Source organism: Engystomops pustulosus, chromosome 1, assembly GCF_040894005.1.
Source record: "Engystomops pustulosus chromosome 1, aEngPut4.maternal, whole genome shotgun sequence".
In the NCBI taxonomy this organism is placed as follows: Eukaryota; Metazoa; Chordata; class Amphibia; order Anura; family Leptodactylidae; genus Engystomops; species Engystomops pustulosus.
The window spans coordinates 110,277,683-110,349,771 of NC_092411.1; the positions used below are offsets into that span (position 1 = coordinate 110,277,683).

A 72,089-nucleotide genomic window follows, 5' to 3' on the forward strand; every position below is an offset into this window, starting at 1 on the left:
AACTTCAAAAATCTATAACTTTTTTATTTTTCCACAAAAAGAGCTGTGTTATGGCTTATTTTCTGCGTAACAAATTGCACTTCATAGTGACGGTATTTAATATTCTATGGCGTGTACTGGGAAGCGGGAAAAAAATTCCAAATGCAGTGAAAATGGTGAAAAACCACATTTGTGACGTTTTCTTGTGGGCTTGGATTTTACAGCTTTCACTCTGCGACCCAAATGACATGTCTACTTTATTCTTTGGGTCGGTACGATCATGTGGATACCAAATTTGTATAGGTTTTATAATGTTTTCATACATTTAAAAAAATTAAAACCTCCTGTACAAAATATATTTTTTTTATTTTGCCATCTTCTGGGGCCAATAACTTTTTCATACTTTGGTGTACGGAGCTGTGGATAGTGTCATGTTTTGCAAATTTTGATGGCGTTTTCATTACTATAACTTTTGGGACTGTGCGACCTTTTGATCACTTTTTATTAATTTTTTTATATTTTTCAAAATGGCAAAAAAATGACATTTTCGACTTTGGACGCTATTTTCCGTTACGGGGTTAAACGTAGTGAAAAAACATTATCATATTTTGATAGATCGGGCATTTTCGGACGCGGCGATACCTAATGTGTTTATGATCTTTACTGTTTATTTATTTTTATATCAGTTCTAGGGAAAGGGGAGTGATTTGAATTTTTAGGTTTTTTTATTATAATTTATTTTTTTTAAACTTTTTTTTATTTTTACTTTTACTATTTTTCAGACTCCCTAGGGTACTCTAACCCTAGGTAGTCTGATCGATCCTATCATATACTGCCATACTACAGTATGGCAGTATATGTGGATTTTACTCCCCATGCATTACAATGTGCAATTAGCACATTGTAATGCATGGGTTAAAACGAAGTAGCCTCGGGTATTCGGAACACCCGAGGTTACCATGGCGACGGATCGCCGTTCCCCGTGACGTCATCGGGGAGCAGCGATCCACAACAAGATAGCGGCGCCCATGCTGCGCCATCTCTTTGAAGCCGCCGGCAGCATTGCTAGCACCGTTCGTGGGTGTTACCGGTAAGCCTTTGCTGCAATATGCAGCAAAGACTTACCGGCTATGGAGAGGGCTCGGCCCGCGAGCCCTCTCCATGCACTGGGACCCGGCGCGCGCTGTACTAGTACGGCGCGCGTCGGGAAGGGTTTAAGAATGGTAACTCCAATGCTGCTAGAGCCGCAAAACATTTAATAGAAAATCATAATAAAAATCTCTCTGGTTTTCAGTATTTTGGCATTGAACATGTTAACCGGCCACCTAGAGGTGGAGATTGGAGAAGGCTCCTCCTTAAGAGAGAGGCGTTCTGGATTCTCGCACTCAACTCTAGGCATCCAAATGGAATGAACTGCAAAAATGACCTTACTTACATTTATTAATTGTTCTTAGAATGTTTAAATTTCATTACAATCTTTGATATATATTTATTGTTCACTACTTAAAGACGTGGTCACGTATACTCAACCAGATGTGATGTTGCGGAATGTTGATTATTCAGGTGTGTAATGGTGTATAAAGTTTTGCTTTTAACATATGTTTGGTATACCATGACTAAGGCTCGGCGTTGAGCTGAAACGCGTAGGTCTTTTGCTTATGTACCTACACCGTCAATGCACATGACTTGTGCTAAATTTTAAATGGATTTTAAATAAAGAATCATTGGATTTTGTTCAAGTGCTCCCTTTATACCTTTTTGGATTTACTCTACTTGCCAGATGCTGTGGAAGCACTTCAGCTGTGAACTCTACCACCCAGACCAGCCAGGGAATGTGAGTTTTTTTCACTTATTACTATAAAAGATTACTATATATATTACTATATATATATATATATATATATATATATATATATATATATATATATATATATATATATTTCCCGGTCGTCACAATGGGGCGCATTTTCTTGCCCGATCCCTCGGAGTTCCCGAAAGTGCATTGTCCATCCGGAATGCACTGTGCCGTGATTCACTTAGAACGTGCACCCGATCTGTCGCTTCCCCGCTGAGGTCCGCCGGAGTTCACCATCTTCTTCCCGGTACATGCAAGTGCTTGGCTTGCGACACAATTTTGAAGTTTGTCCGAATCTGTTGAATTGTCCGGCAGATGTCCTACAGGTAAAATTAGACAGGTAAGTATATATGGACACTCACCCCTTCCTCTTGTCTTTATTTCCTACTACTGCTGCTGGACAGGTGGCAGATGCAGGTAGTTTCCATGAATCTGAAGGGTTCTTGGTTCAGGTAAAGTTTTCTCTCTTATGTTTAGGCTTTCTGTATTTGCTTGCAAAGTTGCTTGCAGCTATTTTCTTCTGTTGGGTAAGTTTCTGAATTGTGAAATATTATGATCTCTCCTCAAAGACTACAGAGGCTTGGTATATATATACACTTACATTTTTCTATATACACTGCTCAAAAAATAAAGGAAACACTCAAATGATACATCCTAGATCTGCATAACATATTCTCATTGAATAATCTGTAAAAAGTGAAATGTCATGATAACAAAATCACCATAAAATCAATGGAAATCACATTTAATAACCAATGGAGGCCTAGATTGGGACTCACCCACAAAATAAAAGTGGAAAAACACACTATAAGCTGATCCAACTTTTATGTAATGTCTGTAAAACAAAAAAAAATGAGGCTCAGTATTGTGTGTGGCCTCCACGTGCCTGTATGACCTCCCTTCAACGTCTGAGCTTGCTCCTGATAAGGTTGCTGATGGTCCCCTGAGGAATCTCCTCCCAGACTTAGTCTAAAGCATCATCCATGTTCTGGACAGTCTGTGGTGCAGCGTTACATTGGTGGATGAAGCGAGACATGGTGTCCCAGATGTGCTCAAACGGATTCAGGTCTGGGGAACGAGAGGGCCAGTCCATAGCTACAATGCCTTCATCTTGCAGGAACTTGCATTAGGAGAAACCCAGGGCCAATTGCACCAGCATATGGTCTCACAAGAGGTGTTAGAAACTCTCGGTACCTAATGGCAGTCAGGCTATCTCTGGCAAGCACATGGAGCGCTGTGTGGCCCTCCAAAGAAATGCCACCCCACACCATTACTGACCCACTGCCAAACTAGGCAGCAGATCACTCTCCACTGCATCCCCAGACTCTTTCATGTCTGTCACATGTGCTCAGTTTGAACCTGCTTTCATCTGTGAAGAGCACAGGGTGCCAGTGGCAAATTAGTCAATCCTGGTGTTCTCTGGCAACTGCCAAGCATCCTGCACGGTCTTGGGCTGTGAGTCCAACCCTTATCTGTGGACGTGGGCCCTCATTCCATCCTCATGGAGTTCGTTTTTTAACTATTTGTGCAGAAGGACATTTTGGAGGGCTCTGGCAGTGCTCCTCCTGTATCTCCATGCACATAGGTGAAGGTAGGGGTCCTGCTGCAGGGTTGATGCCCTCCTACAGCCCCCTCCACGTCTCCTGGTGTACTAGCCTATCTCCTGGTAGCACCTCCAGCCAACTTTAACATAAAAGGCAACTTTTTAAAGTCTGTCTTTGTTGGTCCACTGGCAGGTGTATCATAGTGCCTTTGATTGAAAATTAATGATAAATGTCCCCCATTGAGTTGACGTTCAACAGCTCTGCATGTCAAAGCGTTCTAAAAATGAGATTATCTATCCAAAACCTAAAGCCTGGCCAAAGTTAGGTCATCTGAAAAGACAAGATATTAATTCAATGGCAGCTTTATTTGGTCACCACACCTCCAAACAAATTAAAAATACAGTGGCAAATCTGCATATATCCAAGAATGGTACCAATAACAAAAGAAACAGCGGAAATTGTTTAAAATATTACCTAAACAGAATATTGCTAGCATGTCTTTTGTGGTGTTGGATAAACCATGCATAATTAAATGAAAACAAGCATTTAAACCCCGAAAAAAAATGTTGGGGCTCGTTTACTTACATGGCCACTGGTGTTCACCAAGATCGTGCGCCGGATATCCTCCATGTGTCGCTTTCCCGTTCAGGTCTGACGGAGATCACCTTCTTTGTGGTACATGTAAGTTCTTGGGCTTGAGACGCAATTTATAGTTCAATCCCGTGCTCAGTCCGAATCAATTGGATCATTCGATGGTACACCCCCCAATTTGTGTTGCATGGAAGCCAACGATCCCAGCGCAGGCACCTGTCAAATACGTGTCCAAGCCATGCAATCCCTGAAAATGGCAAACAGTCCTTAGCGCCATAACTGGCTGCATCCAGTAGCAGTTAAATTTAGGGTTACACCATGGAATAAAATTCCAGTGTTACTAACATATATTTTACCCTTGAAATATGACCAATTTAATATGGGTTAAAACAAATGTCATTGATAAATCAATATATGTATGAGTCATATAAGTAGTTCTAATCAATTGTCAGCAACATTTAGAGGTCTTTGAAGGTATAGCAACCATGGCTACTTAATCATTATGGAAGACTTCAAATGTCACGTCAAGTGCATTTAATAGCTTTCATGTTTTAAAATGTAGTATAATAACATTTACGGTGAAAACGGACAAATACATCTATGAACACCACTTTATCTGCTTATACCTTCAATGTGACAAAATTATCATTTGGCCAAAAGCTATTTCTGCAGGGATAGTTTATAATATTTGCGTGTGTTGGGTCCTTGATCAGAACATCAGCATCAATTTAATGTAAACAGTTGTATTGGATAATAATACCAGAACGAGAGGATTAGAAAATAGCTATATAAATCTAGGAATATTGCCCTTAGCGTATAGAAGTATAATTTTCTCTCTTTTATCTCTCTCTCTCTATATATATATGCCATGACAAATCCTTGAATAAGAAACTGCTTTGCTATGAAATAATTGGATTGAATATTTGAATGAGAGCATAGCAAGGATGGAGTGGGTGATGGGAATGGAAGGTCAAGGTTGGCTATTTCTTAGATAAGCTATTCAGAATTGTGTTATGGTCTGTTCCATTTATATTGTTGTTACCAATAAAATAATAACTCCGCAGTTACTGCAGTAAGTACTCAACTAGAGTGTATGTGGCAGGAGTAATGTTAATTTCTACTGATTCATAGATATGTGTAATACTATATATGTGTAATACTATATATGTATACAATATCAACAGTTGTGTCAGAGTGTTATCGGTGCGAGCACTAGGACCCAGGAAGAGACTTGCAGTTTTTTTTTTGTCTTATTCTCACTGATTCTCAGCCTTGATGGTTACACACTGCGAAGCACTAAGCAGCAAACATGCAATGAAACTTGAGAGAAGGATCTTCATGATGAGTGCCTCATTTACAGACTGTAAAGCTTTACACTGGGAAGAGGAAGCCTGTTATCTAGGCTGATCAGACTGTGACAATATAACTGCGTAATCACTTGAAAAACCACTTTTTCTCTACTGCTCTGATTCAGGGATTACAAATAAGCCTGGCAACAAGAAACCATCACAATTAATATCCTAAGTAAAAACTTCAAAATATACGTGGATCATGTGAATGGCTTTGTAACAACATTGTTTTAAAACTTTTTTTTAACCATGACAGGTGCCACAGGAAACTCACTCCTTCCTGGATGTATGTCAACTGAAGGAAAACTATCAATGCCCTCTCATTTTAATGACTCAATGGAGGGTCCCCAAAATGTCTCATTGGCTCAATGCAATAGAACATTGTATGACATGAAACAGACACCCCCTTTGTTGGTGGATGCTTGGCTGGTGCCTCTACTTTTTGCTCTCATAATGCTGGTGGGACTTATTGGTAACTCTCTGGTCATATATGTTATCACTAAGCACAAACAGATGAGGACAGTAACAAACTTCTATATTGGTAAGTAGGAAATGTTAATAGAGATTTTTTTCTTTTATGAAGTATTCTTGCAGCTAATTTATGATGTTAGTGTTTCTTTACCTGCTGAAGATTTTGTTTATAATGTGAACAGTACATGTACTTGCTCTGATCTGTGTAATCATCATTTGCTGTTTGGAAATTGAATATAAGAACATTAATGAAAAAAATTTATTTTTAACTAAGTTGACAAGTTGTGCTACTACATTTTATTCGCACTTGGTTGGTGTTTGTATGTGCCAAAACAACCCCATTCACATAAGGGGAGATTGATTTTAGCTGTATAAATTTTTGAAACATAATATTCCATGTGTGAAGGCAGCATTCTGTCCAGTTTTTAATGCATATTATATATATATATATATATTTTTTAATGCATATTATATATATATATATATATATATACTTTATGCAGACAGAGATTTGTCAATCATCTTTATTTTAGACCCACTCACAAATAATAATGCAAAATATTGATCAAAATGCACAAATTGGGGCTGGAGGGAGACAGTTGTAACCATAGTCCAGGATGCTGCACGCTGATTCTGCCAAATATATCAATTTTGTAAATTGAGTGGCACAGTGTGAGACAATCGAGGTATCCATAAAGGATCTATAAAGTATGTTTTTTTAGCACTCAATGCATTCAAAGAATGTTTTACATAGTGTTAATAGCATATCTGTGCAAAGATCTTCTATAGGTAAGATGCACGATAAAAAAATATATATACTTATCTCTGTGAATGCCTTTTATGGCTTTTAAAGAAAAAACAACAACTTGTGTTCTGCTATTTTCTATTAAAGATTGATAGATTTGTTTTCCTATGGAATGGAAAGCAGTTTACTTTAACTTACCGTAGTATATTTTGTAAAATATTTACAATTATGTAAATGAATTAAAAGACAAAAAGAAAAAGCAGCACAATGTTAAACGGGTTTAAAGCCCATGATGTGGGCAAAATACCACCAGATACAAAGCAAACAAATGGCAGCACTCCAAGCTTCAGTTGAAAACAGTGGGACATATTAATTAAATCGGGGGACTTGGCCATAAGAAAACCCGACGGATTCGGGAAAAAATAATTGCCGTAGTAAAAAAAAAAAAAGTGTCACTTGACACGCACTTACCTGCACCCAGGATAGCTTGGTGAACTCCAGTGAACTCTGACGAACTTCAGCGCAGCAGCGACACCTAGTGGACATCGGGCGCACTACCTTAGTGAATCGCCAGAAGACCCGAATCCTCCACAGAGAATGTGCCGCTGGATCACAAATGGACCGGGTAAGTAAATCTGCCCCATTGTTTCCAACTGAATCTTGGAGTGCTGCCATTAATAATAATAATTCTTTATTTATATAGCACACACATATTACGCAGAGCTGCACAGAGCTTGCAAAATCAGTCTCTGTCCCCAATGGGGCTCACAATCTTATCAACCTAGCAGAGTGTGGGAGGAAACCGGAGGAAACCCCCGCAAACACGGAGAGAACATACAAACTCTTTGCAGATGTTGACCTGGGTGGGACCCGAACGCAGGACCCCAGCACTGCAAGGCAGAAGCGCTACCCACTCAGCCACCGTGCTGCCCATTTTATTTTGCTTTGTATTTATCTGCAAACAAATTCCCAATTGCGCTTGCAATTTTAAAGGGGTTTTCCGAGTTCTGAAAAAAAACTAAAGGTGGCCAGGAGAGGGCTGCTTAAAAAAAATAAAGTCCTACTTACCTTCCGGTGCCCTCCGGTATCCAGGGCTGCTGTCGCTCCGGTCCGGGCGCCATGTAAACAAACATGGCCGCCAGAGCAGTGCTGGACTCAGCTTCCTGCCGGACCCGACAACCTTCCGGCCCCCATACACATCGCTGTGAAAAGGGACGGGTAGGCGTGGCCGTCCACGGCCAGCCGGAAGCTGAGTCCAGAGCTGTTCCGGTGGTCATGTTTGTTTACATGGCGGCTGGACCGGAGCGACAGCAGCGCTGGATACCGGAGCGCACCGGAAGGTAAGTAGGACTTTATTTTTTTAAGCAGCCCTCTCCCGGCCACCTTTAGTTTTTTTTCAGAACTCTCGGACAACCCCTTTAATTGTTGAACACTCCAGGGACAGAAACACAATTCCTCAAATATACGGGTAAAGAAATGGCAGCATTTTGAAAGCTTCAAAATTTTCCCCCAAAAGACAGATTGAAGCTTTTCTAGAACTTTAAAAAAGGCAGTAGACGAGAAGTCGAAACATCACACTCTAAATGAAAATAGTATACCCATTTTTTATTTGAAGTTGTGGAAAATATCTTTAACCCATGCACTGCTGTTATTTCTGTAGACTTAAAATACTAGTTTATTAGTAGACTTACCATTGCGATTGGTGGGGGTTTGACACCCAGCGCTACTGCAGTTTACTTGCTTGAAGCAGTTACAGAAATCCAGTAAGTGCCATTTTGGGCTCATGGGACAGTGGTTTCACAATCATTGATCATGTGACCTGTTTGCAACAGTTCACTCCCATGGGGGTGAGCTACGATACTAAGCACTGTCACTGTAAAAAGTAAGTTGCTATGCTTGGTCAGCATTGAAGAAATTGCAGCTGTCTCTATAAACAGATCTTAGAATGCCCCTGTGGAGTATACTGCAGATAGATCACATGGCAGGCCACTGCTTTGATGTCAAGGCAGGATTATATAGGCCATGGATCCCTCTTGGGGCAGTAATAACCCCATCACCTACAGGGCAACCACCAGTATTATTTGCAAGCTGGCTGAGAACATCTATCCTGAAAGGGGGTTCACCTTCAAAGGCTTTGGTAAGTGTGACTTCTCACATAGAACAGACTAGCTGGAAGTAAAGTTTTTCTGAGACACTACTTCATAAGGGAGTTATGAAATAATGGGAAGTCCCAGCTGATACTGCCTTTTTCTTCAAAGAAAGACAAACATCTGGGTGGTTCTCAGTCTGTTCTCAAACCCTTAGATGAGGAGGTATACAGAACTCCTAAGGAAATCGAAATAGAAAATGGTCTTGGGGCCTGGCCGGATTCTGACCCATCTTAGGTTTTGAAGCATCAGTGATTTGACCCAGGTAGGAGGCGGCCTAGTAATCTCCTCTGGGCAGGACAGGCATGTCTATATTACAGGTTAAAAGATCAGGATTCATATGGGGTCTTTGTTGTCTTCTCTGGGGAGATTCATGCTGACCATAGAATGTGCGGAATAAAACTAGAACAGCTGGCCACTTCCCTCCCGGCTGAGATGTTTTCTGGCATAATACAGTAGCATCCCAACATATACTGGGATCATATCTTACAACAGCTGATGGCAAGAACTGGTGGACGTCTACCAGTTTCTCCTTGGCTAGTAAAAGGGGTCTCTTAACCTTTTAGGTTTGTGATCAAGTGCTTTGCCAGAGGTCACCTGGGCCACTTTCTCTTTCACTGTGCCTTTGTGAAGCCATTTGTCCCACTTGAGATTGCCCCCCAGAAAAGGCGTTAAGTAAAGATCTAAATTCTCATTGCTCAGCAATAAGCATAGAAATCAAAAATACAATAATTATTATTTGATTTAATTTACTATTGATATTTATGACTTATGTGGAAGCCCAGGAATAGCAGCTTGCATGTGATCCAGGGACTTTATTTTGGTATCTGATCTTGATTGGTGAGACTATATTAACTATGTTAACAGTACCAGCACTGCAGTACAGCTGGTGGGAAGTTATTGCAGCCTTTGGGATCAGGCCAATTTTCATGGGCTGCACACATTCATGTGCATTCAATGTTAGATTTACCATTTATGTCCAAACTCCTTTATTTTAAGGACTCAACTTGCACAGACCACTAACTGCTCTGTCCACCCTCTTATATACTTTTTTTTATATACATTACGAAACCCATCTGCTGCAGCTCCTAAAGACTGATAAACTCTTTTTTCACACCTCTATATACAAAAAATACGCTATGGGGGTCATTTATCTTATCGCTATTTTGGCTTGTTTTTCCCCATATTTTTTCCCTCTGCTACTTTGGTAATTTATTAATCTAATTTTTTGCCTTGTGTTAAATTGAGTTTTTTTTTCAGATCTCTTTTTGCAACATTTGCTACAAATGTCTCAGAAATGTTGCACAAAAGTCTCAAGTCATTTCTTTCCATTTTCTAAGTTTTCCTTAGTTTTTCTAAGTATGGTTCTGTCTGGAGTTTTTTGTGCCAAAAAATGTTGCAAATTTTAGACGATTTGAAAAGATAAATGTCATTTGGAACATTTAGCACATCTGAAATAGAAGATAAATGTGTCTTACTGAAGATAAATGTCCGGCGGACTTCAGTGCACATTTCAAAAAGTCCCCAAAATGGCGGAAAAATTCTGATGTGCTCAAAAAAAGGTAGAAAAATAAAGATACATGACTTCCTGCCTCTGTTAATGACACACAGTCAGGTTGTAGTCTAGTGTGGATGAAATGAATTTAATTTTGTATGGAAAAATTATTTCTGCACCTAATTATGCTCCTGATGTAAGTGAATTTCCTAGGCTTAGGCCCTCAAGGGCCAAATGCCAACCACATCCAACCACAGCATGCTTTGCTATGCAAATAGTTTTTCCAGCATGGGAAAATGAAAGATGTGCATCTAATGTTATAGTTAAGAAAGCAGTTTCCTATAGATGAATGCCTGGATATCAAAGTAGCCCTGTGATGGTGGCCCCCAGCGGCAGTCTTGCTTAAGGATTCACCATTTTAACCCATGTTTATGGCCTCTCATCTAACCAAAATAGTGCCCTGACAAGAAGCAGCTCCGAACAATGGGGGTCATTTACTAAGGGCCCGATTCACGTGTTACCCGAATATTTACGATTTGCGCCGATTATCCCTGTATTGCCCCGGGTTTTTGGTGCACGCGACCGGGTTTGTGGCGCATCGGTGCCGGCATGCACGCAACGGAAATCGGGGGGCGTGGCCGAACGAAAACCCGACGGATTCGGAGAAATTGCCGCATTTAAAAAAAAAGTGTTGCGGGACACGCTCTTACCTTCACCAAGTATAGGATCGTGAACTCCGGCGGCCTCGGCGGACTTCAGCGCAGCAGCGTCACCTGGTGGACGTTGGAGGAACTGCCTTAGTGAATTGCCGGAAGACCTGAATCCACCGCAGAGAACGCACTGCTGGATCGCGAATGGGCCGGGTAAATCTGCCCCAATGTGTCTTTTCCTTGTTGAAGAACCTTACTGGTTTTGCTATTAGACCAAAACATGCCACAAGGCCTAACAAATAATTTACCTGCAAATAATGTAAAAACGGATACCAAAAGGCTAAGGCTGGCTGGTGTAGCGGGCAGTAGGTATGGACACTACGTGTCGGCTGGAGAGCACGCTCTCCAGCCGATACGTAGTGTCCATACCTACTGCCCGCTACACCAGCCAGCCTTAGCCCCAATCTCTACCTGATCGTGTTTGACAAAGGCCTGTGAGAGGCCAAAACGTCACCAATTGATCACTTTATGTAAATAAAAATCACCTTCTGGCATTGAACCAAAGAGGAGTGCTTGGATTAATTTATCTTTTGATTTACTTGGGTTGGGAACCCTAATCCCTAGTAGCACCCAGTGTCGATGTGCAACCGCACAAATTAGACAAGTAAAAACGGATACATTACTTTATAGAAAAAAAGGTTATAATAGAGACCATTTAATGTATTAATTATATTTCATTTAAATTCATTTATATACATTTACTCAGTTTTGGAATGTGATCTCAGAGAGCTGACTGATGAAAATCATTCATTTACATACCTTTTATGTATATACTCAAGCGGCTAGCAAAATGTTCTGTGCCTGAGATGATGCATGTGATGAATTTTAAATTGCACTTACTTAACATTGTAACTTGTTACAAAGCAGCACACCAGTTAATAATAAGTTTATTGAACAGGTCACTCTATATGGCACATATTTGCAAGAATCTATATGAATAAGTGAAAAGCTCATGTATACAGGGGTGATTCAAGCTGTTACCAGAATGAATATTTACACATGAATTATGTTATATCTTTCTAACCTGACATGCAAATGTGCTCACTTCCAGAAAGAAAGAAAGCTGCCTTTCTTATGTCACATAGGGGAGGTTATAATAATGATAAAAATATTAATTTATATTGCACTCACATTCCATAGAACTTACAGATCTTATATCTATCAGTCTATGAGGTCCAGGCATTCTTTAGAAAGGAAAAATTACATAAACATATATAATAATCTAAGTAAATAATGCCGCAAGAGCCAGCCAACAATTTGACTTAGTGTGCAGTCACACGTTGCATTTAATGCATGCGTTTAAAACCCCATTGCAACTGCTGAAGAGAGATTTGCCTAATTAAACAGTTGTTAACACTTGCATTTACAAAACACAGATGTCAACACTTGCGTTAACATGTTTGTTAACAACGAGTTAACACATGCATGCATTAACGTGGTGTTAACGCTTCTGTTAACCATGCATTAACGCATGCATTTTGTAAATGCAAGTGTTAACAACTGTTTAATTAGGCAAATCTCTCTTCAGCTGTTGCAATACGTTTTTAAACGCATGTGTTAAACATGACGTGTGACTGCACCCTTACAGAATTCCATGGGCTGCAGAGTAATCAGTTTATTGGTACCCATGTTTAGGAATGATATATAAGGGAGGAGTAAACAGTGGAGGCAACCACAAAAAGAGTGAAAGTTACATGCAGTTGGCCTTTAAAGATGTTTGATACTTTGGAGGTTGGTTATTAATCTGTTATTAGTGCGGGGAAGGCAAGTCCTGGAGACAGGAATCAGAGGTTTGAATTAAAGAAGCATAATCTTAGATCTTTGCCACATCAAAGAGCGACGGTTGTAGATTGAGGTTAAAGATGAGAGGATAGAAAGGATAGGTAGGGAGTTGCAGCACTGAGGAGAGATTTGAGGATGAGGTTGATGTGCAAGCAGTGTAGAGAATTGCATAGACTGGAGACATCCATGTAGAATATAGTTTGCTTGATGAGGTTAGATTAAGAGAGTTTAGTAAATTGAAGTACAAATAGTAGGGATATACATCAGTCCAGACAACAGTGAATCAGATCAGATTTTAGAGCTTTCCATGGTCTGGAAAGGGCAGATTTCTGGAAATGTTTTGAGTTGTATATGGTAAAAGCATGCAAGTGGTTGAATGCACAACCCAAGACAACAATCCTGCTGCCTCAGAGTTATAGAGATACAGGCGGTCCCCTACTTAAGGACACCCGACTTACAGACAACCCATAGTTACAGACGGACCCCTCTGCCCACTGTGACCTCTGGTGAAGCTCTCTGGATGCTTTAAAATAGTCCCAGATTGCAATAATCAGCTTAAAATTGTCTGCAATGAAGTTTTATTGATAATTCTTGGTCCTATTACAGCAAAAAAATTTGAAACTCCAATTGTCACTGGGGCAAAAAAAAAAAATTGTCGGGAACTACAATGATAAAATATACAGTTTCGACTTACATACAAATTCAACTTAAGAACAAACCTACAGTCCCTATCTTGTATGTAACCCGGGGACTGCCTGTACCAGAAATGGAGGATTGACAAGAAGTTAAAGTGTCAGATAATTTAACAGGCCTTGCAGAATGACTAATGATATTAGCCCATCCATTATTTTTAATCATATTGCAAAGCCTGTTAAAGAGTCAGACGTTGTAGATTTAAAAATCTAAAATCTACATAATTAGAGTGCTATAATGTGTACTATAATCAAGCATGCTCAACAAACTTCTTATTTCAGTTGCAAAAAAGGAATAATCCACAGACATACAATTCTTCCCTTCCCCCATATCTGGATACTAGAGATAGCTGAGATGCCCTCATGTAAATTAAATCATTGGCTTCTTCGTTATTCCTGTCATCAAGTCTGATAGAATTGCTAATAGGTGCTCTGGAAGGAGAAATCACCACCAGTGTAATCAAAGTCTTATATTAAGACTGTATTTATAATGTGAATTTATTGTTAAATAATTCATGCTTCTATTGTTTTGACTATTGAAATGCTAAATAATTACACAATATAATAAAATTGATAATGTATAATTTTGCAGTTATTTAAAATGGCCAATTCCTTCGTCTAACATAAACATAATTTCTATTTTCATCTCATATATAGAGATTTTGTCATTTTTAAGATAAAAGTATCTCCATCCATCTGAAGCAAGTGCTTCTCCATATGTATGTTATAACATTATGCTATTATTTCCACCACTTATTTATGAGCATGGGAATTTGTATTTCAGGATTACAAGCTAAGTACTCTTATGTTTGCCTATTTGTCTAAACAACAAAATAAGCATCTCCATATCCACACAATTTTATAGATTCTAGATGATTCCAAATCTCTTCAAACTGAAGTCATGTACGGTATATGTGTGTTTTTCTTCAAGTGCACTGGAGGTATCTTTAATAAAAAGAAAAACTAAGACAAACATATATGATGTTGAAAGGTAATTCACTTATAGGGAGCTTTATTTTCCTGCATTCAACATGTCCTACCAATGTCAGATAGTCTTTGTATTTATATAATGACATTCTCAGGTTTAGATGCTCATATTACATAAAAGATAGGTGTGGAAGGGGAATTCTCTAAAGGATAAGAGATATATTTATATTTTTTTTCTTAAAACCCCTAAGTACCTGGCCTTTGCTTTTCTATCATTGCCATCCAGAAGACATAACTTCTTCATATGTCTGTCAACATAGGCATACAAGGGCTTGTTTTTGCAGAATGAGTTTTATTTTTCAATTAATTTTTTTAGGGTAAATACATCATAGTGAACAACATTATTAAATCTTTTTTGTGTAGAAAATGACATTGAAAAGCTATTTTGCAGCTTGTTTTTAATTAATTAATTTAAAGCTGTTTTCCATTTAAAATAATTTACATACTAAAAATTCTCTGTGGGTCAGTTCCATCACAGATACCAAATATCTTACATTTTTAGATTTAATTTTTATTTAGCAAGAATATGTTCATTTTATTAGGTACCAGGTTTGGATTTATCTAACTTCTGATTGCTTATAATACTATTTTTTATGTCCTATTAAGGACTTGAAGAGGTAATATATTGATCACTGATATGATACTCTGCAATATGTTTGTATTTAGTGTATTGTAACAGTCAGTTTTACTCTACTAGATTTCTGTATATGACAGACCAGGTAGCCATTGTTAGACCTCTGGCTGCTATGGCAACTCAACCGCAGCTTTATGGCAACCCAACTTCCCTTTAACTCCTTAGACATTGCGGTCACTTTTGACCATGGCATCCAAAAAGTGAAAATATTCTGAAAGCAGACCTAAAGGTTGTATGTTACAAGTGGCTTCTTGCTGCTAATACACTCGCAGCTCACCAGCATAGGACTCATCCAATCTCCAAATAAGGATGATAACAGGAACCTAGGGCTATATGAGAATTATCAAAAGTCTAAAGTTTTCCAAATGATTCTCATGCGTACTGCCTATTTATGATACCACAACAAAATTAACTGCACAGTGCCAGAACAAAACTTACCACATATATGTGGTGACAGAAGAGAGACAGTACCAAAAGATTGAACCAGAACCTAATGTACAACACAGATATGTTAACAGAACCAAGCCTACTGAACTTACAGGATAAGGGAAGTGATACAGGATAAATAGTGATACTTTGAAGTGACCATACAGAACAAGAGAAACACCAAAATAACTGATCAAGGTCCATATATACATTTGATAAAATATTGTCACTATGAATTGCAACTTGCAACTTCTATTGTCGATATATGAACATAATAGGGAAATATAAAGCAAGTAAGGACCCTCTAACGTAGACCAGCATTCAATAAAGCTGTACCGTCACCGCACCAAGGGTGGGGATTTACCTTGGAAAGTTTTGTTTAATAGCCTTAAGAATATCCCACAAGTTGGCTGCCAGACAGTCAATCACACATGCTCAGCTGAGACACAATCAGTTAATTCAATGATAGAAGTAGCACTAGTTTGGGAATGGAACAGCGCCAGCGGACAGCATCAGTTTGTTAGTAGAGTTTTTGAATAATCTTAGTTTATTTGGATTACGCATTCCAGAGGTGGACTACCTCCTTCCTTATGATACTAGAACGCTGGTGTCATGTGGACATAAAAAAGGTTTTCATATGTCTCACAAAGCAGGCTGTAAGGACAGCGGAAGAATAGGGATACACTTGTGGTTTGTTGGGTCTTTTCTGGGAATCCATTCATCATGCTTTCTTCTGCTGAGTTGTCTGCCATGTGCCTGGTGAAATTCTATAATATGGCAACTGACTCAATGTTTTGCACATTGCATAATATTTTTGTTGGTTACTTCCCCCTTTAGTTAGTGTGAACTTCACTGCATTGTCTAGCTGGTTGCAATTGTTCATGGAATAGGTTTTTATTGTGGTCACCTTCCCTGATAAAGCGGGCAGAGGAAGGGGGCCACAACAACAGTTTATAGCTGCCAGTTTCTTTGAGTGGTTGCTTACTGGTGATCGATCCTGCTTGGGTTTTTCAGACACCAAATTTACTTGGCATGGTCCCCGTCTGTCCTCAAACTGCCTCTAAGTTATGCTATTGCTCCTCCTGTCAGGAAAGTAATGGATGCTGTTGAAGACTTTCTTCTTTATAGCACTGACAAGTGGATTTAGGACAGTCAGTAGGCCACCCTGGATTTGGATTAGAGATCTGCTGTGCAGTCACATGCAAGCAGGCATTCAGGGTCAGTGCCACTAGACTAATATAGATGATGGCTCATGATGATTGCACATGGTAGCCAGGGAGAGACACAACCACATGATGATCACAAGGGGGTGGCAGCATGTGGATCAGCCTGCGGGATGTCAGATCTGGAGTCAAATGTCCTCAACACTACCTACCTCCCTCTTCCTGCTTTATTCTCACTGCAGCAGCACACAGTGGGAGGGGGGGGGGGAGATATTGATGGTGAAGACAGAGGGGCTCAGGTAGAAGCCCTTCTGACTCATTAGCATAAAAGCTTATTTTCAAAAGAAGGAGGCCGTGGATAATAAATACAAGAAGATTACCCCATTCATGGTGTAAGTGTACTTGGTTTATCATGCTTGATTTTGATGGTAGATTTCCTGTAATAACCCATAACGTACTATTTCGTCATGGTGTTGTTAAGTGGATTTGGAAAGTGCTGAACTGTAAGCTCTCAATATGGGGTGTTTGCTACATTATACAGAAAACACACTCAGCTAACACCAGAAAGTTACATTTTTAATTGCCATGGCAAAGCTGCATTTTGGGCAAAACTTGGCATGGATTGCTGCAGTAAAGAGTCCATATGCTGAAATAGAATAGTTCAAGTACCGTAGGGAGCCTAAAAACTGTAAAAAAAATAAAATCATTGCCTTTTCCCTCGATCATGGATAAAAAAATAAACAAAAACATGTTCATTGTCAACGAAAATGTCAACTTGTCCTGCAAAAAAATGACACCTTAGGCCCCTTCCACACTAGCGAGTGTGATGCGATGAACTCGCATCACACTCGCAACGCAAGCTGCCGGGAACGCACGGCCCGAACGCTGCACCGCGGGAGTGAACTGACATGCTGAGTTCACTCCCGCGGTGCAGCGTTCGGGCCGTGCGTTCCCGGCAGCTTGCGTTGCGAGTGTGATGCGAGTTTATCGCATCACACACGCTAGTGTGGGAGGGGCCTTACACAGCTCCATATAGTGAAGTATTGAAAAGTTATAGGCATCAGAAAATGGCGAAACAAGCACAAAAGATATAATGTTTTTAAAGGTATCAAAACATAATAAAATATCATGGCACTACATAAATAAATTTTATAATTATTGGAAACAAGAAAGCTGGACTCTACGTTTTGGAACCTGGTGTGGACCATGGCAGTGAGGAGTGGTCCGTTCTCTGTGCTGAAGGTGAGCTGGAATAAAACTAGCTGCTGCTAATTTAAAAATAAAGAACCCTCAGGGGTTCTATATAATTTTGGCAGATACACACGAAGAGTATCTTGATGCAAAGAACCAGATAAAGGAAATATGGTTAGAAATATCAGAAGAAGAAATTATGAATATTAAAATAAGAAATATCAGAAGAAGAAATGATGAATATTAAAATAAAATAATAAAGTGAATAAGACAAATTAGTCAAAGAATTAGAGTGGAATCATTTTAACATAATGAATAGACCGTATATAGTGAATACCAATTAGAAAACCCGATTCCAGTATGGATCCTATCACCAAAATGAGAACAATATAGGTATATAGGACAAAAGTCACCCAATAGTCATAGACCAGAAACTATGACACAACTTGGAATAAAAAATAATATCAATCTTTATTAACACAAAATATAGCAATCAAGACAAATTATTAAAAACTACAATAGAAATTCCACAAAAGCACAAAGAAATGTGGTGGTGGCCCTAAGTGAATCAATGTATATACATCTCCAATATCATGTACAAATGGACATGACCAAAATTATGCAAATTCATATTACCCACCCGGGCATGAAATCATACAAAATTTCAGGAGAAAAATTTGACCACCACCACAGCACCTGATGCACGTTTTGCCGTCGCTTCTATTTTATTCCAAGTTGTGTCATAGTTTCTGGTCTATGACTATTGGGGTCCTACATACCTATATTGGTAATGATGTAGACCGTATATAAGCCTTTGATTGGAGAAATACATAACAGGAAATAAACAACCCACCATAATTGTGGAGAGAATAAGTTACACTATTTCACTGGCAACCTTATGGGCCAAGTGATGAGGAGCTTCATTAGAAAAAAATTGCAGAATGACAACCTTGTCTACTACATCAATCTTCACTAAAAAATACAGATTGGACATTTCCAAATTCACAGACTTTTGGGGGGAAGTTGTTGCATGCAGTCATCGCGCCCTAGACCATTTCATTGGTTTTATCTCCAGGAGGCCATCATGGGGGACAAAGTAGAAATTCAGAATTAGACCAATTGATAATTTGTTTTCCATTAGTCCATGATTTAGACTTGATTTAGTGTCTATTCCTGTGTAGTAGTCACTGCTGGGGGGATACAAGAGTTAAGAGGTGGTGAACTAACCCAGCAACGTCCATGCGACTAGGACCCTGCTTACCGCAGATAAACAACCCTGATGAGGACAAACCTGTTATCAGGAACCTGCTAATGCACCCTGAAAGACCCTACAAGGTGATAGGGAAAACATACTTTGTCTGGCAGCTGCTGGATGGTGGAATGGACGGGTAAAGGGAAGTCAGAGACAGACTACTGTTCACACAAACAGAAAATGCTACATGGTAATAACTGAATACAAGTCTGATTCAGGAAAAGTTGGGTCACACCATGCAAGACAAGACACAGAGGGATAAAAAAGAGATAATAGCGGCGGTAAGGCACAAAATGGGATAGCAAGAGAATTGTAAAATAAATGTAGCAGAGGTCGGAATACACAGAATAGCAATGCAATAGCAATAACAATAGATACAGACAAAGTGCAAAAGGACTGCAATAACCAGCAACTTGTAATCATAATTAGCCAGAGGAACATACACCTAGCTAAGCCAAGGGAACTGAATCTGAAAGACAACTGTCAAACAACATTCCTTGCCACAAAAGCACTGTGTGTTACCAAAAAGCACAGAAACTTGAATCTGATTCCTTTCAGAACACTGAAGGAGAAATTCAGTGGGCCCTGACTGCTTCTATGGTTTACAAGTCCTGAAATAATTGCAATTCATTGCGAAAAGCCAGTAAATTTGATTAAATTTCCCTTATTTTTACCATTTCCTCAAGAGGGTGTGTAGGGGCCATAAAGGGGCACAGCCAGTGGTGGAATAGGCCAGCATGAGGCATTCTTGCTTAAGCCTACGAACATTCACCGCTGAATATTTGTAGGTTTTTATGTAAAACTATGCCAGAGTCTGGCATAATTTTTCCTGGCGACTTAAACACCAGCTGGATACATCTGGAGGTCTAAGCCTCTTGATGTATGCTCTGGGGTGGGGAGGAGAGGGGGCCTGGCTTGCATCATACAACCATTCTTCCATTTTTTCCCTCTAACACTCTTTTTAGAGTTTTAACACCTTTTTGTAACTGTCATCAATCTTTTTTATGTCACACTTATGGACACCTCCGAAAAAAAACTTGAAGGATAAAAAAACAGAAGGGATAAAAAATATCCATCAAATGTTCTAACATATCTTTTTTTAATGAATTTCATAGCTTTTGACAACTTAACAAAAGTGAGTTGCAAGATATATTAAATTTAAGCCATTCCTGTGGAAAAGCAACCCAGTATTATGTTGCTGTTGCTAACAACTGCAGAGGCTCCATGGCAAAAACAAGATTTTTCCAACATTTGTTTCAACCATGTAAACATATCCTTACCATTAATTACAACACATTATAGAAAAGTGAGAAGTAGTTTATCTTTATTTTCTGAGATGGACTTTTCATGTATTTGCTCAAAAAAAATTTGGGGGGTGCCATATGCTTTCTCTTCTAGGCCATTTGCTAGCAGGGGACAATTTAAGACTGATATTCAAAACACCAGTCTTAATAAATTCTCCCCATTGCTTTTTCTAGAAAATAAGATTTACAACTGAGCTAACTTTTTCTTACTGTGCACTGAACCTTATGCATAAATTAATTTCCTTCCATAGTCAGAGTATAGTATGTCTGTCTAGACAGATATTTTATGTAAGTATAGAAAAACAAGTAGGAGGTAGGGCAGTATACCTAATTGTCTTCCATTTACATTTGGTTTTCTATGTTATCTGCCACTTAGAAACTAGTTTCTAAGTTGAGTGCATTCGATTTGTCTCTATGCAAAATGTTTAACAATCTTGAAGTGCTTTTATTGACTCATGTAGATAAATTAGTGCAGAATTTATTTTAACAACAATTTTACATGTAGCGGAGAGAGGATAATAAATTAAAACTTTCTGTACAATAAGTATATAATGAATGTCAAGGATTTCATTTTTAAAAGACCAGCTTGTTACTTTAACCACTTGTCCATCTCCAGATGATCAGCCCACCATTCGAGCGATATATTATTACATCCATCTTTGCAGTGATTGTGCATTAGCAGGAGTAGGGAGAAAGCTGTGGCTGACATCCAAATTACCCAAAGGGTACCAATCGCGAGTCTCAACTGTTTACATACAGCCAGCTAAATGGCGTGCACTGGTGGTATTAAAATACACGCAGCAACTTTTAAGGGTAATTGGTGCATGCACTGATTGCGGTTCTGACCAGAGGGTTTAGCGTTTGGGTAACCGAACCTGAACTTTCAGGATTGGGTTCGGCTGAACTCGGTGAACCGTAACCTGAGAGTTTCCGCTCTTCCGATCTCCTGCACCTTATTACCCAAGCCAGACAGTGTGTCGAAAATGCAGCAAAGGTTCAAAACTAAAAATCTTTATTAACCCCTTCTGCATTCAGCCTATTTTGGCCTCTAGGACGCAGCCCCATTTTTCAAATCTGCCCTGTGTCACTATAAGTGGTTGTAGCTTTGGAACGCTATGAGATATCCAGGGGATTTTGACATTGTTTTCTCGTGACACATTGTACTTCAAATTAGTTTAAAAATTTGGATGATATCTTTTGTGTTTAAACTGAAATTTGGCAAAAATTTGGAAAAATTATTTAATTTCAAAGTTCTAAATTCTCTACTTTTGAAGCAGATAGCAAATTAATTTGTTACTTACATTTCCCAGCTTTATGTTGGATGGTTTTTTAAGATTTCTCATATTTTATTAGGATCTTCCAATTTCCACATTTCTTGGAAAATCTCCAAACCCTGTATTTAGATTGACATGCTCAACTTTTAATTGACTGTGAGAGACCTAAATAATAGCAAGACTAGAAATTACCCCATTATGGAAGCTACACCCCTCAATGTATGAAAAAGCACTTTAAAGAAGTTTGTTAACTCTTTAGGTGTTTTAAAGGGGTTAAAACAATATTGAGGTGTGTTCTACAAATTGTAATATTTTTGGACAATACATTAATTTTGGGTGGAAAATTAAACATTCACAATAGATTAAATAACAAAAAGCTCCACAAAGTTTGATACCCAACTTTTCCTGAGTGCACCAATACCCCATATGTAGTAGTAAACTGCTGTATGGGCGCACTGCTGGGCATAGAATGGAAGGAGGCGCCATTCAGAGCAGATTTGCATTTTCAAATTGTATGGGCTATAATTTTTTTTTCTTTTTTTAATGTGGACCTATAGGGGCTTATTCTTTTGCCACATGAGATGCACTTTTCTGTTACATAATTTTGGGGCATCTATAGCTAATTGATAAGATTTTATAACTCTTTGTTGGTGGAGAAAATGAAAATGATCAATTTTTTGTAAGATGTTTTTGTTTGTTTTTTTTTGGACGTTCACCATACCATAAAAATAATAAATTATTTTTATTCTTTGGGTGCCGCGTTTACGGAGATACCTCATTTATATAGATTTTTTTCCCCCCAATTTTACTCAATAATAACTAATTTGGAAAAAATGTTGTTCATTTTAACATCACTGTCTTTTCAAATGCATAACTTTTTTATTTTTCGTCTGACAAATGACAAACCATTTTTTAAAGGTATTTAAAGGTATTAAAAAAAATTATATTTTTTGGAAGGTTTTTTTTTTTTTTTAGGGGTTCACCGTGTGGGTCCAGTAATAATTCTGTTTTATTATACAGATTGTTAAGGACGCAGCAATACCAAATATATGGGTTTTAAAAAAAACATTTTTCCATTTTACTGCATAAAAACATAATTTGGAGAAAATCTTGCTCATTTTGGCATCACTCTCTTTTCAGATGCATAGCTTTTCTTTTATACAGATTGTTATTGACATGGCGATACCAAACATGTGGGTTGTTTTGTGCATTTTAGTTTTTCTTATACTTTATTAAGTGTTTGCATGGGAAAGTGACATTCATAAGCGGAAAATTTACAATGACAACTAATATATTTACTACTACTCTGATGGCTGGGACACAGGCTGAAGCATCTGTCAGTGAGCAAGGTTAAAGTTTTACTTTATTTCAAACGCAATTTAACACAGGCATTTTTTAAAAAACATATTTGTTATATACAGTACTTTGCCTATAGCAACCTTTCCCCTGATAAAAAATACCATTCTTGTGACAAGTTTCCTTTAAACCATAATAAGATATACAAATATGACCCATATTAGGAAGTATAGATATATGGATGGATAGCCGTATATATACGGATATATATAACGGTTGTAGGCGGACTGCTGGGGCACAGACATCATCCACCATTTTCCATGTAGCAGTAAGCAGCTGGAGGCATAGGCGTCATCTAACATTCACACTGTCATATTATTCTTGTAATGGTTTTCTGACAAATGTTGGTCAACAATGTTGAGTATTATGGAATGAATAACAAGGTGTGCTGCTCCCAATCAATTGTGTACTCAGTACAACCAAGCGCATAATTAAATACAAATTGGCTCTTTATAAAAAACTATGTGTAGCTCTGAGATTTCAGAAGATATCATGGAAGGTCCTTGAACTTTAGCAATAAATTGCATCTATAGGTAGATCAGGGGTGCGCAGACTTCCCAGACCAAGCAATAAATAATACAACCTCAGAATAGACAATTATACTGGAGATAGTTTTTAAATGCATGTTAAGAAATAGTACATGTATTTTACTTATGGAACCAAGTACCAGGGACAGTTTTAGAACTGGTGGGTACATGAGCAAAATTAATTATGTGTCAGGATTCGGAATGCGTGGATCCTCTGGACCACCGCTGGAGGTGGTACTAGCCGACACCCGAGACCGGAATTTAAGCGGGATGGTCTTGCTGCGGGCGGGTATCACAAGGTCGTTCCACAGGTGCGACTAGACCGCGGTGGCAACCGAGGTCGAGGTACCTTAGCGGAAGACAGTCTCGTGATCAGGTCCAGGCACAGGATCAGGGCAGGCGGCAGAGATGCAAGGTCAAGTCCAATCCGTGGTCAGCAACGGGAGGTCCAGGCAGATGGGAACGGGAACACAGGAACATGGGATACAGGCACACAGGAACACGGGAACACAGGAGAAGGAACACACAGGAACACGGGAACTCAAGAACTCACAGGAACGCAGGAATGTTGCAGAGAATCTGTCTCTAAGGCGTAGGCACAAAGATCCGGCAGGGTGTGATGGGAGAGGCAGGTTTAAATAGCTGGTTACCAATTACTGGTGTGCTGGCCCTTTAAATTTCCTGAAGCCGGTGCACGCGTGCCTTCCATAGGGAAGCGTGCGCACTGAGCGAGAACAGGAATCAGGAGCGGGGACAGGTGAGTGGCGCTGGTGCTGCGCCTGCGGGCACGAGGGGCATGGGTGAGCCCGCGACCCCTAATATGGGTTGTGACACCCGTGACATTATGTCTAGCACTTTTAGGGGTGTTTCTAAGGTTATAAAAGATAGAGTTCACAAAATCAATAAAGATATGTGACCACCACCACACATTCAGGAAAAACTCACAGACAGCAAATGCACAGTTAAATTACCATAAGGGAAATTCTCCTGTGTCTTCTGAAATAAGGCACTGCAGAAAAAAAGCTATACCTCAGGAACTGGTCTGCTGTAGCATTCAAACTTTGTACTGCAAGCTTTGAAAGTCATGAATGACTATGGTCATAATAATCAATGCTGCATTTGAATTTTGTTAAGATATGCAATTTACACACAGTGAAGAGTAGATTCTACAGATTTCAAATGCCTATAGATGTGGACCACAGGCTTTGTATTGTTTAACATATGGTGCTCATTACCAATGCAAGCGTTGCAGTGGAAACGCATATGCATATGCATATCGAGACAAGCCCCCTACATTTGAATTAGATTTCAAACACCTCATGTGAATGGAGCCTGAGTCTCTCTGAGCCTGAATTTCTCATAGCATTTAACGCTGACTCTATAATGGACTCACTGAACCAGTGATATGGCTGAATACTGTAGTGGATGACATAGTTGTGCCTACATTGGACATAATAACAGAACTAGTTTAATTAGTCCATTAGTGACAAAAACTCACTGGATTAGTGTTGTTGCTGAACACTGTGGTATATGACATGTGCCTGCGCTGGACATAGTGACTGAGCTAGTTTACTATTTCCTGATTAAGTCTAGAACAAGCACAAATTCTGCAGTCTGTACTTTACTAAATGATATGCCACAGCTACAGGCAGTGGCGCAACTAAAGTCCTCTGGGCCCCGGGCCGAAATGTCCCCACTCGCTATACCTTAATAACATTAGCCATTAGTAATTATTCCTCCCCCTCCCCACACCAGTAGCCATTAGTTAGATGACTAAAACGCGCCACTACCAGCATGCAGCCAACTCCCCGGCACCAGAGTACATCATTGTGGATACTGGCAAGAGATTGATCCCTGTTATTCCGCTTCTGCAGACCTGATAAAGACACTGATACGGTGTTGAAACACGTTGTCATAAATATTAACTATTAATAAAAACTCTAACATCTATCTGTCTCTGAAAGTAGAGAGTCAATCAATTCTTCCCTTATTTTTTCTCTACTTGCATACAGATGGGTTTCTGGGGGAGATATATAGGAAGCTGGAACTCCAGGTCATGCCGGTCTTGACGGCAGTTTTTGCCATAAAGCTGATATACAATGAGGGGAAAGACCCAGAGGAACCGTGTCATACAGCCGCATTTTTCTCATCAATTCAGATCTAAAAATACTGTCTAAGGTACTGGCAAATAGACTAGCACAAGTGGGCTTAATGAAGTAAAGTGAAGTAAGTTCCCTGGTGGGCTTAGTGAAAGGAAGGGCGGCAGTCACTAATGTCCAAAGAGTGCTGGTGACACTATGTGCTACAGAGGGAAATCCTATGGCAAACCATATGCCTGCCTTGATACCCTAGATGCGGAAAAAGCTTTTGACAGCCTACGCTGGGAGTGGCTTAGGACAGGTCTTGGATTACATGGGGTTTGCGGGGTCATTTAGGACCTATTTACAAGTCTTGTACAAAAACCCTTTGGCACAGGTGGCGACGACGGGGTTCATATCCTCACCTTTACAGCTGCAGAAAGGTCTGGGGGTCTTTATTCAGGTGTATCGGGGTGGGAACAAGCTAAATATGCTCTGCCATATTCGCAGATTACATCATCCTCTTTCTATCAGACATTGGGTCAGATCTCCCCAGAATTCTACAGATACTACGGCACTTTGGGTCCTTTTCGGTATTCTGCCTAATCCATAAGAAATGTAAAATTCTCCCTTTTGACAGGACAGAAACAGATGGGTGGGGCGACAGAGACTTTTCTGGACATCCCAATAGCAAAATCACATATTAAATACTTGGGGATTAAACTTGGATGAAAACAAGAATCTGTGTGCAGGTGAACTACCCCCCCCCCCCCATTGACAACATTTTGCGGGAGTTGAAACTATGGCACAATCTTCCATTGGCACAGTTGGGTCGGAATCATTTCTTAAAGATGATGAGCATGTCCAAACTTTTATACACCCTAGAGACAGCCCCCTTACTTCTAAAACACGCTGACATCCAAGGCTAGACTCTGCCTTCTCACACTTCCTTTGGTAGGGAAAAAGACCATGAATTAAGAGATAGTATCAGTCTATATAACCTGGTATGTTTGGCTAGACATATCTTTGACTAGGCAAAGGGGAGTAGTAGCCACTCGGCTACGCATTGGAAAAGGTGGTGTGTCATCCCTGACAGCCTTGTTACATTCTCCTTTAGGGCATATTTGCCCTGGAATAAAGAAAGCAATAATTTGGAAAGACACAATAGCAACATGGCGGACACTACAAAGAAAGTTTATCCAGAGTTTATCTTTCCAAATATGAAAACATTTAGTGGCGGTAAAAGGGTATATTACTTGTAGAACACATCCTACACGAGACAGAACAGAGATGGATGATGATAGAAGAAATAATGGATAAATAAAACACAGGGATAACACAGTTTATTCAATACGGCCGATTGCAACAGGGCATCATGTATATACTCTGGGATGTTAGTAAGGTCACAAGAAATGCATTTGACAACCTAATATTAATGGGAACGAAATGCCCCAGCATCTCGGTGCTTACTTTGTACTTAATTGATTATGTAGTGATGTCACTATGTTGCGACTATATACAGGCAGTCCCCGGGTTACATACAAGATAGGGTCTGTAGGTTTGTTCTTAAGTTGAATTTGTATGTAAGTCGGAACTGTATATTTTATCATTGTAATCCCAGCCAGAACTTTTTTGGTCTTTTTTGACAATTGGATTTTAAAAATGTTTGGTTGTCATAAGAACCAGGAGTAACAATAAATCTTCATTACAGACGCCTGTGATAACTGTTATAGCTGATCATTGTAGCCTAGGACTAAATTACAATAAATTGCCAATATCCAGTGGTCCGTTTGTAACTAGGGGTCGTATGTAAGTCGAGTGTTCTTAAGTAGGTGACCGCCTGTATATATCTTTTGTACCTTCATGTTCACTGCTTGACAAAGGCTGCTTCACAGCTGAAATGTTGCTGAAGGTGGAATAAACACCACTATTTTTCACTGTATTGGAGTGCTGCAGCTTTTTTTGGATTTACACACACACATTTATATATATATATTACTGTCGTTTTATGCATCACAGCACATTACGCTGCTTCAAAGTAAAATGAAGAAGTCATGTTTTATATTGCTGATCTTTTGTTTTCATTTTAATTTTTAAGTTTTAAAAAATAGATATAGCTATTTGTAATTTAACTCTAATTAGTGTTTACTTTTCATATTTAACACGTGGCTTTTATAATTTTTGGCCAATTTTAAAAAAATAAATAATGATGATATCTGAAATTGTTCTTAGAAGGTCTTTAAAGAGGGTACACCATCTTTTCCCATATAATACATGGAGTAGCAGAGCTATATAATTTATTGCAGACTTTATACCAGGAATAAAGTAAAGCTATGGTAGTACAAATAAACTGTCATTGGAATCTGTCCCTCCAATCCAGCACATATAGCTATGGGGGAAAGAGATTTACTGTGCGAACAACAAATATGATTTACATTCAGAGAGAAGAATGGATTCAGAACGTGAGCTATAAAAACAGTACAGTGTATGGTTCCTATAAGAAACCTAAAACCAAATATTTTTTTTACATATCTTTAGTACATTGGGGCAGATTTATCAAGCTGTCTGAAAGTCAGAATATTTCTAGTTGCCCATGGCAACCAATCACAGCTCAGCTTTCATTTTACCAGTGCTCATGAATATTTTAAAGGGGAGCTGTGATTGGTTGCCATGGGCAACTGGAAACATTCTGACTTTCAGACACTTGATAAATCTACCCCATTGTCTCCAGCAGTAATTGTCTCCAGCATTATGGCATAAGGGGAGGGGGGAATAGAGGAGTCGAAGATAAGCTGTGTTTATGCGTAGATGATATTTTACCTTGTCTCTGTGACTTTCCTCAGTCTAGTTAAATTAGTTAAAGAGTATGGCCAGTTCTCCAGGCTTGAGATAAATTGGAAGAAATCATGTCTGTTGCCATTGGCTGGGAATTCTAGAGATTCTCTTGAAGTCAGAGATTGTATGTTATGTCAAGAATCTTTTAAATATTTAGGTGTTCTGATCTTGGCAAACGTCACTGATTATTACTCACTAAATTTAAAACCTTTTCAGATCAGTTAGGAGCAGGGTTCACATCTAGGACAAATTGCCTCTCTCCTTGGCGGACACGCTGGATATGGATAGATAATTTATTTTTCAAAGCTCTGGAATCGATTCTTAATGAGCTCATATGGGGCAGGAAAAGAGTTAGAATTAAACTTAGATTTTGGTATAGGCCTGCGGGAGAGTGAGGTTTGGCACTGCCCTTTCTTTATGGTTATTCTCTGGTGGCCCAAATGTCTAGAATAGTTGGTTGGAAGGATAGGAAAGAACGGCTGAAGTCACTATTAATGTAAGGGAATGAAATGAAATTACTACTTTCGAAGTATTGGAGAGAGGAATAGAGCACAGAATGGGTGAAGGCAATGTAACAAAAAGAGCATTATACAATGGATGGAAGGAAGTTAAGAGTTTAAGAAGAGTTTCGGTCGGGTCACGCTGCATGGAGAGGGCTCACGGACTGAGCCCTCTCCATAGCCGGTAAGTCTTTGCTGCATATTGCTAGCACCGATCGCGGGTGTTTTCACAGTGATGGCTGCCGGCAAAGCAGTCTTACCTGGGATCGCCGCTCCCTGTGACATCATCGGGGGGCGGCGATCCGTCTCCATGGTAGCCTCAGGTCTTCCGAAGACCCGAGGCTATTTTGTTTTAACCCCTTCATTACAATGTGCTGATAGCACATTGTAATGAATGAGGAGGAAAATCCCCATATACTGTATGGCAGTATATACTGTATGGCAGTATATGATAGGATCAATCAGACAACCTAGGGTTAAAGTACCCTAGGGAGTCTGAAAAATAGTAAAAATAAAAAAAAGTTTTTTAAAAAAAAATTATAATAAAAAATTTCAAATCACCCCCCTTTCCCTAGAACTGACATAAATATAAATAAACAGTAAAAATCATAAACACATTAGGTATCGACGCGTCCGAAAATGCCCGTTCTATCAAAATATGATAACAGTTTTTCAATGCGTTTAACCCCGTAACGGAAAATAGTGCCCAAAGTCGAAAATGGCACTTTTTTGACATTTTGAAAAATATAAAAAAATTGATAAAAAGTGATCAAAAGGTCGTACAGTCCTAAAAATGATATCATTGAAAATATTATCAAATTTCGCAAAAAATGACACCACCCACAGCTCCGTACATCAAAGCATAAAAAAGTTATTAGCGCCAGAAGTTGGCAAAATCAAAAAAATAATTTTTGTACAGGAGGTTTTAATACTTGTAAATGTATGAAAACATTATAAAACCTATACAAATCTGGTATCCCCTTAATTGTACCGACCCAAAGAATAAAGTCGACATGTCATTTGGGGTGCTCAGTGAAAGACGTAATATCCAAGCCCACAAGAAAATGGCGCAAATGCGTTGTTTCACTATTTTCGCTGCATTTGGAATTTTTTTCCCGCTTCCGAGTACATGGCATGGAATATTTAATACCATCACTATGAAGTGCAATTTGTTATGTAGAAAACAAGCCATCACACAGCTCTTTACGTGTAAAAATAAAAAAGTTATAGATTTTTGAAGGTGGGGAGTGAAAAATGGACATGAAAAAACAGGAAAGGGCCTGGTCCTTAAAGGGGTTGTCCGAGTTTAAAAAAAAAAAATATATATGTGGCCGGGAGCGGGGTTACTAAAACAATAAAGCTGTACTTACCTTCCGGTGCCCTCCGGTATCCAGCGCTGCTGTCGCTCCGGTCTGGGGGCCATTTAAACAAACATGGCCGCCGGAGCAGCGCTGGACTCAGCTTCCGGCCGGCCGTGGCCGGGTACGCCTATCCGTCCCTATACACAGCATTGTGTATGGGGGCCGGAAGGTTGTCGTGTCCGGCCGGAAGCTGAATGCAGCGCTGCTCCGGCGGCCATGTTTGTTTACATGGCCCCCGGACCGGAGCGACAGCAGCGCTGGATACGGGAGGGCACCGGGAGGTAAGTACATCTTTATTGTTTTAGTAACCCCGCTCCCGGCCACATATATTTTTTTTTTTAAACTCGGACAACCCCTTTAACCGGTTAAGGAAGTTAAGCATTTAAGATTAAATTTAATTTAAGCAACACAGATTTTCTGAGATATTCCCAATTGATGCACAGTATTAAGGCAATAGAGGCTTGCATTAGGTTAGAATCTCATCACTGTATAGACTACATAAAAACACTACAAAAAACGGCTTTGGTAGCAGGGATATTTCAATTTTTGATAAAGGGAATTTCTGAAGGAATTAAACACAAGTCACAAGAACGATGGGAAAACTTGGAGGAACTGATCTTTGGTGGTGATTGGGGGGGAATCTATAGGAATGTCAAGATATTCTCTATTAATGAAAATCATAGATTGATTCAGGTAAAAATTGTATGCATGCTGTATTACTCACCAACTGTTTTACATAAGGTGAAAATAAAGGGATCTTCTATATGTTTCAAATGTGAGGAAGAAGACTTTATCCACACAATCTGGACATTGTCCCAAAATCAATAGCTTTTGTGTAGAGGTATTCCAGTGGATGAATAGAGTCCAATACCTCAGCTTTGAGGTGGTTTTAGGTGCAGTTTTGTCAATTGAACAGGTAAAAGACATTAACTGACCGCGTGAAGTTGTTCAGTTAATGTCTTTCACCTGTTAAATTGACAAAACCGCACCTAAAACCACCTCAAAACCGATTGCGATCCAGTTTTAATTGCAAAGTGTGACCGCACCCTTTGAGTCAACAAATAGTTTTTTAATAATAAGGCTGTTGACAATAGTTAAGATTCTTATTGTTAGGGAATAGGGGAGTAATAAAACCTCAAAAGTGAATAACTGGTATAAACTTTCACAAACGATCAAACAATATGAGAAAACTCATGCTGATAAGATAGGCGCTAGTAAGAATTGGGTAAAAATTTTGAAAAATGGGTGTAAACTTTCAATTTAGACAATTCCCTGAAAAAAGGTTGTTACAGCAAATTAACCCTGGGTGTAATTAATTGGTGTGTCCTTTTTTATTTTTTCCTCTCTTGTTAATATTGGGGGGAGTGGCCTGAAAAAAATATTGTGTAAATTATTGTTTATTTAATAGTTATATGAGTACATTTATGATGAAAATGCTTTAATATAATTGATTGTTGTATATGTTTAATGTGTGCTCTTGTGAATAAAGACAACAAATATTTAAAACAGAAAAAAAATCGTCGCTAGCATTATTTAAATATATCATAGTCAATGTGAGGGTAAAAAAAGTTATAAATGTGCTGTGTTATAAAGTGGCTATTTGGGGAAGGTAATTATATAAATAACCATGATTTCTTTTTTGGCATTGCTCTACCTACCCCGGTTACTGATCCAAACAGAAAAGATGATCATTTCTGTTTTAATCAACATTCAGCTTTTTAATAGCTGTAGAAGGAAAGGGAACGTATGATCTCAGCGCAAGTAAATATTAGGATAAATATATAGAGGGAGATTTATGAAAAGTGTCCTGAGGTAAAACTGTTCTAGTTGGCCATGGAAAACAATCAGAGCTCAGCTTCAATTTTATAAACAGCTTGCGGAAAATATAAGCTGAGCTCTGCTTGGTTGCTATGGGGAACTAGAACAGTTCTGCTCTCAGACACTTCTGATAAATCTCCTCCATAGTGTGGGAAATGCTTATTCTAATCTTGAAGCATATGACATGAAAACAATCTGATTTAATCTAATAAGAAATCACAGATCTCAATTCTCCTGTTTCTTGTTGGTTTCACTGCTCTCTAGAATTCTGAATGTATAAGAATGTTATATTCGCATTTACATCAATCTGTATTGTAAGTGAATTAAACCTTTTCCTTCACAGCAAATCTTGCCACGACAGACATTACTTTTCTGGTGTGTTGTGTCCCTTTTACTGCTACACTTTATCCACTACCCAGCTGGATATTTGGAGACATAATGTGCAGAGGAGTGAATTATCTACAACAGGTCAGTAATAATCATAAAAGCTATTGATTTTCATATTTCAATTTTGCTACAAAAAAATTAAGCAGAATGAAACCCTGTGCACCAGTTGAATACATTAAGGTTCTCTATCAAAAAGTTTATGTTTTTTTCGGTGATAATTCAAATCAGTCTATCAAAAACAACCACATTATGGAGAAAATATTTTATTAATGTCATTTTTACAGGTGAAAGACACAAGAAAGAGGGCTCTGTTGTGGACATTACATTAACCCCTTTGCGCACCCTAACGTAATTCTACGTCATAGGATGCGGATAGTTACCGCACTTTGACGTAGAGTTGCATCATGGTGAACGCTTGGGCTCAGAAACTGAGCCTTTGCGATCACTGCGGGATCCTGGCAGTGCGAGATAGCCAGGATCCCACAGTAACAGCCAGGATCGCGTCTATAGTGCATTGCAGGGCACGGAGGTGCAGATCATTGCCATGGAAGCCCTGAGATCCAATGAAAGACCCCAGGGCTGCCAGCAGTAAATGCCTGCTAGATTGTGCTGTCCCAATGGCAGCCTATGTAGTATGCGGGAGAAAATGGGTATCAAACTTTGTGGAGTTTTTTGTCATTTCATACTTCGTGACAGTTTAATTTTTGGCCAAAATTAATGTGTTGTCTAAAAATGCACCACCATTTTGTTATAACCCCTGTGAAACATCTAAAGGATTAACAAGCTTCTTACAGTTGATACACATTGAGGGGTGTAGTTCTAAAATGGAATAATTTACAGGTTTTACTGCTATATAGGACCCTCAAAGTCACTTAAAGGTGAGCAGGTGCCTCTAAATAAGGGTTTTGGCAATTTTCATAAAAAAAATTGCACCCAAAATTCCTCCTAACAACCTAACTACACACTTGTAGTAATACCCCGGATATGTTAAAGTGTTACAAATGTATAAACTCCTATAATGACAGTGGCCAAATGTAAAAAATCAGGCCTGGTCCTAAAGTCCTAAAATGGCTTAGACCTAAAAGGATTTAAGGGGAGCTCTGCCGTGGACATTACATTAAAGGGGGGCTCTGCTGTGAATATTTCATTAAAGGGGGCCCTGCTGTGGACATTTCACCCCCAGACGAAGGCTCAGTACAAGCGGAAACGTGCGTCGGGGACGCGGTCATCCCCGGACATTGGAGCTCATTACATCTACACTTTGGTAAGGACTGTTTTTTTACTATAAGTGCCCCCCTTACCATTGGAACATTTAAACCTGTCTACATGATAACTAGTTTCAGTTTACTATCAAACTGATGCGCCATGAGATTACCTTTTTCCCAGTCTTTCCCTCTCTTTAATGATTACTTTCACACATCTCCATATATATGTCCGGGCATGACTGCTTCTTGTCTGTGTTTTACCACTTCAGAACTGCATCTGTTTGTCATTTGTAAAGTATATTATGTGCAATATGTGTATATGTATGAGTAATTATGGTAATAAAGATTGTTATATATTTTAATTATTCTTTCTATGTGTCAGTCTGGCCAAATATCTCCCATCTCTTGAGGGGTAAAATGGGATATTTTTGTACAGTCTGTTGGGGCAGCGGACTGGGTGCTACTTTAATACAGGGCCACACTTTGTTTATTGGACTGGTTTGAGTCCTTCTCCCTGTGTTACTGTTCCTACTAAAGTGGGGCTTTGCTGTGCACATTTCAGTAAAAGCGATCTCATTAATGAGGTATGGCTGCTGATGGACATTTTATTACACATTATTATATAAGCCTTGGCTTAAGTATGAAAATGTATAAAAAGTATAAAAAGTTAAGTATGAAAATGTTTTTCCTCATAGTACAGGGGACATTATAGGTGTGTGTGGGAGGCTATAGAAAAAGCGGTATTATAGTGTCCCCTTTTCTGTAGCCCCCTTCTTAAATAGACAGACAACAGAAAAAGCAGCACTATCAGGAGGGGCTTCAGGGACTAGCTACAGGAAAGGGGGCATTTAGACCAAGGGCTACTGGAAATACCACATTATATGAGTTGATGTTAGATATAAGGGGCTATAAAATAAGATATTTGTGGGGCAAACAATTTTTTTCCAAGGGACCATGGTAAGAGAGTTACACGGGCTGTGGTGGTGTTGTTGGGTAGAGGACATTAGGCCTCGGGCACAATTCCGGTGGGGGGGGGGGGTGTTCAGTTGCAGGGCATACAGAGCCCGAGCCAACCAGGGGTAGCAGTCGACGCTGTTGGGGTGGATGGTTTCATGTAGTTAGGGAATGTGATTGGCTTTCCTAAATAGATGAGTTATTAGGGCACCTTTGAAGTTCATCATTAAATTACTTTTATGAACAGTTCAAGATTAGCGATATTGGGCAGTACTTAAGTCCTAACATCCGAGCACCTGTTGGTTTAAATGCTGGGGGGTCCTATTCATGTGAACAGTCCAGGGCCCATGGGACACATAATCTGTCGCTGGCTAAAACAAGACAGCATTCAATTTGTGCAAATAATCAAAGGTATACCCAAAAGCAAATTTATTATGGCTAGAATAATTTGCAGTTTTGAAGAACAGTACCAAACAAGCAAAAATAAGAAAATGGTTGAGAAATATGTGGCACATTGGTATAAAGAGAAATTAAAATTAATTAACAAGTTAACAAGCAAAATAAACCAGCGACAGTCACATAAAATACACTAAATATTATGGAAATTTGATTTAAAAAAATGCTGAAACTCTGCCACAAGTAAAAATATGGCCATGTATTTCAGAATCAACCAAAATTTTCGCATTGTAGGTGTAGATCACTTGCTACTGAACTAGATTAGATTAGTGACATTAGATCAGTGAAAGGAAGCAAAATAAACAACATTTTTTAAAACTTCGAAATAATGGCAGAAATTGGATTGCCCGAACTGTTGGTCTGTTATTAAAGGCGACAGTAAAAAAAAGAAAAAGTATAGTGAAACAACTTACATGAATGTAGGCATAAGTTATGACTTATGGTGGTGCTTTTCAGAATCAATTGAGGGGAACAATGAAAGACTAGTGTTGACTGGACCCAAGCTGCAAATAAGGGGTTTGCCCCAACAATACTGCCATTAATGCCCGTTATTGGTGCTGGCACCAATTGTGGATGTTAACTCTTTCAATGTCGGGTCTGGATAGATTTTTTTTTTAGATTCAGGTTCAGAACAGCCTCAATGTCAGGGGGCACCGAGCCACCACACTTAAGAATGGAAGATGTACACCGTTATTGCAAAGCTTTGCAACTAATAGTTGCAAAGCATGGCACTCCAATAGTAGCCATTGCTCTCATAGAATTGAAAGGAGATGCAATTTCATTCCAAAATGTTTTTTTCAACATTTTGGCCTCAAACAAGAAAGATTGTTTTTGAAAGTGGGTCCTATTTTCCCGTTGAGTAGATTTACACACATATGTAACTTTATAAAAAGTTTTACAAATTAATATTCTGTAAAGTATTAGACCTAAATCTCACTTTCAACAAGCTTGAAAAAAATCAGTATTCGAGAGTGCATACAAGCAATAACATAATGACCCATTTCTGAATAAGTGAGTTGAGACCTAGCGGATATGACTGGCTTCTCCCCTCTGCATAAAGTAGATTAGGAGTGAGGGAGTCTGTGCTTTGTTATGCTTTATCATGTGATGTTTGATAAATTTGTTGAAAACTATGGCAATGAAGACTCAAAACTAGCTTTAAAAATTATCTATTTCCACAATTGTCTTTTTACCAACAAATTCTGTCTCTATCTGTTTTTTGAAGGTTACAGCCCAGGCAACCTGTATAACCCTTACAGCAATGAGTGTTGACCGCTGCTATGTGACTGTATATCCACTACAGTCCTTGCGTCATCGCACACCTCGCTTGGCTACGGCTGTGAGTCTAGGCATTTGGATAGGTAACAATCACTTTTATTATTTATAATTACTCATAATAGAGCTCCTCAATAGAAAGCATTACATGTTGCATCTGACTTAGGAAAACATTTAATTATACTATTAAATAGCTGTAAAAAGGCCTCTCTCACCACTTCAGTTGTAGCCAGAACCCTCTTACTCATCGTGGCCCTTCCTAAGCTAGTAAGTTACTAGAATTTGCCAGACAGGTTGAAAAATTAATTTTACTATATTGCAGAGAAATCAATAGCATCAGGATCTTTCATATGCCATCACCAAAAGAGTGATGCTGTAGGAAGCCATGTGAGTGCTGCAAGGTAAATGATATATTTCATAATTTATTGGGGGAATAACATCCCGAATATCTACAAAAACCCTGATTCCCTTACTGCTTTGAATCAGCTTTCCCTTTCATACTCACATGGACTGCAAAGAGATAAGAAGAAGCTGTTGAACTTAACTCTTTACAGATAATCCGTGGATAGTTTAATATTTTCACAGAACTGAAAGAAAAAGAGTATGCAGTGTAAGGACTAAAGGAAAATGAAGGAGCAGAGAGATGAGGAAGATAAACTTTTTTCCTAAATAAAGTATATTAGACATATAATATTATCTCCTGGACTGTTTTTGAAATAAAAATGAAAAAAAAAACACTTCCAAGGCTTAGTTATGCTTTAAGGGATTTTGTCAGTAGAAAATCAGCTTCCCATGAATTGACTTCTTAGTGAGATATGGGTGGGCTTATTGCAGAGTGATAAGTGATCACTTCCCAGTGTTAGTTGCTGATGTCATTTTAAGACCACGAGGGGGAAATCTGCATTAAAACCTAAGTCTTATCTTCTTTTTATGTCTCCGGCCTATAAAAACATGTATGGGATGTAAAGAATATTTCTTCTTTGCATTTCTACATGGTAATACATATTTATAGAGTATCATTAGATGCCACGCAGTAGTAACCTTGCATTCAGTAATTACCGTAGCTTTTTCTTTGGTCTAACATTGACTTGTTATTTACAGGTTCCTTTGTGTTATCGATTCCTTGTGCAATGTACCAGAAACTGAGCACTGGGTACTGGTACGGACCACAGACCTACTGCATAGAAGCGTTTCCATCTTCTGCACATCAAAAAGCCTTCATCTTATATACATTTCTTGCAGTATATCTTTTACCACTGTTGACTATTATTATATGCTATGCTTTCATGCTGAAAAGTATGGGAAGACCTGTTGTGGAACCCACTGACAACAACTATCAGGTAACGCAAGGAAGTATGCAAAAACATCATTATATATCATATACTTATTGTACCTTTTTGCCTGAGAGCCATGAACACTACATATTTTAAATTTGAATTCTATAAGAGCAATAAAATATGCATATGCCCCCAGTAGAGAGGTAGCCACAGCATATGCTCCCAGCTAAGAGGTAGCCACAGCTCATTCCCCCCAGTAGAGAGGTAGCCACAGCAAAAAATAATACTTACCTACCTGCAGCTGGCTCCATGTTGTTTGCACGCTCTGTATGACCCGGGCGCTGCCGCCACCATCGTTGCTTAGGTGACAACACCTGGGCGCCACTCCTCTCTCTGAGCCGGGCACAGTCGCCTAAGCAACAATGACAGCTATGGCACCTGGGTCTCACAAAGGATGCAGGCAGCGATAAAAGTGATATGCATGTTGCGTGTGTATTAGCACAGCACCGATCGCTATCTATTAAAGAAGCCTTCAAAACAGCCACATCTGGCTCACAAACCATAGGTTCCCGACACCCGGGTGTGAAAGCATAGGTTAAATTGAATAAATACCAATCAGATAACCCTATTCCTGTATAGATCCTAACACCAAGACAACAATAGCAATACCAATAGAGGCATATAGGACAACAATCTATCCCAAACACAGACAAAAGACCATTTGTTGGGAATGAAATAACAACAATCTTTATTATAGACTATTTACAGCAATCAAGACACATAATGTTAAAAACGTATAAAGCGTCGGAAGAAGCGACGGCGAAACGTGCGTCGGGGTGCTGTGGTGGTGGTCAAGCCTCTCTCCTGTATTTTTTCATCATGTCACGCCCGGGTGGGTAATATGAATTTGGAAATAATTTGGCTTATGTGTTGGGCCATTGTAGTGGAGATGTACTTACATTGATTGACTTTTGGACCGCCACCACACTCTTTTGTGTCTTGTGGAATATTTTATACGTTTTTAACATTATGTGTCTTGATTGCTGTAAATAGTCTATAATAAAGATTGTTGTTATTTCATTCCCAACAAATGGTCTTTTGTCTGTGTTTGGGATAGATTGTTGTCCTATATGCCTCTATTGGTATTGCTATAGGTTAAATTGAGTCCTGTCTCTGGTCCTTATGGACTGGTGGTTTAGTGTCCCAAATCACCCTTTACCAAGTTACCTAGAGATAGGTATGATTAGACGCATCAAACCCATCTCTTGTGCTCCCTGCGTCTATGCAGTACTTCAGTGAAGCCAGAGCTATGTATTGAAGCTGCTGTGTAGCACAATGGCTTCGCTATTCAACAGCTAAGGCGCTGGGAGCACCAGAACGAGGTGGGTATAATAATTTTTTATTTTAATAGTGGGCACATTGGGACTTGGTGAAGGGCGATCCATAAGGACATATTGGTTTATGGACCAATGGTCTAAGGCCCAAAGTTGATTAGTGCAGTGGTTCAGAGAAGCAACCTGGGTTGCATGTGCTGGACTTCAAGCACATGTGTAGCTGAGCCAGTGTCTACTTGGCTGGACATACAGCATACACTCACCGGCCACTTCCTCAATTCTTCGTGGCATAGATTCAACAAGGTGCTGGAAGCATTCCTCAGAGATTTTGGTCCATATTGACATGATGGCATCACACAGTTGCCGCAGATTTGTCGGCTGCACATCCATGATGCGAATCTCCCGTTCCACCACATCCCAAAGATGCTCTATTGGATTGAGATCTGGTGACTGTGGAGGCCATTTGAGTACAGTGAACTCATTGTCATGTTCAAGAAACCAGTCTGAGATGATTCCAGCTTTATGACATGGCGCATTATCCTGTTGAAAGTAGCCATCAGATGTTGGGTACATTGTGGTCATAAAGGGATGGACATGGTCAGCAACAATGCTCAGGTAGGCTGTGGCGTTGCAACGATGCTCAATTGGTACCAAGGGGCCCAAAGAATGCCAAGAAAATATTCCCCAGACCATGACACCACCACCACCAGCCTGAACCGTTGATACAAGGCAGGATGGATCCATGCTTTCATGTTGTTGACGCCAAATTCTGACCCTACCATCCGAATGTCGCAGCAGAAATTGAGACTCATCAGACCAGGCAACGTTTTCCCAATCTTCTACTGTCCAATTTCGATGAGCTTGTGCAAATTGTAGCCTCAGTTTCCTGTTCTTAGCTGAAAGGAGTGGCACCCGGTGTGGTCTTCTGCTGCTGTAGCCCATCTGCCTCAAAGTTCGACGTACTGTGCGTTCAGAGATGCTCTTCTGCCTACCTTGGTTGTAACGGGTGGCGATTTGAGTCAATGTTGCCTTTCTATCAGCTCGAACCAGTCTGCCCATTCTCCTCTGACCTCTGGCATTAACAAAACAAGGCATTTCCGCCCACAGAAATGCCGCTCACTGGATGTTTTTTCTTTTTCGGACCATTCTCTGTAAACCCTAGAGATGGTTGTGCGTGAAAATCCCATTAGATCAGCAGTTTCTGAAATACTCAGACCAGTCCTTCTGGCACCAACAACCATGCCACGTTCAAAGGCACTCAAATCACCTTTCTTCCCCATACTGATGCTCGGTTTGAACTGCAGGAGATTGTCTTGACCATGTCCACATGCCTAAATGCACTGAGTTGCCGCCATGTGATTGGCTGAGTAGAAATTAAGTGTTAACGAGCAGTTGGACAGGTGTACCTAATACAGTGGCCGTTGAGTGTATGCAGAGTTAACTCCAAAGATGGATCTGATGGACTAGGAGAGGCAAGGTGCCATAGCAGTCTTCTGAATTGGGCCCCCCACCTCCTTATACACTTATGCGCACACATTAATGCACTGATACATACATATACATATACATTTATACACGTACTGTTCTAGTAGCTCCTGACCACAGTTCGACAGTAATTCGTGATTTGAGATTCCTAGTCGCCAGTCTGCTGTTCCATCCCTCTCTGAGCTGCAAATTCATACTGTATACTATGGAGGATCTGCAGTGTTACATACATAATATGCTGCACAATGTGCAGCATAATTTGTATATAATGGTGCACATCCTTCATTCTTAAGTGTAGAAATCAGATGCCCCTGACATTGCGGGCACCATAGCAGCTGCTATGGCTGCTGCCTCTGTAGTTACACCCCTACATGTCTGTTTTTTTAAAGTTTGTGAAGTTTTTAGCTAGTGGTACACTGGGTATATTCATTATTGGTTTGAATCTGCAGTATGTCAAGTACAACTGTGTGGTTTTAACCTTTTGATTGCAAAATCTCAACTCTGGTTGCAAATGAATTGTGATTCAAGCTGCAGCACAAACTGCAGTATACTTCCACCAGGGCCTGACCTAATGACTTTGGGGCAGCTGGATTCCCCTGTATAAATGTATATATCAGTGCATTAATGTGTGTGCATAAGTGTATAAGGAGGTGGAGGCCCAATTCAGACCTGAGTGGATGGCTTTAGTGCGGCCTAGTGCTAGACTTGTCACAGTCACTTGGTCCAAGTGGGACAGCCCTCATTTATGTCGGGCAGGGCCAGCGAAAGGATTGCAAGAAGAGGCAGAGATGGAAAGTTTTCCCTGGTTTAGGTGTGTGTTAGGGATTCCCAGGTACATGGTAGAGGGTAGACCCATGATGTTAACAGCAGCTGAGGTCCACATGTGGAGACAAGATGTATAACATCAACTAACAGTTCCTTTATTCCATAACTTCAATGCAGCAATGATAACAGGTTGAGGTATTGGTGCTATCTGCAAAAGTCCAATGAAGAAGCTGGCTGGATGCAGTCTGGTAGAAGAAGCTCACAGCCTGGATTCAGGAACTGGAGAAGGTAGAATCTGCTTTGCCAGCAATCTTAGGGCAGTCTCTATATAGTAGTGTCCTGCAGCAGGCCTTATAGAGAGGAATTACCCTCACGTGAGACAGCAGCAGGCTGCTGTTCCTCAGCACTCACAGAAGACTCTGGAACTCTCTTCTCTCAGGACTCTGACAGAATTCTCTGAAACTCCAACCAGAGGGGATATATATCATCTCCCACAATGTTGGGTAATTCCAAGCATCAGGAACCTCAGGGTAGAACCGGATTGATAAAACAACACTTATCAAGTAAATAAGTAAACACTTCCCAGGCAGAAAATATACAGCTGCATTACCAGTTATGGTCAGTAGATGGCGGCAATACCAAGGAATTAATATATAATTAAAGGGAATGAATATATAATTAAAGGAAACTTCATATAGAACCACTTAAACTATAGGATCTAGTCAGATGTACTTTACCTACATCTCTAAGGATACCTGAAGTATAAAGATTTGTAAGGGACCCGTCTGGCGGGCCATTACAAAACCAGCAATTTTCAGGAAACTCTGGGTTCCTATTTGTGGGTTAAGGAGGAATTTTCTTTACAAGCTCTGTCACTAGTTAAAAGTTGATTGTATGTGTAGTTAAGTTGTGGGATCCCCTATTCTGCATGGTGGATCCTACAACAAAGAATCTACCTGTGATGAGATATGGGGAAAAAAAATCAAAAATAAGGGAACAAAATAAACACAATCATACAACAAATATATACAATTATGTAATTCCATAATATGAAAGATTATGCATTCTGCTGTATTCAAATTTATGAGGAGTAGCCATGACAATAGAAATATCACAGTGTGGACAGTGAATTTACTGAAGTGCTGGTGAATTGTGCCCGTCTAGCCCTGGAGACAACGATCCCGGACCTAATCCCTTACAGTTTATACATCCCATATTCAGTGTTAGCCAAGGTCCTACTCTATACTGCTTTCCTGAAGGTCCTTTCACATACGGACAATATATGTTCCATAGAGCTAAAGAAGCTCCATATCCAGGTAAGAGAAGTGATAATAATAATAATCTTTATTTATATAGCACCATTAAAATTCCCATAGCCCTTTTCAAATCATAGGGGACAAATATAAATATAATAATACATTACAGAGTGCAAACAGTCATATGGAACAATAGGAGTGAGGGCCCTGCTCACAAGAGCTTGTGAGTTAGTGGAGATCATGGGGAGGATTTACATGGTTGCTGTGTGGGGGTTGGGTAAAGAATTTTGAGTTGTGGGGTGTAGGGATAAGTTTGGGGTGTTATAAGTAAGGTGAGGGCAGCAATGTTTTCAAGGGATTTTGAGTGGTCACAGTGTACTACCCATACAAAACTAAAAAATACTATTTGTGTAATATGCTTGATCATAACATTTTATATTCGTTGGGTTGTGCAGTACCATTACATATACCGTACATGTAATATTCCTGATTGTACCTGTATATATGTGTAATATTCATGTTCATATCTTAATCATGACTGACTGTACCATTATATATAGTTATGTACAAGCATAAACTGGCTGATTTTACACTATAACCGACCATTTCTGAGGCACCCAGGTCTGTAATCATAAGATAACTATAATAAGGAAATCTAGATTACATTTCATATGTGTTCCCTTTTTATTCCACTGTGTGCGGAGATTACAAAAAAACTGCATTTCTTGTATTTAGCTTTTTTACAGCATTTAAATTGTTGCAAAGATTATTTTTATATATGGTCATTGTAACTGTGATACTAGTAAATAATTTATTATTTATAAAAAGCTTCAAATGTAACATCAAAAATGTAAATGCAATGAGAACCCTCAAGAGCAGTTGACCCTGTTGATTGGTTTTGAAACACTTTCGCTATTATAATGAGCTAAATGCCTATGTGGAGTACCTGGGAATGTCTGGCACCTGTCATCCAGATACACAGATACTAAGGGCTTGTTTTAACACACAGATAAAATCCCTAAACCTGGTTCTTCAAGCACATAATACTATGTCCTACAAACTCTAAATCATAGTTGTGATTTGTAGAATTGTTAATTCTACAGTATCTGCAGCAGAGTCAACAGTAACACTTCTGATTGCTTTTTAGCGCAAGACAACAGAAGAAATGTTCTGGACTTTTAAATTAAACTCTTTGATGCCACATGAACTGAATGAAACTAGAGACAACATTTGATTACTATCTATAAATAGCCTAGCAATCATTTTGCCCATGAGCCTTCTGACAACAGTATTCACATCACCATTTGATTTAAGTTATTTTCTTCCGTTAAATAATAGAAAATATAATAAATCGGTTGAAAATGTCATAAGATTTTTTAATGTCTTCCTTTGTCACCGATTATCACATATCTTTGACCAGCAGAATGCTGATATTTTTTCCTTTAAAAATAGCAGAACCATGACAACATGTTGTATGCCGATACATTTTTTTAATTTATCAAAAGAACATCTGTAAACACAAGATAAGGAATAATTCTAGAAAATAGCTGAAATAAACTAAAAGTCTGTAAACTAAAAGTGTCCATTATTTAAAGGAAACCTACCATCATGGATCTATCATATAATAAGGTAGATCTGATTGCAGGTTCCTTTACTAGGAAGAAGCCCTATACGTTTTATTTCAAAATCTTGATTGGCCAATATCTTGATAAAAGGTTTATCTTGTACATATGAAAATTATCTTTGCAGCCCTCTACCCTGTTTTCAGCTCGCAGCTGATGCCAAAGCCGTCCGCAAAGCTGATGGGTCTGCACGCTCAAAGCTGCGAGGTCTCGGCTCCAAAGCCGGGGCTACTGTGCATGTGCAGACTCATCGGCCTCCTTTAACTGATTCTTTTTACATTTTTTGCTTAATATTTTATTAATCACTGTTTATTTAAATGTTTGCATTTTTATATACCTAAATATTTGTTAACAACGAGATCACAGTACAATTTACATTCCTTGGCATCAAGTGGTTTTAGCAGATGTATTTCTCAATGATTGAGTTATGCTAAATACCTCAAATGGATTGATTTTATAAATACTACAGTTTTCTGTTGGAGTTAACTGTATTCAGCATATCTATACATGAAACCAATTATCCTAAAAGGGGAAAATAACTTTCAGGAAAAGAAAGCCAAACTAGAAAATTGTACCAATGTAGAAAATTTTATTGCATACAATACATTAAAAATGGTTTAAAAGCATCAGGGTGACAGCAGAGGAGGAAAACAGGGCATCACCGGACAGGATATGGAGGATAGTGGATACATAAATGGAGGGGTATAGACTGAACTTGAGTATGGGCAGTCCGTATAATAATGTCACATACAAGGTAAGGTACAAGTGTCCAATCAACCAAATTGCCAACACAAAGCTACAAAATTATGCAGGTCTTACCCTAGTGATGAAAGTCACACTCCAATGTCCGGTATTCAGCATATCTATAAGAAATGTTTAAAGAATACATTGAATGAATATTTACTTTTTTCTTTTGGAAAACATGCCTTTCATTTAACACTGCCTATGGACAATAGTGTAGCTGGTTTTTAATCAAATACCTAATAATAAAGCTCATTGCTCTTCTGCTTCTCATTAACGTTCAAGTCCTTTCACTATCTTTCCTCTCCATTAGGTGCAGCTCTTGGCTGAGAGATCTGAGGCAGTGCGAGCAAAGATATCGAAGATGGTTGTGGTTATAGTTCTACTTTTCACCATCTGTTGGGGACCTATCCAGCTATTTATTTTGTTTCAAGCCTTTGATTCAAACTTTCAAAAAAGCTATGAAAACTACAAGCTGAAAATATTTGCCCATTGTATGTGTTATTCCAACTCCTCTGTCAATCCTATTGTGTATGCTTTCATGGGGGCTAACTTCAGAAAGTCTTTCAAGAAAGCATTTCCTTTCATATTCAAGCCAAAGGTCGAGTGCATTACTGTAGCAGCGAGGAACACGGAAATGCACTTTGTGTCCTCAGGAACCTGAACAGAATACGTCATAACCACTTCTTGAAAATTGCAATAAGCAAGTTTATTGTAGGAGCCAAGCATTAATGTTTTTTTTTTTGTTATTTATTCTGTCATGTTTCCCTACGATGTAAATACTTTCTTTGCATTGTGAGTGTTTTGTTTATGTTCTGTGAATGCTTGATAATTTTGTAGTAAAATATGTTACGCTTAAGGCACAAAGATGAAGACAAGTGGAGAGTGATATAGGTATAGTTTAAATCTTTAAACTGCATTTAAGCTCTCAAGTATTCACAATAATATTATTACTTACAAGCATATCATTACCTATTTGTGCATTATTGCAAATGTGTGTATTGTACCTCTTTGAATGTATGCAATATGTCTTTTTAAATGTATTAAAATAGTTAAAGATCTACTCAGGAAAAAAATATGGTATATGTTTTTTTTTCCAGTGAAGTTTTGAATTGTTAATATTTTGTTTAATTTATATATTCAGTCTAAAGTATCCCAGAAAACACCTTTTATACTGCAAAATCTACAATCATATTCAGAACAGAAAATATGTTGACATGCCAAATATATAAAACCTATACCCGTTCTAGCATTCCATTGTGTACATTTCAACTTAAAAAGTGGCCTGCACTTTCCATTGCATTAATACATGAGATGGAACGACCATTTTAAGGGAGCTACCAAGGGTCTAGAAATCTGGAAAGCACCAAACACCAACTAGCTGCTTTCTTTTATTTTGCAACTTTATTATCAATTGTGTTGCATGGTCCGACCTCAACAACTGTAGTCTTTTGCTGCATCAGATTTATCATTGTGATGAATTCTGTCACAGTTAAAAACTGTCAAGTTGTAGTTTTAGGCCTTCTCCTAGCTGGTATAAGCTGTGCACCACAATTTATTCATGAGGTGATTAACAGACAGTACCCGGGTTACGTCCAAGATATGTTCTGTAGTTTTGTTCTTAAATTGGATTTGTATGTAAGTAAGAACTATATACTTTATAATTGTAACCCCAGCCCAAATGTTTTGGTCTCTGTGGCAATTGTATTTTAAAACTTTTGGGTTGTCATAAGAACCGGGATTGGCAATAAATCTTAATTGCAGACACCTTTGATAACTGTTACAGAAGATCATTGTAGTCTAAAGTACAGTAAATTACCAACATCCAGAGGTCCGTTTGTAACTAGGAGTCGTCTGTAAATCGGGTGTTCTTAATTTGTATTTTATCATTAATTAAATCATAATCAAATATCACCACTTAGGAAAGATAGACTTAGCACATGGGTCTCAGTGCCTCACAGAGATGGTTCTTGGCTGGGAGTATTGGTTTTAGCCAGTGATTTAAAGGGCTTGGCCCATGAAAGAAAGTTCTTAAATTTGAATCCCCTAGTGAGATCATTTTTCACCACCATACTTTACAATTTTACTCAATTTTATTGATGTTTTTAGTCCTATTACCCAGTCATGTCAGTGTAAAATTCTAGAGTGTGCACGGAGACTCTCTAAGCAGACACTTCATGATTCTTCTGAACCTTGAGATACTGTGTGCTGACAATGTGCTTGGATTATCAGGATACAAGGTTTATCTACACTTTCATTTAGCTTCTGAACAGTCTACTAGTATCTGACATAGAAATAGAGAGATGAGACTGATCAGAGTCATGAGATGGATGAAACATTCAGCTCTGCTTTCTCACCTATAACACACATAGCCAGCCCTGCTATGCCTCCCCTCTCCAAGGATAAAGACTTTCTCTTGTCTGTAGCTTGTAGAGTAAGTCTCTGCACACTGCTTCTTGCTGGAAGGAAGTGCCTGTGTCTGCGCTGGCCTTGTTTTGCAGGGGAAAGGGTAGGATGCAGAGAGAACTGCAGTATGCTGACAAGAGAAGCTATTCATGAGAAGAATCCGAAGAATCCATAATCAGAAGATTTACGTTGGATCAAGGGGAAACCAAATTGTATACACCAGGACTGATAGAGATAGGTTGGAGTTATATCTGTGAAATGCCATATTTTTGTTAATAACACTGAATTACATAATGTGTTATTTTGTTATCCTGAGTATATCTTTACACCCAGGGGTGAACCAAGCCTTTCTGTTGCCCAAGGTTAGCCATAGAGATAGGTTAGCCATTACATATATGTAATATATCAGATACAGCATAGAAAATAGATACAGCATGCCGCCATATAATATAAAAAAGATACAGTGTGCCGTCATGTAGTATAAAATTCATACAGTGTGCTGCCATGTAGTATAAAATGCATACACAGTGCCGCCATACAGTATAAAATGCATACAGCATTAAGATATATAGTATAAAATGCATACAGCATTATTTCAGGGTTTCTATGCCACTGACATGGAACAGAAGCCCTTATAAATATCACCAATACTGCATATACATACAGCATATATACACCTACATACTGTATATACAACATCTACACACATACTGTGTATACATTCAGCAAATACACATACATACAAACAATATATACAGCATATACACACACTGCACATACATAAAACAAATATAAACACACACACACATATATATATACACACACACCATATACCATATACAGAATATACATGTTGTCAGGCTTCTAGGCTTCAGGCTTCTGGACCACTGCAGACAATGACACAAGCCAGTACCTGGGACCGGAGTCTAAGTGGCACCCGGTTTTCACAAGAGTCCACCGCAAAGCGGGTTAAACAAGCTGCGACCTGTTACCACCAGGTCGTTCCTCAGGCGTGACTTGTCTGCAGTGGTGGGCAAGGTTGAGGTACAAGAACGGCAATCAATCTCGTGGTCAAAGTCCAGACACAAGGTCAGGGCAGGCGGCAGAGATGCAACGTCAGAGTTCAATCCGGGGTCAGCAACATGAGGTCCAAGCAGAGGGGTACGGAAACACAGCACACAGGACAGCAGCACGGAGGATCACTGGTACACGGGAACACGAAGGAGCTTAGGTAACACAGTAACACGGAGGGACATAGGAACACGGAGGGACACAGGAACGCAGGAGACACGGGAACGCAGGAGACACAGGAACGCAGGCTAATCGCAGTAAAGCTTTCTCTCAGGCTGTGAGGCACAAAGATCCGGCAGGGCTTGCAGGAAGAGGCAGGCTTATATAGAATTGGGCAATACGGCCAGCGCCAATTAATGGCGCACTGGGCCTTTAAATCTGGAGAAGGAGCAGGGCAGCGTGGGTGAGCCCGCGACCCGCAATATGGGTCGTGTGACCACTCGTGACATGCAGCCATGTTGTCCCTTAGAAACGAGATAGCCTCGGATACGACCACCTCAAATTTTGGCAGCGGTGGCCAGACATGTGCTATTGAGTCCTGTCTGAACACATGCATTCAGCAATCATTACCACAGAACGGCTGTGGGACCTGCAGTAACTCCTGGATATTTCATATACAAAAACCTTTTGTTTCTTTGTGCAATCCCTCCAGCAGAGGTGGCCGTATCCAAGGAGTTTGTCTTGTTTCTAAGGGACCATATGACTACATTTATGATAAGTTATCTTCACATAGGTAAAAAAAAATTTAAAACATCTAAATGAAGAAATGTTTATACATGGCAGATTAATCAAACTGAATGTGAATGCCAAGACGAGAATACCCCTTTAAGGCTCTGAATAGTGCTGTGCGTATATAACAACCTAAGACGGTGTGTACTTATTTACCTCTCACATAGACCACATATTTATACAATACTGCACTGTTAGCGCTTTCTCCTTCACCTTCTTTTCCGCCTCTCTCTTCTCTACAGCACACAAAAAGGCACAGTTATTTACTATGCATAGGCTCCATTATTCACCAAAAAAAAAAACAAAGACTGTAGGACTGTAAGAGATGGGTTTTAACAAATCAGACAATCTGCATGTTTAGAGGTTTTTTCCCCCCCTTTCAAAAATTTTGAAAAGAGACATAATTGCATAATTGAGAAAGCTGTTCTCGAATTCAGTGCCAAGTGATATCAGGTATTGTTTACTAGGGAAAGGAAATTTTGGTAGTGGGGCTGAATTATGCCTTTAGCAGTAATAGTGATGTAATGATGAAGCTTCTATTCTATGCTTGATTTTGTATTATCAAAATATTAATGGCTAAAGAGCCCCTGTCACAAGATATGTGGATGTGGGTAACCAATAAGAGTAGAGGGTTATGCTATTCAATGTAGGAATCCTAGCAAGCAGGTTTTGAAACCTGAATTACAGCTACATTTTTTATGGGTAGTCAAACCAGGTGGATAGTGTTTAAATACCTGAGTTTAGTCTACTTGGGTGGCAGTAGTGTTAGTGGTGGGTGGAGGAGAGGAGTTTGGAAAACTTTTTTTTCTTTTTGGGAGGAGGACAGGAAAGGAAATATTATATAAAAAATAAAACTAAATATATATTTATGAATTTTGTTGTCTTATTTTTTATTATTATTTTTTTTCTATCTATCTCTCACTCTCTGTTCTGCTTTTAGAAGTTGGGAAAATAACATGTTGATTTTAAGTTTATTTAACTATGCATATGTATGTATATTTTGGAATATTAGAAAGTTTATAAAGGATAAAAAGTATAAAGTTTTTAAAGGAAAAAAAAATGATGAGGAGTAAATCTCCTGGAGAAGGGTGTACTGTATATAACTATAGAAGAATATAATTGTTATGGATCAGTATTTCTTTCTTTGCTGCCATTTTTATCTGTATTTATTTGATTGACAGCGTAAAGGAGGTCACTTGGGGCCACTCACCTACTTGAAGATGGACCTAATTGCGAGTGTGTTGCATTTAAAAAAAGCACTCAGAAAAGACATCAAAGTATATCAAAATATACAATACAGCAGTCTCCTGGGAACATGTGTGTCAGACATGGTAACAAAGTGATTAAGTCACTGACCTTTGAAGGAAGTGACCTAATGACATGAATGATTTTCTGAGTAGCTATGGGAACATAAGGATGCAACATTTCTTTTTACAAACACTATAACAAAGGGGCAGAGAACACAAAAAACAATCATTTTCCTTAATAACCACATATACATTAAAAGTGGTATGATTATTTGGAAAAAAATTGAACAAATGCATGATTCCAGGAGTGTCCTATTAAGAAAATAGGTCACTCAGTCTGTATTCTACAATGTAGTCTAAAAATTGGAAATGATAACCATATATACTCAAGTCAAAAAAAGTCTTCTGTGTGATTCGTCCGTCAGCGGCAGGTCTGTGCGACGTCACATGCTCCGACGTCAGCCCTAGCCGCTGCAATGGTATTGTGTGTGTCGGCAGATGGCACACACTCTGTTGTCAACAGTGGCGGCTGACGTCAGAGCTGTGCACCGCATGGACTTGCCGCTGATGAACGGATCGCAGAGAAGACCCACAGGGGCCACCAGAAAGGTGAGTTTTGACCTTTTTTTAATCAGCTGGCTGCACGGTGGGATGGGGAGCCGGCTGTATGACGGCGGGGGGACCGGCTGCACAACGAGACAGGAGCCGGCTGTATGATAGGGTGGTCGGCCGGCTGTATAGTGGGACGGGTAGCCAACTGTATGACGGGGCAGAGGCCGGCTACACAATGGGATGGGAAGCGAGCTGTATGACGGGGTGGGGGCCGGCTGCACAATGGGACGGGAGGTCAGGTGCTTAATGGGGCAGGGGGATGCCTGCGTAATGGGGGTTGGCTATATACTTGGGCAGGGGCTGCTGGTTATATACTGGGGCAGGGGCTGCTGGCTATATACTCGGGCAGGGGGCTGGCTATATACTGGGGGATATGAGCTGGCATGCTATATACTGGTGGGCACGTGCTGGCAGGCTATATACTGGGGAGGCTGTGACCAATGCATTTCCCACCCTCGGCTTATACTCAAGTCAATAGGTTTTCAGTTTTTTTGTGGTAAAATTAGGGGCATCAGCTTATGCTCGGGTCGGCTTATACTCAAGTATATACAGTAATTTAAAGCAATTATAAAATATTTTTCTCAGAATTATATACATCTAGCATGGGTCCTAGGTTTTTTTCTACTTTATTATATCAACGTCCAAATTTTGGTAGGATGTCAGATCACATGCATCACAGCTCAGGTATTGGTGCCTGTGAGACAAGCATAAATACTTTATGACTTCTCCCTTAGAGATTTTATTACAATGCAATTATTTTCTTTTCAACAAAGATTTCTATATACAGAAAAGAGCCATGGAGTCAAATGTCTTGCCAACATAAGTTAACATGTCAATGCCTGACTTTGAAGAGAAACATTTGTACCTATCCAGCCACTTCACTAAAGTAGAAGGCTGCATAAAGTTCATTGATGATATTTTCTTTGTGTCTAGGCAAGCAACGCTCATTTACAATTGTCTTAAAATAGAGTTGTCATGGGTGCTCCTGCGACGCATGTGCTGGATCGCAGGTGCACCCGTGCCCCTCTCTGTGCCCCAGCGTTCCCCCAGGCTCACTCATCTGTACGTGTCCCCTTAGGGCACGCGCATGCCGGCTCCCGAAGATTTAAAGGGCCAGCACACCTTTAATTAGTTGGCCACTCCCGGACTTCTAATAAAGCCTGACCTCTCCCTTCACACTCTGCTGGATCTTTGTGCTCTATGCCTTTGAGAAAGCTATGTTTCTGACTTTGATCCTTTGCCGCCTGCCCTGACATACAGCTACATCCCTGACTCTGATCCCGTGCTACCTGTCCTAACCTTCTGCCTGACAACTACTCCGATTTTGCCTGCCAACTCTGTACCTCACGGCTGCCACCGTAGGCAAAGTCGCGACCTGGTGGTACCATACCACAGCAAGTCCAACCCGCTTTGCGGTGGGCTCTAGTGAAAACCAGGTGTCACTTAGACTCCGCTCCAAAGTGCCGGCTTACATTATCATCCACGGTGGTCCAGTGGGTCCACTACCTCCAACCCTGACAGAAAGATTCGGCCATGGATCCTGCCAAAGTTCAGTTCCTATGGCACCTCCTGCTACTCCGGTTTGTCTACCTTCCGCAGAACCCAAGCTGAGACTCTCCATGCCATCTAAATATGATGGGGACCCCAAGTTGTGCACGTGACATGCCGTCTACTCTAAGTGGTCTCTGGCCACTCAGATTGACATCCATTTTACTGAGCGCTCTGAGGAACAGCGCCTTAAACAAGTGCAATTCAAGATCCAACATCTGCTCCGCCTGGCTCCTGTCTTCCAAAAACCAACACATTTGCATCCGTGAAGGTGATGAATGTAAGACAGCCTTTAATACTCGTGATGGACATTTTAAGTACCTCGTAATGCCCTTTGGACTCTGCAATGCTCCAGCAGTGTTCCAGAAGTTTGTCAACGATGTCTTCAGAGACTTGCTCTGTCATTGTCTACTTGGAAGATATTCCGGTGTTTTCTTCTGACCTGCAGTCTCATCAAGTCCACGTCCGGCAAGTTCACAGTTTAATTCCTACTTACATGACATGTCTATGTGCTGTGAACCCTTCCCCCTCCAGCAGGGCCCGACAGGCAGGAGGTGGAGGAAAGATGATCAGAGCTTCAGCAATGAGTTCCGCCCATCACTCTCTTCTGCTTGGAGAAATTTGTGGTGATAGAACTTCCTTGCTGATTCTCTCATATATCAGCGGCAGGCAGATTCACTAACTAGATCAGCGACTTGGAGGGGCATGGGGGTCCCTGTGAAGGGTGTATGAAGAGGGCTCACGGGCTGCTTAGGCTGCATATCGCAACAAAGACCCATCGCTAACACCTGTGGTCAGTGCTTGCACCGATCGCGGGTGTTAACCTTTTGTTTACCGCCGGTATCCGCCTCCGATCATCACTCCCCAGAACATCATCAGGGGGTGGCGATCGGTTGCCATGGTTGCCATGGTAGCCTCGGGTCTTCATTAGACCTGAGGCTACATGGTTTCTGCCTATTCATTACAATGAGCCAGTGCAGTATATGGTAGGAATGATCTGACCATCTAGGGTTAATGTACCCAAGAGGGTCTAAGAAATGCTGAAAAAAAAGAAAAAAAAAGTTTAAAAAATGTGAAAAATTTATAAAATAATAAATGTTAAAATCACCCCCCTTTCCCTAGAACTGATATAAAATATAATAAACAGTAAAAATCACAAACACATTAGGTATCACCACATCCCAAAATGCCCAATCTATCAAAATATAAAAACGGTTACGGCCGGCGGTGACCTTCAGAACGGCAAATGTCCGAAATTACATGACATAAAAAATGTTAAAAAAATTATCAAAATGTCCCACACTCCTCAAAATGGTAGCAATGAAAATGTCCGCTCATTTCACAAAAAATTACACTTCCCCCAGCTCCGTGCACCAAAGTATGAAAAAGTTATTAGCGGTAGAAGATGGCAAAAAAAAACCTTTTTCTTTTTTGTACACATTCGTTTAATTTTTGAAAATGTGTTAAAACGCCATAAAACCTGTATAAATTTGGTATCACCGCGATCGTACCGGACCAAAGAATAAAGTAGATGTGTTATTTGGAGCGAAGAGTGAAAGTCGTAAAAAGAATTGACGTCAAGAATGTGACGCGTTTTTTTTTTTTCAATTTTTCCACATTTGGATTTTTTTTCAAGCTTCCCAGTACACGGCATGGAATAATGAATAACATCACGGGAAAGTAAAATTTGTAACGCACAAAATAAGCCCTCACACAGCTCTGTACACGGAAAAATTAAAAAGTTATGGATTTTTGAAGATGGAGAGCAAGAAATGAGCGAAAATACCCTGCGTCCTTAAGGGGTTAAGTGGGTGTGATCAAGAGAAGCTGGTTATTCCTGCTGCTGAATTTGCTGCAAAAGATTTTTGGGATGTAAAGACAATGGGGCAGATTTACTAACCCGGTCCATTCGCGTTCCAGTGGCGCGTTCTCTGCGGTGGATTCGGGTCTTCCGGCAATTCACAAAGGCAGTTCCTCTGACGTCCATCAGGTGTCGCTGCTGCGCTGAAGTCCACCGAGGTCCGACGGAGTTCACGATCCATTGCTGGGTGCAGGTAAGCACGTGACCAGCAACACTTTTTTTCGTTCGGCCACGCCGCCCATTTCCGTCGTATGCACGCCAGCACCGATGCGCCACAATCCGATCGCGTGCACCAAAAATCCGGGGAAAATTGGCACAAATCGGAAATATTCGGGTAACCCGCCGTAAAAACGCGATTCGGGCCCTTAGTAAATTACCCCCAATGGTCGCTTTTGCTGGTTTTTCTGATATCATCTGGCAACTATATTTTCTTTTTTTATTTCATAACATTTTTTGAAGTCTCTTTCCTAATCAGAAGCAAAATGTATTGTCTGGTTGGCTATGGAATAATATATTTTGGGTCACCTTCCCCTTTAGTTAATGTGAACTACACTGCATTGTCTATCTGGTTCTAATTGTTTGTGCCACACATAAGTCATTGGTATCTATGTGTTAGGTTTATTGCTGTAATGTAATTATATGTTTGCTGCATTCATTGCAGGTATATATTTATATTTGTGATATATATTTCAATTACTGCTTAAATTACTGCTTAAATTGCAGTGATGGCACTTTGTAATAAATAAGTGGCTTTTGGTTGAAGTTTGGGCACTCAGGCTCTAAAAGGTTCGCCATCACTGGCCTAGGGTACCAAAATACCCTGACTCAGGGGTGGTAATGTATGCATTTATAGAAGAAAATAAATATTATGCCATGTTATTTGTCCAGCCCCATCTTTTGCAATTTGTAAATAGGATGACAGAAGATTAACTTTGCATTTTCTACAGGATGTACACAAGACTGTTCCATTAAGATTAATAAATACTACGTAAGTAAAATTGTCCCATCTTAGTTAAGTATTTCTTCAATTAAATGGAACCTCTGCTACTTCCCTAAAACCACCAACAGTACCTTATCCAGCAGTTTGCAAAAAGTTTTTATAGTTGGCCAATATTGCAGTATGCCTCTAAAAACTAATTTTATTAATCCCCTCTCCTCCCTAAGATAAAGTCCAGGAGATGGAGAGCTTGACTATACCACCTCATGATGGCCGTTTGCACTGCTATTCCAGCCCCCTAACTCCAGTGCTCAGCGCAGGTGCTGTTTGCTGGGAGTGCTGATGAGCTTGACTGCATTGTTGAGTTCCCCCACCCTTTACTTTACCTTAGAAAGGAGAGTGGATTAATAAAAGTCAGTTTTAGAGACATGTAAACAATATGTGGTTTGGGGTGAGGCAGAGGTAACGGTTCCCTATTATCCATTGTTTTGTAAAAGTATGAAATATGGCCATAGTTGCTTGAGTGAAGCCCCTTCCAGTTTCTAATTACATTTACATCCATAGTCAAAGCTTGCAATAGACTCACTCTTTGTAGTGCAAATGTTAATTACTTTTAGAACATGAGCAGAAACAAGATGTCTGTAGTTTTAGGTAATCCAGAAAATCTACACAGAAGTAATCCAGAAAATGCTACACCCATGCCACATCAAAGAGTGGCAGGATCACAGGTATCAGATAGGTTAACACTTTTCTAGACCCTTGTCTTGGGCATAGGATCAAAGTAGAAAAGTTTGGTATGTTTCTTTCAGAAACTACAAAGAGAGCCAATGGGGTGAAAGGGGATAAGGTGCCCAGTTGATTGTTCCACCTTTTAATCCTGAGTTATGGTGTTCATCTTAAAACATGTGTCTCACTAAAACACTTACTGTGTATTTCATTAGCATTTGAACATCCCACTCTTAGTGACATCACAAACTGGGAGTTGGGGGGAAGACTCAATGGGCCACATTTATCACTTGTTTTTTCTGTTGTTTTTGCGCCTTTTCACTTAGGCGCACCGTTTTTGCGCCATTTTTGCGATTAAACGTCAAATTAGCCGCGCAGCAAAAATAACCACCTTTCCCTCATCTATCGTTCAATTCCAGATGTTTTGCTGCGCCTAATGATATTCATCACGTGCGACTTTTGCATTTAGGCTCAAAAACGGGCGCAAAAACACTCCAGCTCGAAGGTGGCGTTATCTGAGAAGAAAGCACTGAGCCCCTTTGCAGAAGAGCTCATTTCTAGCAGCAAAGCTCAGCCAGACACTGGAACATATAATAGATACAATTAGATACATTGCAGACAGGAGCTGCAGACTATTTACAGTTCATCACCTTCTATTTACAAAATATTCTGCAAAACCTGAGCTCAAAGCAAGAGAGAAGAGAAGTTTGCACAAGTTTGCAGAAGCTTGCAGATACTGCAAACAAGTGTCCCCCATGTAATTCTGCACAGTGTCTGAAGGGGATATTGTGCAGAATTACAGGGGTGCAGCAGGAGACCAGCACTGGGGGATCCCCTCTAGGAGAAGCCCCTGCTGAGGAGGTCACTGGGTGCAGGGTGTCACACACCTGGGTGCTGCTGTGAGTGTTATCTTCATTCTGGGCTGTGGGAGAAGCAGAGAGGAGCTTGTAGCAGGATCACATGTAAGTGCCTGAATCTAACATTGCGCCTAAACTGTGCCTAAACTGCGCCTAAACTGCGCCTAAACTGTGTTAAAGTAAAGTGATTAATAAGAGGCAGAAAATATACTTATCACAGATGGTTGTAGCTTGTGATAATTCTGGCAAAACAGTGCGCCAGAATTTAGGCGCAACTACTACACTTAGGCGCACAGAAGTGATAAATGTGGCCCATTGTCTATAAATTATGAAGCTATGCTAACGGCCTTTCTCAGTTATCTTGAGATTGCAAATCACACCTGGACGGATGCCTGACGGAATTCTCAGCTGGGTCTTACAGCAGCAGGTATCTGCTACTATCTCGTTAGTATGGCTATTCATTTTATTCCCTTTTTATTTTACAACTGTTTGTGCATGTGTCGTATGTATATTCCTTTTAACCTTTATATCTGACAATTTTATGTTTTTTATGTATGCACTGTACTTTTGTAGATTAATTATTTAAAACTTAATGAGTCTCCGCTTGTAGCCTTAGAGAATCTAAGTTTCTGAAGAGATAGCATTACCAGGATAAGACCAAGAGGGCTTATACCAATGGGCAAGGAAGAGTTAATTTAAGAACTGGTGGCATTTGCTGTGCAGGCCCATCCCTCTGCAGAACCGGGCCAGGGACCTTCAGCCTCAGAGGAATCGATAGATGTCACTTAACAAACCAGTGAGCATGGTGGTGCCAGAGCCCCTAGCAGTATGGACATTTCTCTTCCTCTGCTTCTCCAGCAGATTGGTGACTGTAGATACAGCTAACCGCAAGATGCAGTTTTTGATGAAAGAACTGGAAGTTGCCTGAGCAGAGGCCTCCTAGCGCAGAATAGAGCAGGAGCTCCAAGACAGTGTTTCACCATCTCCCCACAGTGCAGGGTTCATGGACAGTGTTTCCTTAAAGACCAGTATAGATTATTTTCCTGTCCTGGGGAATGACCGAGACTTGGATCTCTATCTACTAGGATTTGAAAGAATCTGCAGGCAATTTCAACTTCCAGCTGCAGAATGGACCAGATACCTCACATCTGGACTTAAAGGCAAAGCACTGGAGATGTTTGTATGTCTTGATAGAGCAGTTAAACCTCACATCAGAGGTATATCAGGAGTGTTTCAGGGCTGTAAGGTGTGCAGATGTGGATAGTTACATAGAGCATTCCATGGACGGTATTGGCTGATTAGTTCTGAGATTTATGAAGGGTAATATCATCCACAGTTGGGCACAGCGCTGAAGCACGGGAGTTCATATATTTAGTAGTGTCATTTAAACTATTTAAATTGTACTGTCAGAGAGGAAATGCACAAAGCAAATGTTACCAAATGCACATTTTGTTAACATAATGTCTCCAACTGTTAACACAATTTAAACTAGATATGTAAATGCATGTGTACACCGTCTGCTGCACACTCTCGAGTGCATTTGTATGTTGTGTTGGATGACGCACAGTAAATGCATATACAGTAATGCCGCATGTACATTCCCATAGATGGCAATCTTTCTCCGTGTCTGCGGCCGTGCGCCTCTTTTCTCCATGGAGGGGTCACCTCCTCCTCCTCTCCAGCGCAGGCATGGCATACTGCTGTGTGAATGTACCTTAAATGTAATGTTAATGCCTCTAGATGAACATAGAGAGAGCCTACACAGCAGCTTCTCTGGCACTGCCTTTGTGTTAACAATTTGTTAACATACCATTAACATTGTTTTAACATTGTGTTTGTTAATGTAATGTTAACACATGTGGACACAGCACTTTAACATTGTGTTTATGGTAACACTGTGTTAATAATAATAATTCTTTATTTATATAGTGCACACATATTACGCAATGCTGCACAAAGCTTGCCAAATTGGTCACTGTCCCCATAGGGCTCACAATCTAAACAACCTACCACTATGTTTTGGAGTGGGGGAACCAGAGTACCCAGAGGAAATCCACACAAACATGGAGAGAACATACAAACTCTTTGCAGATGTTGACCTGGGTGGGACTCCAACCCAGGACTCCAGCGCTGCAAGGCAGAAGTGCTACCCACTCGGCCACCGTGCTGCCGTGTAACATTATATTTCATTTGAGCTTTTGTAAAAAATCAGAAATTCAGAAACAAAAAAGGCTTGTTGCATTAAGGAGTCAAAAATAGAATACCTGTATTAATGAGCTGTCAGATTTATTTGAAGAGTTTATGTATAATACTAGAACAGACAAAAAAAACTATTTAGGATTATCCACATGAAGTCATTTATACTTTATCTTTTTGGGACAAAGGGACTGAATCATTGATTCTAACGGTCACTGTAGAAAAATAAAACCCTGGGGGAATAAGAAATAATTGTATGAAAGTCCCCAGGTTATTAGGGTTAAAAGTGACATTCATTATTTGGTGTTGTTATAACACTGGTCAGAAAACAAATGAGAGGCTGTGTACAGTTTGTAAGTTCAGGTCTCTGAAGCATAGAAAATAAAATCCTTCCATAAGGATGAAAATGGAAATTATAATGGAGACATGGAAATGCTTCAGATATAGTGTTTGCATTAAACTACATGCATTTTCATTAGCATACATAATATACAGGAGGATGGTACAGAAGTCTTTTGAAAAATAAATCAACATGGCTTAGGCATTTATAGAACAATTTAGAGCTTAATTGATGGTGGTGCAGTCTAAAGAATGAAAGTAATAAGCAGGTAAGCACAGCTTTTGTGTCCCTGACAAAGACAAAATCCATAAACCTGGATTAGTGTCTGGGCATTGCCTTAGCTTTGGCCTATTTACTTTGCATATTGAAACATTTGCATCAATCCCAACAATTTATAGCTAAAGTGCTTTCCACTTTTCCTTGGATAATTGTTTCAGTGTTTTTGCTAGGGTAATCACTAAGTAATTGGGGCTCATTTACTTAGGATCCGAATCGCGCATTTTGGTCGGGATTGGATTTTGGCGCATCGGCGCCGGCTTTCACGCGACAGAAATCGGGGGGCGTGACGGATTTGGAAAAAACGCGGAATTTTAAAAACAAAAATTGTGGCGCAAGAATAGCATTCACATATACCGGGATGAAGAAGGTGAACTCCGGTGGACTTCAGCGCAGCAGCGACACCTACTGGATATCGTCCGCACGATCTTAGTGAATCCCGGCAAGCTCCGAATCAACGTCGGACAACGCGCCGCAGGATCGCGAATGGACCGGGTAAGTAAATGAGCCCCATTGTGTGTCTATATAACCATTTCATATCCATTTTTGAAGCAAATTTAGCCATGTATATGAGTGTGTATAACATCAAAAGCGGAAACAAGCGGAGCAAATGTGTATCTTCAAACTTTTCATAGTTTATCTGCCTGACAACCTAATCAACTTTAAGAGAGTTCATTATTGAAGTCAAGATCCCCCCACCTCAGAACACCCCCTATGCTGTGATTGATGTCGTTAACCAGACCAGACAGTTGAACTTGATTTCGGTGCTAAACTCTCGGCCTTCTTGACTTTATACAAGAATTTTACATTTCACTGATGCCATCACACTGGGTTGTGAAAGAAATATGATCTGGAAGATGTTAAGCTCTTTGACTACATACTGGCAGTGGTTTATTAGACCAACCTCTGCTGGCAAGTTTCCTTTAACCTCTGTTTGGCTACGGTGGGACGTTACTATATTAGCTACCTGGGGTACTTCTTACCAATTTGGCTACTGTGTGAACAGTGCTACTGTAATGGCGACTGTGGTAGCATAATCATAATCAATGTAAATGCAGACTGGTTAACTATGACTCTATTTGTACTTTGAAAGCACAGTGGTTTTATGTGTTCTGCAAGGGCACTATGACAGATTTGGGGGTGCTGTGAGGGGAAATGTTCCTCTATTGGCTACTGTGGCTGCTCCTTTACTATATTAACTACTGTGGGAGCACTGGGCTTAAAAAAACTACAATAAAACTGTCTAAATATTCTATGTAAATATACAATCTCAGTGAACTCAACTGTAATTTCTCTATGCAAAAATATGAAAACAAACTAAAATTTCCTACATAAAAAATAGATGCTGATCAGTGATGTGTGCCACTATACAGACCAAGAAATTGAAGCAATCTTGGAGCAGGATGATGCAACCTCCTGCATTCTCGCCTACAGTGGGTACAGAAAGTATTCAGACCCCTTTAAATTTTGCTAGATATATAGATATTTTTGCTAATTTATTAACCCCTTCCCAGCGATGCCCTTTTCGCTTTTGCGTTTTCATTTTTCACTCCCCACCTTCGAAAATCTATAACTTTTATTTTTTTCCATGTATAGAGCAGTGTTATGCAATATTTTCTGCGTAACAAAGTACACTTCAAAATGGTGGTATTTAATTTTTTATGCTGTGTACTGGAAACGCATTTGCGCCGTATGCTTGTGGGCTTGGATTTTACAGTTTTCACTGTACGCCTCAAATGACATATATACTTTATTCTTTGGGTTGGTACGATAACGGGGATACCAAATTTGTATAGGAATGTTTTCATACATTTACAAAATTTAAAACCTGTAAAAAAAATTTGTTTTTGATTTTGTCATCTTCTGGCGCTAATAACTTTTTTATACTTTGGTGTACAGAGCTTTGGGTAGTGTCATTTCTTGAGACTTTTGATGACATTTTCAATGTTATCATTGTACAACCTTTTGATCACTTTTGATAGAATTTATATATTTTATAAAATGGCAAAAAAGTGCCATTTCCAACTCTGGGCGCTATTTTCCGTTACTGGGTTAAATGCAGTGAAAAAACGTTATTATATTTTAATATGTCAGGCATTTTCAGATGCTGCAATAGCTTATTTGTTTATGATTTTTACTGTTTATTTATATCGGTTTTAGGGATTGGAATTTTAATGTTTTTTTAATATATTTTTTTTTACTTTTTTATTTTACATCAGGGGTTAACTTGCATAAATCTATAGTGTTGTAGTGCTATGTACAATCTGTTCATTATCACTGTAACTGTATAGACTAGTAGAAAGGGTTAATGAACATGGAGAGCCATGTCTGACCTTTAGAATGACAGATGCGTTCTGGAAAGCTGTTTAAACTTTAGAATCTTGATGCCATAGAATGTTTTGGGGACTGTAAAGTCTTTGGGAAACACTTGGTCATTGTTTTTGTGCTAAAATGTAACCACTCCTTCCCTGGTAGAAGCTATATAAGGAGAATAGTCCCAGTCCTTAGTGTCTTTAAGTTAGGGAACAGAGCTTGGAGGAGAATACTGCCAGTCTACCTGAGTAACCAGAAGAAGAAGCTGAGATGGGGATATTCTTACATAAACCCAGGCTTTTCTTCTGCGTGTAACCGTTCTTCTGCCAGGGAGGAGATTGGAGAAGTCAGAACCCACCTGTTGCTGGCGCCGATTGCAGCAGATAACCTGTTAAATGTTGCTGTCGAACCAGCCCACGGCACCCGACATTGTTGCCTATGGACACCGCCATCTTGAATGGCTGATCATTGTCCCCTGTCGGAGGGTGGGAATCGGTTGCCATGGCAGCCTACAGTCTCATAGAGACCTGTAGGCTTGCCATGTATAATGATCTCCAATAGCTTGCCAATGGCTGGCTATTAGAGATCATTAGTAAAATTGCTATATACTGCAATACAGTAGTATCCTACAGGTAAAAGTAGTGCCTGAATGGTCAAAGTACCCTAGAGGGTCTGAAAAAATGTTTTAAAAAATTTAAAAAATAAAAGTTTTAATTACACCCCTTTCCCTAGAACACATATAAAAATAAACAGTAAGAATCATAAACATGTTAGGTATCGCTACGTCCCAAAATGCCAGTTCTATCAAAATATAAAAAATATTATTCCCGGGCCATGAACACCGTAACAGAAAATAGTGCCTGAATCACCCCTTTTCCCCCCATTTTTCCATTCAGGAATATTTGAATAAAAAGTGATCAGTAATATAGGTCCCAAATTGAATGAATTAATATATCAGTACATACTGCAAAAAATTACACCTTACATTGGTCTTTACACCAAAGTGTGAAAAAGTTATCGCTTTTGGAATGAGGGAGTAAAAAACAGAAACTCAAAAATGAAAAACAGCGGAGTCCCGTAAGGGTTAAATTACATATGATTGGTAACAAGCATGGAAACAATGCAAAACAACAGTTGTTTGTTAGCGATTGCATGCATTTCAGACATATGTAATCAGGCTGAGTTCTGAATCCGAGCATTTGCATTGCGTTTCTAAATATAATGCAAGCGCCGTGTGCAACGACAACCTGAATGTTATAGCCTACTTCTTCCATTTTTATATATCCCCCCCCCACACACACACACACTTTAATTTTATATATACATTCAAATTCATATATACAGCCCCTTTTTTTCTATTTTTCATACACCCTCCCACTCCTTTAATTTTATTCGTACAGATCCCATTTTCCATTTTATATAACCCCACTTCATTTTATATATACAGCAACCACTGATGTTAAAAATATGTCCCCACCTCATTTTATCTATAATGCACTGCTCCATTCATGTTATACATACTCCCCTCCATCCACCTTGGGCTGTAAGAAAAAAAAAAACTATATCAGATGCAGTCTGGTAAATGGAGTTCACATCCCAGATTCAGGAACTTGGGGCTGCAGAAGATAGAAGCTGCTGGGGCAGAAAAGATAGGCAGGCTCTATATATTGAATCAGAGCTGCAGGCCTGGTGGAGGGACATTGATCTTAGACGGAAACAGCAGCAGCAAGCTGCTGTTTGCAGGCCTTGCAGTTCCTCTCTGGTGGAACTATCAGATTATGGAACTTGCAGCCAGAGGGAGAATAAGTTAACTTCCACACTGCGCAGTATCTAAGCATCCAGCAATTAGGATCCTAGGGGCAGAACAGGATTGACAGTTATGAAACATTGGTTATAACTGGCCTTGGTTATAACTGGATAGAGTCAAGTGCCTCACAGAAGTGATCAGGCTCTATGAGACATATGGAAGCTTATGGGAGCACATTATTTCATAATGACCGCATTGGCAGAGCCCTTACATATTCATATAATTGCTGTTTACCTAGTACATTTTTGTCTTTCCCTCATCCCTTTTCTATATTTTTTGATAGATTTGTTTGTATTACTATTTGAATTACCGTATTTTTCGGCCAATGCACCTTATATATGAACTTATACAGAAATGTACTACAGACAAGATGTACTGTACATTTACCAGTGTTTAATAGCTCCATCATTAATGAAACCTAATTATACATAAAACCAACACTGTATAAGCACATTATTCACAAAATAATAATGTGAACACTGATATATGATTCAGAATTCTATTGACACTACATATCTGCCAAGGCAACCATGGGAGTACCATATGTGGAACAGACAAAACCAAACATTCACAGCGGCTAAAGCTACAACAAAAATACTAAAAGTGTTACCCAGCAAGATTATGCAGCATACCTCATCAACGGCACTGTGACATACTATAAAATAATTTAGCCGTCTAATTAGGACATAAATGGCAAAGCTTTGGAGCCAAGTGATTAAAACCTGAGAGGTAACAAGTCTAAATTTTAAAAAATCATTAAAGGAAATCTACCGTTTGCTTTCATGCATTATGAACCAAACATACCTTGAGAATGATATAGCTACACTGATGCATAAACATATCTTGTTTAATCCCTGAACTGAGTGGTTTTGCTGAAAAACAATTATAAAATTATGATAATGAGGCTCTCCCATTCCTGTGGCTACCCCGGCGCTCTCCTCTTACCCTAATTATGTAGTGCTCCATCCTTGTCCTGCTCAGCATAATCCAAGAACCATGTATTCACTGTTGTCCCGGACAGGGAGAGGTAATCAATCGCTGCACCAGTCCCCCAGCTGCTGTGTTTGAGTCATCCTGCTCAGGTTGATTAGTCCTGTCAAGACTGTTCATGTATGGCAGCCAGTCTGCATCCAGGGATTAAACAAGATTTTGTAGTTTATGTATCAGTGTAGCTACAATACATAAAAACAAATTATAGATTTCCTTTAATAAGAGATTTTATATTTAGAGAAGCTCTCCATATTGATAACAATGTCTGAAATTACAGATATAAAAATAGAAGGAAGTCATATTTATGATTTTAAATGATCTATAAATTACATATATTCTGCCAATGGAGTTTTAGATCAATGGTTCAGTGTGGAATCCAACATGCTTTTTCCACTGAATTTAGAGTTGTAAGAGAATGCTATCATTTTGGAAAATGATAATTAAGAATATTGGGTTTAGAAATGTTAAACTGGATTGTTGGCTTTTCTTATTTCATAGTACAAGAGAAATCTAAGTTTGTACTCTCAATTGTTCATTTCATTTTCTTAGCAGCTAGGTAATTTCAAAAACCTCCTGTCTTCTGTAACAGCCGGCAGAGACGTTGCCATGCGCTTTGCCGGCCAGCGCACACTATGATGACGTCAAAGTGTCCGCCGGCAGAGCGCATGGCCGCGTCTCTGCTGGCTGTTACAGCAGACAGAAGTGTTAATCTGGCACCTGGTGATTTCCTTAATCATCTGACAACCCCTGTTTAACTGGGGCCTAACTTTCCAGTTTTCACTAACTTTGCAAAAATAATGTGCCCTTTCAAAGTGACTGAAACCCTCCAGCGTCAGGTTGCCCAGATGAAGACCAAAGAGGTGACCCTATCAGCCACAGAAAGAGAAGTTGCTCAGATACAACTTCAACCTGAGGAAATCAAACATATCCTAAAGACTAGTTGTGGCCCCTCAAAGTGCATCACCATGCAAGAGACAAACTTCAAACTTACGTCAAGATGGTACAAAACACCTTACTCCCAACACAAATTTAATAATGACACTTGCTGGAGATGCGACTCCGGTATTGGCTCCTACATGCATATTTGGTAGGAATGAGTTAGAATAAAACCATTTTTGTCAAAAGTGGATTCCATAATCCGTACAATCTGTCCGACAGCTCCACACATCAATCCCAAACTCCTCTTCCTGAATATCAACCCCGACTCACACACCAAAAACCAACCAGGCAAGCTTTTCTACTTCCTTTTACTCATGGCCAAATCTCTTATCCCGCTTCTTTGGAAACAATCTTGACCCATCCCCATCTATAAGACAATGAATTAATAAAATTGCTCAGCTTCCTAGACTAGAAGAACTTAGCGATTAGGATCGCAGGAAACATAGCGCCTACAAGAAACTCTGGGAGCCCCGATTCTCATTCTTCTAAACCAGTCTATGCAAAACACTCCTACAAGAGGAAGAGGGTAATGATTCTCAGAACTCTCTTGTTCCCTAAGTACATTAAATATCCTCCCGTTCTCATCTAGAAGGCCGCCTGTGGTATGGTAAAAAAAAACAACAAGGAATCTCTAAGAGAGCACTACCCACCCACACACCACCCGCATCCCCTCCTCCTCATTGAAGGCGAGATTAACTTCTTCCATTTCCCCACCCTATACCATATTACCAATAAACCCGGCCATTTAGGCCTCCCTTGGGACTTTACCCACCCATCCCCATTACTATATATTCTAGTTCCACAAACAATGTTATTGTTCATGTTAACAACTCGTATATGTACTTAAGTTTTCTGACTGTGTATGTTCTACTAGAAGCATATTTGCCAATCTAATGGTAAATTGCTTCATATATATTTTGATCACTTTGACTGTTACCCAATAATGTTTGCTGTATTTTATATTGTTTACTGAGATATAAAGTGGAAAAAAACAATAAAAAGATTTTAAAAACAAATCCTCCAAGAAGGCTGATCACCCTAGAAAGACAAATAGAAATTGCTTGCCAGTTCAGAACTGAACAGGGTAAGGACCTGTCTTATCATACAATGTCACAACATCAAAGAGCATTTGGAGTGAAAGCACACCTCCCTTTAGCCGAATGAAACAAAAGGTTAGATTGATCATTGCTGAGAAACATGTTTTGTGGACAGAGACGTGGCCCACAGTTCATTTTAGTGATGAAAGTAAGTGTAATTTATTTGGGTCTGATTGGAAACAATATGTTCATCGACAAACTGGGGAAAGTGTGAACCCAAAGTGTCTAAATAAGTCAATGAAAGGTGGAGGAGGAAGTGTTATGGTTTGGGGAATGTTTTCTGCAGCAGGAGTTGGACCTCTCATACAACTACATGGCAGGGTGAATGCAATTGTGTATCAGAACTTTCTGCATCAACACATGGTTGCTTCCTTGCATTCATTACTAAATTAGCCAACAATTGAGATGCAGGATAATGCACATCGTCACACAGCAAAACGTGAAAAGCAGTACCTTGAAACTGAAAACTTTGAAACAATGAAATGGCCAGCCCAGAGTCCTGATCTAAACCCAATAGAAAAACATTGGAAAATCCTTAAGGGGTTAATTAAATATTTATGTTTGGCTGATTTGAATAACATGGTCACTATAACTAAAAGTTACATAACATTTTTTGTCTGCCTCACTGATTCGGGTGCACTTTGAATTTTCTTTGTAATCCCCACAGTTGAGATCAGTGACCATTATAATCCTCACCACTGTCAGAGAGTAGGTGCTGGAGCAGAGGAGAAGGATGAGGAAGCATATGTTATGATAATCTTTGATACATTGATACACTGAAAAAAATATAATAACACACCCCCTCCTCCTGCTCCTCCACTTCAACTCCTCCTCTTTGACAGCAACTGAGGTTGTGAAAGATCCTTGTTAAGAAAAAATAAAAAAATAAAAAATTCCAAGAATGAATTAAGAAAACCACAAAATAGTGTATACAAATTAGGTGATTTTTACTACACAAACTTTTCCTGGCAAAAACTATTCTGAAAAAGAATATTAAAATAAAATTATAATTTTTTTTTGTAAAATAATTTTCATGAAAAAGTCAGAAAATCTTAAATACAATGTACTTATTTGTTATCTCCGGAGTCGCACTTTATCTTCAGAAAACATATTAAAGTCATATTAGTTATACTGCATGTTGAATACCATGAGTTAAATGTATTAAAACATAACAAAAGTCATACACCTGAAGATAGTCTGGAGATTAAATTACAGCAGTGTCCACATGAAATAAAAGGGATTGCAAATATAATATTACAAATGATAGCTTACTGCAAAATAAACACTTTTTTTATACATTGTTAAAATAGTTTTGATACCTAATATGAGTCTTTCTGCTTCTTTTTTATTGACAGGAGATTTGTCTCTAATACAGAAATCTGAGAATAGTCTCCTGTCAGCACTGTCAACACTCCTGGGATTCCTTTAAATATTACAAGATATAATATACGGTATTTGTCATAAAATTAAAAAAACAGCACTCTCTGGCTTTCTTTGGCTTTGTTTCTTAAAGCAGTTTTCCCATGAAAGAAAGTTATCAAGTTTTAATCCCCTAGTGGTATTTACACAATAAAGATCATTTTTAACCCCCTACTGTCCAACTTTGGGCTGCATTCACACTAACGTTGCCTGCAGTACCGTAGAACGGTGGGCACACGGCAGCGCGCGGGGAGAGGAGGAGGGGGAGAGCGCTGCTCACCCTTGCCCCTCTCCATAGGGATACAAACGCCCATTGACATCTATGGGGGACGTATATATCGGACGTATATACGTCCCCCTTGCGTTATTGTGAATGCAGCCTTAGTCAGTTTCATTGCTATTTTCGGTCCTATGACTGCCTTGACAGGTCAGTGTAAGAATCCAAAGTGTGGGTGAGGAACCTCTAAGCAGACACTTCATGACCCCTCTAATGTTGTGAGATGCTGTGTGCTGACAATGTGCTTAGGTTATCAGGGTACAGGGTTTATCTACACTTTTATTTAGCTTCTAAACATTCTACTAGCATCTGACACATAGAAAAGGAGATGAGACAGACCAGAGATGAGAGATGGTGAGATCCATGCGATGGATATAAAACACAATGACACTGCTAACTCACCTAATCAATAAAACACACAGTCAGCTCTGCTTAGCTTCTACAGTAAGCCTCTGCACACTGCTGCTTGCTGGCAGGAAGTGCCTGTGTCTGAGCTGGTCTTGTAATGCAGGCAGATGGGGGAGGAGGCAGAGAGCACTGCAGCGCATACAATAGAAGCTACTAATGATAAGAATCTGACCATAATCAGAAGATTTACAGTCGTATGCAGGGGCAACCAAAATTGTAAACACCAGAACTAATAGAGAGAGGTAGGAATTCTATCAGTGAGAGGTAGGAATTAGGTCCGTGTGCAGCGGCTGTACAGCTATGACGCTAGATGCCGCTGATTTCATAGTGTGCGCCGGCTGGGCCATGTGTACGGACCCGGCACTGACCTGGAGCTAAAGCAAGAAGAGGACCTGTCCTGGGCTTTTTTTTATTATTATTAATTTATATTTGTGCTTGTCAAACTGGCTGGCTAGTTATATACTAAAGGGGCTGGCTAGCTAAATACTAAAGGGGGCTGGCAGGCTATATACTACAGGGGGCTGGCTATATACTACACGGGGGCTAGTGAAGTTGAAAAAAGTGTAGACGGCACTCCGAAAACCCAAAATTCCAAAGGGTGAAGTTTATTGAAACAGTGGTAATGTTTCGATGGCTAGCTATATACTAAACAGGGCTAGCTATTACTACATGGGGGATAGCTATATACTACATGTGGGCTGGCTGGCTATATATTAAAGGGGGCTGGCTATATACTAAAGGGGACTGGCTGGCTATATACTAAAGGGGGCTGGCTTGCTATATACTTCAGAAGGCTGGGTGGCTATATACTACAGGGGGCTGGCTGGATATATACTACAGGGGGCTGGCTATATACTAAAGGTGGGTGACTGGCTATATACTAGAGGGGGCTGGCTATTTATTAAAGAGGGCTGGCTGGCTATATACTACAGGGGGCTGGCTATATACTACAGGAGGCTGGCTATATACTAAAGGGGGATGGCTGTCTATATACTACAGGGGGTGGCTATATACTAAAGAGGGCTGGCTATATACTAAAGGGGGATGGCTGTCTATATACTACAGGGGGGTGGCTATATACTAAAGAGGGCTGGCTATATACTAAAGGGGGATGGATGGCTATATACTACAGGGGGTTGGCTATATACTACAGGGTGCTGTCTATATACTAAAGGGGATGGCTGGCTATATACTACAGGAGGCTGGCTGGCTATATACTAAAGGAGGATGGCTGGCTATATACTAAAGGGGGATGGCTGGCTATATACTAAAGGAGGCTAACTATATAATAAAAGGGGCTGGTTATATACTCAAGGTGAGAGGCTGGCTATATACTACAGGGGGCTGGCTGGAAATATACTAAAGGAGGATGGCTGGCTATATACTAAAGTGGGATGCCTGGCTATATACTACAGGGGGCTTGTTAAGTTTATACTGGGAGGCTGTTACCAATGCATTTCCCACCCTCGGCTTATACTCAAGTCAGTAGATCTTCCCAGTTTGGTAAAATTAGGTACCTTGAGTATCTACAGTATCTTTTTTTTCGGAAAAAAAAGAGAGGTCTGAATTCTATCTGTGAGAAATAGGAATTAGGTCCATGCACAGCGGACGTGCAGCTATAACGTCAGCCACCTCTGACATCATAGTGTGCGCCGGCCGGGCCGTGTACACGGACGCGGCGCTGACCTGGAGCTTAAGCAAGAAGAGGAGCTGCCCAGCGCATCGGAAAGGTGAGTACTGTTTTTTTAATTGTTATTATTTTTCTATTATTTCACTATTCTCTATGGGGACATGGGGAAGCCACAAAAAGGGCTCCTAATGACAAATTCACTTTAAGTTAAAATAGATAAGGCCCTACTGGTGATAGCATCTCTAAATGATTTGTAGCATTCTGAAATGCTGGCAGGAAAATCTTTAAAAACACTGTTGCTGTAACAAAGTAAACTGCAATTATTTGTGTAATTTCTTGATATTTTAATGCATCTCCCCAAAGAAAACTTTTATTTAAAGAAAATTCTGCCATTGAAATCAAGCATGGATAATTCAGGAAGACTTACAAATAGATCCAGTCTCTGTGAATGTGGTAATCTTATATTTGTTATCCATGGCCTCCATTCTTCTAATATCAACTTTAAAAATGATGATAACAATACAGAAAGGTATTACCTGGGGCATTACCAGAACCCTCAGTCCTGCAGATTCAGAGGCTGTAACAATGCGTAGAACATGTCTCACCCAACATGCTACTCTTTCCCCTCTCTCTTTGCCTGTATAATTTAGAAGCATCCAGAAGTATAGGGGGAGGGGAGACCTGTTTTACTCATTGTAACAGCTGTGGGGCTCTGGAAAAACTGCCCAGAGCTCTTATGGCTCATTAGCATAATTTAAAAAGTTGATTATATAAGGAAGGAGGCCAGGAATAACAAATAAAAATAGATATAATATTATTGTGCTTGATTTTGATGGTAGATCTAATGTTTGCAGTACAATTGTGTAGTATGACAACAGTAAAAATAAGGTAAAACAGAGATACATCTGCCTTCAGAGCACAGGAGCTATTTCTTTACGCATTTATTTCTAGGACATTGAGGTCCCTGCATTTGGCAGTAGCAGGTTTAGTGAAGTACACATTACACGCTTTACTTTAATTGCCTTTGCGGAGGGAAGCTGGAGAAAGTTATTTTTATAGCTTCTTTTGATAAAATGTTATTGGCTTTTGGTTTGCATTTAGTGAATGTAAGTTTTATTTTATTTGTCTCTTTATAACTACTGATGATGGTCAAGTGTATCTAATTTATTCATAGATGCGGTATTTGTAGATAAAAATGTACTGGCTTTGGATAATACATTGTAATTTGATTTCAAGACTAGATGGCATTTAGTTATCTGGATTTTTCATTGATCTAATTTGTTTGAAAGCAGAATAGGCTTTGTAAAAAACATACAATTGTAAACATGGGTTGGGCCATTTCAATTTTTCCATTAATGCGTCAGAGCATTTTATTGACATAAATAATTTGATATAAAATTATATATAGTGGGTTACAAAAATATACCATCTGTCATTTCTCGTGCTGGGAGTACGAGTCTGAAAGACACATGATTGTCTGAACTTTGAGGATGCGGTCACATGTGGTACAATGCATTTTTAAACGAATTACAGAAACACATGCGTTTTTACATGTTACCTTGCGTTTGGTTGGTTTGAAG

At 39.6% G+C, this 72,089-nt stretch overlaps 1 protein-coding gene across 1 annotated transcript; it reads left to right on the forward strand.

Annotated features, from left to right (window-relative positions):
* The first annotated feature begins 5,239 nt into the window (after positions 1–5,239).
* Positions 5,240–45,802, forward strand: LOC140082253 (G-protein coupled receptor 54-like). Its single transcript, XM_072126309.1, has 5 exons — positions 5,240–5,859; positions 32,410–32,534; positions 36,294–36,429; positions 37,445–37,683; positions 45,137–45,802. Exons 1-5 carry the CDS (start codon positions 5,568–5,570, stop codon positions 45,485–45,487), a joined length of 1,143 nt encoding a protein of 380 aa, XP_071982410.1. The 5' UTR covers positions 5,240–5,567; the 3' UTR covers positions 45,488–45,802.
* The last annotated feature ends 26,287 nt before the right edge of the window (positions 45,803–72,089 follow it).

Excerpts from the sequence above, each read along its gene's own strand:
- LOC140082253 (XM_072126309.1), top strand. The coding sequence starts at position 5,568 with ATGACAGGTGCCACAGGAAACTCACTCCTTCCTGGATGTATGTCAACT. Across the intron at positions 36,430-37,444 it reads GAGTCTAGGCATTTGGATAG|GTTCCTTTGTGTTATCGATT; the intron begins GTAACAATCACT and ends TGTTATTTACAG. Across the intron at positions 37,684-45,136 it reads CCACTGACAACAACTATCAG|GTGCAGCTCTTGGCTGAGAG; the intron begins GTAACGCAAGGA and ends CCTCTCCATTAG.